This window comes from Lathyrus oleraceus, chromosome 1, assembly GCF_024323335.1.
Source record: "Lathyrus oleraceus cultivar Zhongwan6 chromosome 1, CAAS_Psat_ZW6_1.0, whole genome shotgun sequence".
NCBI lineage: Eukaryota > Viridiplantae > Streptophyta > Magnoliopsida > Fabales > Fabaceae > Lathyrus > Lathyrus oleraceus.
In genome coordinates, this window is record NC_066579.1 from 15932091 (window position 1) to 16004179 (window position 72089).

Sequence of the window (72089 nt, forward strand, 5' to 3'; positions counted from 1 at the left end):
AATCCACTCTAGGTTTCTACATTAAGAGAAATCAGAGATGGAAATTCGGTGGTGTTCAAGTGAACTTAATGGATTTTGAAAATTCGAAGCTCAAGAATGTTGCCTCTATGCAGAGGACTTCAGATCACACAACAACAGCAAGAAATAACCAGTATATGAGTAGATTCGAAGAAATTAAAATGTGAGGTAAATGTCTGATTTGCAAAGCTTGAAGTCACAATTCCTTGCTATGGATGCTTGCAGTTTGTTCCTTGGATCGAAGGGAAGAAGGCTAAGGAACTTTAGATCTAAGAAAACAATCGAGGTAATTGAATTCTAGATCTGAAAATTGAGAGAAAAATGAGTGAGTTCCTTTAGAGTGAGTGTGAGGATTCAATTGCATAGCATTTGGGGCGCCTTCAGGTTAGTAAAATGAAGAGCATAGACATTGTATTTATAGGAGAAGCAAGGCTGAAGTGCATGAACATTCCCTTGCATGAATGGAAAGGGCCTCCATGCATGGGCCTGTACAGGCGCATGGAGGGCCCAATTCCACTTGGATTTGACAGTTGATCATCATCATGTGCAAACTGGACGTGCAAATTGTGCATAATCATCACATGCAATGCAAATTTTGGGAATTTCCAAAATTGTACCATAATGTTTAGGTCTTCGAAAATGCCATGTCCAAAATATAAACACTACCTCATGAGTAGTGGTTGGAAAGATTTTTGCATAAGGATCATTTGTTATGTTGATCAAAACTCCATTTGATCCTTGGAAATTGTTGAAAAGTGGTCATGAAGTGTAGGGTTCAAAACATGTACATGTGAGATTTTCAAAAATGGCCGAAGTTCAAGCCCTTCTATTTCAGTGATGCAAGCTCCAAATGACAAAATCTTCAACATCAAAGTTGTATATCTTTTCAAGGAAATCAATTTGGACTTAAATTTTTCATCATTTGTGAAATTCTAGTTATCAGACTTTGGATGTCACACTGATTGTTATGACATCCAATTCTGCACAGACAGGGATTATGCAGAACTTAACAGTAAGTGCAGTAAATAACACAAGTAATTGTTCACCCAGTTCAGTCCAACATGACCTACATCTGGGGGCTACCAAGCCAGGGAGGAAATCCACTATTAGTAGTATCAATTCAAAGCTAAACTCACCCGTTTACAACTTATCACTTAATCCCTACCCAATGCAATTTCAATCTTAACCTAAGATCAGAGTTCCTACTCACTCCCCCTCAATCACCTCAGTGATATTAAAGACACTTTGAAGTCACACTTCAAAAACAACTCTTGATTATGCTTCACAGCTTAAATCAAGATACACAGCACTCACGCTTAAAAGCTTTGAGTGACACAACACTTACAACTCAATGAACACCCTATGCCAAAGCAATCATCTACTTGATAATGGCTTGGCTTACAAGATACGTCTAATACAAGACTCACAAAATACAGCAGTGAAGTATGATGGACACACTAAATCTTCACGCCTCAAAATCCCCGAAACTGAATGAAGGAATGCCTTCCTTTTTATATTGCAGCACCTGGGCTTTTGCACCTGTATTTTCCTGAATTTTAGGTCACACAAGTTCCCTCAAATTCAACATTTAGGTTGCTAAAGATAGGCTATTTGTTAGGTTCATTGAATGTAGCTTGGTTGTTGATTTCCTGGATTTTCTCTCCGCTGTTGAATCCCTAAAGAATAGCCTGAGAAAAAGCTGAAACAGAAAACTGAACAACCTACAATTTAGCATATGCTGTCAGGCACGAATGTCACGACATTCAGCTTGACATCAAGGTCCATATGCTGAGTCTGTTTTTCCAGAAAACAGACTGTACAATTTTGCTGACCTGTACATGATCAAAATGACCGTACTACAGTAACAACTTACATTAATAAATGTCAAAGTGTCCAACTTAACATTTATACATTTGGCCTTAAGTTAGTTCTGTTATTCTCTTGAAGAACAAACTAAGTTTTATGCTGAAGTATAGCAGAACACCACTCTGCCTAATCTTCAGTAGCTGCTGTCAATGATGAATGTCACAACATCCAGTTTGACATTCAGTCAGTAGGCCTTATGCCAGGTCTGGTTCTTCCTTGATAACCAGACTGCAAATGAATACTAAGTTCTAACAGAACTTCTGTTCCTTAGTATCTGTTGACAGGTATGAATGTCACAGCATTCAATAATCCTGTGTTAGCTAGTCCTGCAGTAACTACAATGTAGTCACATATACATGTCATGACATCAGTCAAGACATTAGTGTTTTACCATATAATGCAGCCAATCAAACACCTACAAACTCCCCCTTTGGCAAATTTTTGGCTAAAACACTTTGATCCCCATAACAGAGTTCATAGCAGCGGAATAATACTAGCTAATACACTCAGAGTGGCAGCACACTCACATACATGGAAGTTAAATAAAAACTTCACATAGCAGCACACACATATTAGAAGTTGCACCTAAACTTCAATATCAGCTGTAGGGGGGAATCTTCAGATCTGTCATGAGAGTCTGTTGTAGAGACCCACTCTGTTTGTCAGGGGTATTGGTGGTTATTACTCCCCCTTTTTGTCAAAAATGTTGCCAAAGCCAGCAACATAGCCAGAGCACACTGACAGAGTTCCAGACTTGGTTTTACTTCACAGTTTCATCCAAGTTCACATCCACTTGATCTTGCTTCACAGCTTCGATCAAGTAATCACCCACTTTTGCTTTACAGTAGGTACCACCATATCAGATGCCATGATTTTGTTTCTGACATCCAGAACCACTCTTGCATGAACAGCATCCTTGAACTCCTGCAGGTACAGTGGTCTTCTCTCTGTAGGGTGTCTCCTTACCCTCTTGTATCCACACTTGTTGTAAGCAGCATAGCTATGATCTGTTGACCCATCATAGCCTAGTACAAATTGTTTAATAGGCAGAGATATTAAACAATTTATCCCAAACATCAGTGGTTGCTATAAGGTCTCAGAGAGACATATTCCCAGTTTGCTCCTTAAGTTTTCAAACTGAGTAGCATCCAGAGCCTTTGTAAATATGTCAGCCAGTTGAAGATCCGTGGCTACATGTTCCAAAGTGATCACCTTGTCTTCCACCAGATCTCTGATGAAGTGGTGCCTAATGTCAATATGTTTGGTCCTGCTGTGTTGGATGGGATTCTTGGAGATATTGATGGCACTGAGATTATCACAGAACAATGTCATGACATTTTGAGAGACATTGTACTCAGTGAGCATCTATTTCATCCAGACCAGTTGGGAACAACTGCTTCCTGCAGCTATGTATTCAGCCTCTACAGTGGACAGAGAGACACAATTCTGCTTCTTGCTGAACCACGATATGAGGTTTTCTCCTAAGAAGAAACATCCACCTAATGTGCTTTTTCTGTCATCAGCACTTCCAGCCCAATCAGCATCACAGTACCCAGATAGGACAGGCTCAGACCCATGTGAATACAGCATCCCATAGTCACACGTCCCATTGATGTACTTGAGAATCCTTTTGACTTGATTCAAGTGGCTCACCTTGGGCTCTGCTTGGTATCTGGCACACACTCCAACTGCATAAGAAATGTCAGGTCTACTTGCAGTTAGATACAGCAGACTACCTATCATGCTTCTGTACAGGCATTGATCGACACTAGGTCCTCCATCAACTTTGGTTAACTTCAGATGAGTAGGAGCAGGAGTCCTTTTGTGCCTGCCATTATCCATACCAAACTTCTTAACTATGTTCTTGGCATACTTGCTTTGGGAGAGAAACATAGAGTCCTCCATTTGGTTTACTTGCATTCCAAGGAAATAGGTCAGTTCTCCCACTAGACTCATTTCAAACTCAGACTGCATCTGGTGAACAAATTTGTTAACCATTTGTTCTGACATTCCACCAAAGACTATATCATCAACATAGATTTGAGCTATCATGATTTTGCCTTCTTCATCCTTCACAAACAAGGTTTTGTCTATGCCACCCTTTCTGTATCCATTTGTGGTCAGAAATTCGGTTAACCTTTCATACCAAGCTCTGGGTGCTTGCTTCAACCCGTACAAGGCTTTCTTCAACTTGTATACATGCTCAGGTTGGTTAGGATCACAGAACCCTTTGGGTTGTTCCACATAGACTTCTTCATTCAGGTAGCCATTCAAGAATGCACTCTTCACATCCATTTGGAATAGCTTAAACTTCAGGATGCACGCTACCCCCAACAGCAATCTGATGGACTCAAGTCTAGCCACAGGAGCAAATGTCTCATCAAAGTCTACTCCTTCAACTTGAGTGTATCCTTGAGCTACTAGTCTTGCTTTATTTCTAGTAATTACTCCTTTCTCATCAGATTTGTTTTTGTAGATCCACTTGGTACCAATGATGTTGGACCCTTCAGGTCTTGGAACCAGCTCCCATACTTCATGCCTTGTTAACTGCTCGAGTTCCTCTTGCATGGCAATGATCCAGTATTCATCAGTCAGGGCTTCTTTCACATTCTTTGGTTCAACCTTGGAAACAAAGCAGGAATTTGAGTTTATTCCTCTTGACCTGGTAGTTACACCACTGGTGGGATCCCCTATGATAAGATCCTTAGGGTGGTCTTTCTGAATTCTGATAGATGGCACTTTGGTGGTTGCCTCTACTTCACATTCAGGAGAAGGTTCCTGTACTTCTTCAGACTTGACTGGACTGTCAGTTGGACTGTCAAGGAATGTTTCAACATCCTCCATGACATCGGTTCCTTCCTCTTTATCATCCACAATGACATTTATGGACTCCATCAGGACATTGGTTCTGTAGTTGAACACTCTGTAGGCTCTGCTGTTAGTAGAGTATCCCAGAAATACGCCTTCATCACTTTTGGGATCTAGCTTCCTTCTCTGTTCACGATCTGTGAGAATGTAGCATTTACTTCCAAAAATATGAAAGTACTTCACAGTGGGTTTTCTGCCCTTCCATATTTCATACAGAGTGGAGGAGGTTCCTTTTCTCAAGGTGACTCTGTTGTGAACATAGCACGCGGTATTCATTGCTTCAGCCCAAAAGTGCATAGGGAGCTTCTTTGCATGAATCATTGCTCTGGCAGATTCTTGAATAGTTCTATTTTTTCTTTCAGTTATTCCATTCTGCTGAGGAGTTATAGGGGAGGAGAACTCATGGCTTATTCCTTCATCAATCAGAAGCTTTGGTATTCGTCTGACTGCTTCCTTGGATATGATCTTCTTCATTCCCCGTAAGTGGAGATGTCCAAGTCTTCTATGCCACAGCTTCACCTCCTGTTCTTCCTTGGCTGAGGAGCATGTTGTGGAAAAGTTAGAGAGATCAGGTTCCCACAGGTAGCAGTTGTCTTTGGACCTGGTTCCTCTCATAACTTCCTGATTGTCACCATTTGTTACAATGCACAACTCCTTAGTAAACTGAACATGAAAACCTTGATCACACAGCTGACTTATGCTGATGAGGTTTGCAGTTAGTCCTCTTACTAACAGCACATTGTTCAGTTTTGGCACTCCAGAACAGTCCAGTTGCCCCACACCTCTTATTTTTCCTTTGGCACCATCACCAAAAGTCACATAGCTGGTAGTGTGAGGTTGAATATCTACCAGTAGATTTTCCATACCAGTCATATGTCTTGAGCATCCACTGTCAAAGTACCAGTCTTCTCTGGAAGAAGCCCTTAGGGCAGTGTGTGCTATCCTAGCATACCATTGTTGCTTCTTTATGGGAACACATCGCTTACGTGTTTTATGCTTAGGTCTGACATGTGAGGCTCTGTTAGGGAAACCATGAATCCAGTAGCAGAAGGCTTTTATATGTCCAAGCCTGCCACAGTGGTGACACCTCCAATTCTGGTATTTCCTCTTCTGATGATCATTCATCCTAGCTCCTTGATGTTGAGACATTGGATTTGACATCTGCTTGAACTTCTGAACTCTAGCCTTTGGGCGTTTGTGTTCAGCTCCTTTTCCAAATCCTAGCCCAGATTTGGTTCCAGACTGCTGTCCCACTTTTAGAATTTCTTCCAAGGTGTCAGTTCCCTTATTCATCATTCTGATGGATTTGGTCATCTGGTTCAGCTTGGAGGTCAGCAGGGCTATCTCATCATTTAGCCCCTCTATGGCAGACAGTTGCTTCTGTCTCTCATCTTCCAGTTCCTTGATGAGTTTCTTCTGCTTTTCTCCTTGTGCACGTACTTCTGCACTGGTGGTACACAGCTTCTTATATGCTGCAGCAAGTTCATCAAATGTCAGCTCATCTGCACTTGTGTCATCTTCAGAGACACACACACTGGTTAGTGCAGTAACATGTTTGGCAGATTCTCCTTCAGATTCACTTTCAGAATCTCCTTCAGACCATGTGATAGCTAGCCCCTTATTTTGCAATTTGAGGTAAGTAGGACATTCAGCTCTGACGTGTCCATACCCTTCACAACCATGACACTGGATTCCCTTCCCATGGTTGAACTTCTCCTCAGAAGTTGATCTTTTCTTAATGTCAGACGGGATGTTCTTGACATTAGGTCTACCTCTTTGATCAATCTTCTTCATGAACTTGTTGAATTGCCTCCCAAGCATGGCTAAGGCTTCTGATATACTTTCATCACCTCCAGTATATCCTTCTTCTGACTCCTCTTCAGCATTAGATATAAAGGCTATGCTTTTCTTCTTCTCAGCATACTCACCTAAGCCCATTTCAAAGGTTTGGAGAGAACCAATGAGCTCATCTACCTTCATATTGCTGATGTCCTGAGCCTCCTCTATGGCTGTGACCTTCATAGCAAACCTCTTAGGCAAGGACCTGAGAATCTTTCTTACAAGTTTCTCTTCAGTCATTTTCTCACCTAGTCCACCAGAGGTGTTTGCAATTTCAAGAACATTCATGTGAAAGTCATGATTAGTCTCATTCTCTTTCATCCTCAGATTTTCAAACTTGGTTGTCAACATCTGAAGTTTGGACATCTTCACCTTGGAGGTACCTTCATGAGTTACCTTGAGGGTATCCCAAACTTCCTTAGCTAGTTCACAATGGTGCACCAGCCTGAAGATGTTCTTAGTGATTCCATTGAACAGTGCATTCAAGGCTTTGGAATTACCAAGAGCTAATGCCTCTTGTTCCTTGTCCCAATCTTCTTCAGGAATCTGCACACTGACTCCATCTTCATCTGTCCTCGTTGGATGTTCCCATCCCTTGTTGACAGCTCTCCAGACTTTGCTGTCTAGAGACCTTAAGAAGGCTATCATACGAGGCTTCCAGTCATCATAATTAGATCCATCCAACATGGGTGGTCTGTTTGAGTGTCCTAAATCCTTGTCCATGGTACTAGAAAGTAACTTCCCTAGATCTCACCCAGAACTTCACAGGCAGGGTGCCTGCTCTGATGCCAATTGAAATTCTAGTTATCAGACTTTGGATGTCACACTGATTGTTATGACATCCAATTCTGCACAGACAGGGATTATGCAGAACTTAACAGTAAGTGCAGTAAATAACACAAGTAATTGTTCACCCAGTTCAGTCCAACATGACCTACATCTGGGGGCTACCAAGCCAGGGAGGAAATCCACTATTAGTAGTATCAATTCAAAGCTAAACTCACCCGTTTACAACTTATCACTTAATCCCTACCCAATGCAATTTCAATCTTAACCTAAGATCAGAGTTCCTACTCACTCCCCCTCAATCACCTCAGTGATATTAAAGACACTTTGAAGTCACACTTCAAAAACAACTCTTGATTATGCTTCACAGCTTAAATCAAGATACACAGCACTCACGCTTAAAAGCTTTGAGTGACACAACACTTACAACTCAATGAACACCCTATGCCAAAGCAATCATCTACTTGATAATGGCTTGGCTTACAAGATACGTCTAATACAAGACTCACAAAATACAACAGTGAAGTATGATGGACACACTAAATCTTCACGCCTCAAAATCCCCGAAACTGAATGAAGGAATGCCTTCCTTTTTATATTGCAGCACCTGGGCTTTTGCACCTGTATTTTCCTGAATTTTAGGTCACACAAGTTCCCTCAAATTCAACATTTAGGTTGCTAAAGATAGGCTATTTGTTAGGTTCATTGAATGTAGCTTGGTTGTTGATTTCCTGGATTTTCTCTCTGCTGTTGAATCCCTAAAGAATAGCCTGAGAAAAAGCTGAAACAGAAAACTGAACAACCTACAATTTAGCATATGCTGTCAGGCACGAATGTCACGACATTCAGCTTGACATCAAGGTCCATATGCTGAGTCTGTTTTTCCAGAAAACAGACTGTACAATTTTGCTGACCTGTACATGATCAAAATGACCGTACTACAGTAACAGCTTACATTAATAAATGTCAAAGTGTCCAACTTAACATTTATACATTTGGCCTTAAGTTAGTTCTGTTATTCTCTTGAAGAACAAACTAAGTTTTATGCTGAAGTATAGCAGAACACCACTCTGCCTAATCTTCAGTAGCTGCTGTCAATGATGAATGTCACAACATCTAGTTTGACATTCAGTCAGTAGGCCTTATGCCAGGTCTGGTTCTTCCTTGATAACCAGACTGCAAATGAATACCAAGTTCTAACAGAACTTCTGTTCCTTAGTATCTGTTGACAGGTATGAATGTCACAGCATTCAATAATCCTGTGTTAGCTAGTCCTGCAGTAACTACAATGTAGTCACATATACATGTCATGACATCAGTCAAGACATTAGTGTTTTACCATATAATGCAGCCAATCAAACACCTACAATTTGGATTTTTGATGAAGAAGTTATGGGTACTTGAAGTTGGATTTTTTCACATTTCAATGCATTTGGTCCAAAGTGACCTATAATATTTTGCATTATCACATGTATTTATTTTAATATTTTTAAAATTTTCTAAACATAACATTTGAATTGGACATCTTAATCTTTCCAATTCATTTGATCCCACCTCAAAATCATGAAAAATGAAGGAGTTATGTCCTTGGGAAGTTGACCTAAAACTAGGATTTCAGTCAAAATGACCTATAATGTATTGGAATGGATGAGGACCTTCCAAGATTCAAATAAATTTTTGATGAACATGAAAGTTGTTCATATGGTCCTTAAGAACATTTTTTCTCTTGGGGTAATCTCCATTTTCCAAACACATCAAAAGTTAGGTCTCAGTGTAATTCAAAATAGCCAGATGAATTGACTGATCAACTTCTCAAGTCCAAAACCCATATCTTGATGAATTGATGATTGAGGAAACTCAAATAAGTTCAAATATGCATGAAATTATGAATGAAAGAACTTACCATTATTTCATTTGACCAAAGGTTGACGTTGCTTCATGAGCAAGGCATAGTTGATGAACAGATGAATTAGGGTTTCCTTGTGAAACAAGCCTCAAGCCCCTTGATTTACTTTGATCAAAATGATGAATTGAGATACTTGGGGGGCATATTTGATGGATGAGAGATTTGGGAACCATTTCCATGCTTGCTTTCATCTTCTCTTGGCCATATCAATGCACATAAGACCTCCTAGAAGCTTTGGATCTTGTGACTGCTCAAGCTACAAATATGAGATGTTAGTGACATATTTTTGTGCTTTTGGTTAGTGAATAAAATGAGAAAAGCAATAATATACAATTCAAACATGCTTGGTGATCTCAAACCAACTCTCAAGAGGTCCAACCCAAAGTTAAGGATCCAAGATGCTATGATCCTTGAGGCAATGCAACATGCAATGATCTGATGCCATGAGGGATCTTAGGGTCAAAATTGGGGTCTTACAGATGCCCCTATTTAAGTTCATTCTAGCCGGATAAGTGAAGGTTAAAATCTTCGTCTTGACGAGGTAGAATGGGCTTAAATAATAACAAAGAGACGAATTTTGGTCCCTAAGAGACCTCATGATGCAAATGTATGTATGCAAAAGGTAATACTCTATGGAGATAGGTGTCCACAAAGAGAAAAGAAATCAGGAGAAACGGACAGTCCATATGAGTAATACACTCAATGGGACAGAGACTCTGGGGATTCTAAAGGGGATAAGAAAATGGAATAAAACGCGTGAGCAGGTCACGACTTAAGACTTGCTGAGACACGAGAAGAATTCCATAAAAATAAATCAATGGAAAGACTCGAGTTGACTCAAAGATGTATGTATTGGGGAATATACCAATACAGCAAAACTATCCACAAAGGATACTTCGGATGAACATCCGGACTCAAATGGGGAAAATCCACTAAGGGACTTCATTGGGAAATGTCCAAACATGAGTCATCTGAGGAAACAACAGGATGAGGTATTACCGATTACTGGGTAATAAGCTCAAGGAGACATGTGATCAAAACACCGGTATGAGGGTGAGAGAACAACACGCTCGGGGAGAATAAACATCTAAGACCAGTATGAGGGTGATAGATATCAAACATCCAAAATCATCCGAGGAAGACCTAAAAAGGGTATATTTCAACTCAAGAAATCTGACTCCACAGGGGACAAAAGTCATGATAGGGAGCAGAAGGAAGGAACACCAGGGATACCGGTTACTGGGCATATAATATGTGACCAACCACGGCGTGAATTAGAGAATATTTCCAAAACACTCATCATCCAAAAGGAGGGCTAAAAAGCAAACTCATTTTACAGGATGGACATTCGACTCCGCAAAAGGGGATTCGAATCTTACTCGACTGGGGAAGAATCAAAGACTTCGACTGAAGAGCGCATGAGATATATTATCTATTACCGTCAGGACGTAGATAATAAACCCGCATGGAAGATTATCCACAACCGGTTACTGGGTTAATAAAGGATAAATCGACCGAAAGGAAAGGACATCGGGATACCGAATATTAGGTATAAAATGATGACCAATCAAAGGGGAGAGACAATCATTACCGAACAAGGGTAAATGAAATATGAATCACTGGGGATACATTGATAAAAGCAATGATCCGGGAGATATATCACCGGTTACTGGGAGATATACTCAAACGTGAAGGAATATCAATACCGAATATTGGATAAAGATAACCAACAAAGAGGGGATTACATCTACCAGATACTAGGTAGAAAACCACAGAAGAGTAATCGTCATCGGTTAGGATGCATAAAATAAGGTTAACTCTGCAAGGGGATAAAATGGGGTTTACAACTACCGGTATGAGGGTAGAAAACCACAGAATTAGGACTTACAACTACCGGTTACTAGGTAGAAGGCCACAGACTCCGCTGGGAAATAGATGGACAATTACTAGTTACTGAGCAATCATTCATCTAAAATGCGGGGAAGCGCAGGGGAAATAACAAAAGGAGTCGATCTAGGAATAAGCTAGAGAGACACAAAGAAACAAGACTCAACCCAATGAGGATATAACTCAGGGGAGTAAATCCATCCCAATACATGCTTGGGGGGAGGAAACAGAAATAACAACCATCCACGAGGACATAACTCAGTAGGGAATATGGAAGAAAGGGTAGACATTTTCTGCCTATAGGGCTGACTCTACATGGAGAGATCAAACACCGACATCTGCTTGGGGAAGTATGTATCACCAAATAGCAGGAGACGACAAATAAAGATATGTGGCAAGAAATGCAACATGAATATCTGAATGTTAAAGTTATGCATATATATGTGTGGTTTCTGTATGATGAATGCTGACAAACAAACATATCTAACACAAACAGGTCCAAGAGTCAATGGAGAGATAATCATCTTCATCAACCACTCTGCTCGGGAGGAAACCACAAACGGGCTTTGATCAGACAATTCCACTAGGGAAGCACTGCTGACGACTGAACCATGGATTACCCGTAGGTAACTACTGGGGATACTCTACTGGTGACCATACTGGGGAATAGAAGTGGGATCAACCCTGCTGAAGATGGTCGAGAAGCAAAATTGCTGGAGATCAAAAGTAGACAAGTCCACAGGTGGAAAGCTATAACTCAAACTTGATGAAAACTCCACTTATGTCGGGGATTTCCTGCTCACTCTGAGGGGAATTTCTAACTTGAAGTAAGGGAATACCAACTCCTTCGGAAAGATTAACATATTCAATTTATCAATCTATAAGGGATTTTAGGTCAATCCACTCAAGGGATGACAACCATATAATTGATAACACAAATGCTAAATTCCAGACTCACTGGGGAATATAGAAAAATGAGACCGCATCCAAAACTCCAAACTCTCTGAGGATTTGGTGGAATGTACAAACTTTCTTCTGTGCTCGCGGAGGAGACAACTTGAAACACAAATGAAGAGGATACAAGTATGCTGGGAATATGAACAAATGTCTTACCCTTTTGGGAATCATACTATCCTTGGGAGAGCACTGAAGATGTCCCAAGTGTCCTTTTGTCATTGTGAATGTTCACTTTGTTTAAAAACAACTTATGAAAATTTTATTTATTTAAAACAATGATATTTTTCAATTAAATCATGCAAAATATTTGTTGAATAGAAACAAATAAGAGTGCAAAAAATTGGATAAAGGCTCAAATTTATTTGATGGAATGGTAATCTGCAAATGGCAAGATTCCATGGATCTTTAGAAATTTGAAATTGGTGATATATATTGGAAAAGGGCTACATTGAACAAAATGACCATTTCTCCACCAACTCTGATTCCGATGTATTTGAAGCTTCAGTTGACGATGACTGAGCGAGAATCTTTGACAGATGACAGTTGTAGAACAAAGTCTTGTCAGGATGCAGTTACTTGCCAAATCCCTAATTTTGCCTAGATTTCCCCAGGGTGAGGTACTCAATCTAGCGGGATATATTCATTCATTTTTTATGTCTCTAACTTTTGCCTGGATCGCCCTTTCGGGTTTTCAATCCATCGAGACGCTCATTTTTGCCTAAGCCGTCCTTTCGGGTTTTCAACTTAGCGAGTTATTCTGTTTTTATTTTAGGCGAAGTATTTCTTGACTGCATCTGAATTCACAGGACGAGTGAAATCCTCCCCATCCATAGTTGTAAGCATCAAAGAACCGCCTGAAAAGGCTCTCTTAACAACATACGGACCTTCATAGTTTGGAGTCCACTTGCCCTTGGAATCGGGCGCGAAAGACAAAACTTTCTTGAGCACGAGGTCACCTTCTCGGAACACACGAGGTTTGACTTTCTTATCAAAGGCTTTCTTCATCCTTTGCTGATATAACTGACCATGGCACATGGCAGTCAATCTCTTCTCTTCAGTCAATTTCAGTTGGTCATAACGACTCTGTGTTTTAATTCAATTGTCATTGCAGACTTTTGATTCATTTATGTTTTCCAATGCGCACAATCTAGGGTTTGGGAACGAATTAGGAAATTTGGAAATGAATCTGAGTCATGGACTTAACCCGATTTAGTGGTGGATTTGGGTCAATATTGACCCATTTGACTTGGACTTGGATCATTCGCTTGACCCAAATGAAGTGAACTTTGCGCTTGGCTCGGTCAGCCTCTTGACCGTCCTATCAACAAAATAATAATTTTATCTATATTTTTAATAATAAGTCTGACTAATAAAAGTGCTAATATAATGAACTTAATGAATAAACTAATTAACTCATAAACCTAATTCATTATAAAATAATCAATAATATAATTAATTTAACTAATAATAAATTAGTCAATATTCTATTAACTTAAATATAAACTAATAAAAATCCAATTGGTTTTATTAATCAATTAACATCTAATTAACTTAACTAATATTAACCTAATTAATCCTGAAAAACAAAATGTTATTTCAAATTAATCCTAGAATGTCCTAAATTAGTAGTTAATCAAGATGGATTAGAAAATTCAAAAGGCCTATCCTTTGACTTCTTAGGACATTAGGGGTTAATAAGATGGTTCACACGGGCTCTGAACATGTTATCGATCTAAACCCTAGGTCAGAAGAAAGGTGGTCAAAATTTGGGGTACGACAGTTGCCCCTATTTAATCAACTTAAACTGGGAGAATGATGACAATTAGTCTTTATCCTCATGGGAGGAGATGATTAAATACATAGAGGGTCCCTAATTTTGATCATGTGGTTAGTAAATCCTGAGTATGACCAAGGATTGATCAATCCTTAATTCTCTGCTGGTATTCAAACCAACCTATGATGGAACCCCGATCATACTTTGTCAATTAATTTCAGCCTATTCGGGTGAAACTTGCGTACATTTTCTGATGATCATCCGATCATGTTACATAAATCGGGTAGGACTCTGGCGATCCTTCGACGTTGCAATTCATGTGATCCACCGACCATTTGGAATCTTGGTAGGCCTTTGACGATCCTCCGGTCGTTGCAATTCCTATGATCAACCAATCATTTTGAATCTTGGTAGGACTCTGATGATCCTCCAATCATTGCAATTCCTATGATCAACCGATCATTTGGAATCTTGGCAGGACTCTGATGATCCTCCAATCGTTATATGTTGGAACCCTGTGTATTTGATCGAACTTATCCCATATGAGGGGTAGGCTATTAATCTGGGGATATGAGAGATGCGTACCTGCTCATTGGTTGATAGATATCTTTCAAGATGACCAATCTACTGGATATGTTAAATTTGTTGGGAAGATCCTTTGTTTAAAAGGCTCCGTAGTAGGTCACTTATTGGGGAAGTCCAACAAGTTTTCTTAGCTTGAGGAATTGTACAGGTATTGCTAGGAATTGGACTTCTAAGAGCGGTTACAAATCCTATGTTATGTTATGCATGTTCATATGGATGTATGTTTTGATGTATGTTCTTATGCATGATGCATTTTGGGATATCGCCTCTTTTATAATATGTATGATGGATATGTGAAATTGTGGGAATCACGGTTTCCGTAACATTCCGACTCTCCCACCCCTTGAGATTTGGATATATCCATGGCCTGGGCCATGATGCTCTTGCTGCCTGAGAATGTGTTAAAAGGAAGAAATATTTGTGCTGATTAGATCATGACTGTTCATTTAGGGATCTTGCATTTTGCTTGGGATTTAATGTTGGAAGGTTTATGATCCTTTTAACATTTTGAAATCAAAGTAAAAGACGTTTTTACAAAGTTTTTTTATCATGCCCGATGTTTTAATGTATTATTTACAAATAAATGATATTTTGTAATCAAGCGGAAAAATTGAGAACAAAGAAATAAAGCTTGAAAAACAACGTTGTTCTTTGAGAAATTTGACCCGTAATGAGCGATAATACATAAAGAAGCAATTCTCGTAAGGGGAGATTACTGGAAAACTAGAAGATGTAAAAATGGCAATGAAAACATATTACTTTATGTTCCTAATAAATTCAACACAATCTACTATCCATATGTCTTCAAGGTCATGATACTTCGCTTCTGAAGACGATGATTGAATTAATTGCCCACATCTGAATTCCTGTTGTAATAAGGCTTAAGTATTACCGTCATATGCGTTTTGGATATCCCTAATTTTTTTCCTGGATGGCTCCTTCGAGTCTTATTCTATCGGGATGATATACCCTTTTTTTCGTAAGCCTCCCTTCCAGGTTTTCGATTTATCAGGTTTTATTTTTATATAAGTCCCTAATTTTTCCATGAATTGCTTTTTTCAAGTTTTCAATCCACCGGGACGCCCTAATTTTTGCCTCAGTTGCCCTATCGTGTTTTCGAATTAGAAGGATTTTATCATATTTTTCTAGGCATAGTATTTCTTGACTGCATCGGAGTTCACAAGTCGTGGTAACTTTGTTCCATCCATGGTTGTGAGAACTAAGGCTCCGTCAGAGAAGGCGTTTTTTACGATGTATGAACCTTCGTAGTTTATGGTCCATTTACCACGAGGATCTTTAAGGATGGATAATATTTTCCTGAGCATTAGGTGTCCTTGTTCTAATAGACGAGGACAAACTTTCTAGTTGAATGCTTTCTTCAACCTTTGCTTATATAATTGTCTGTGACATACTGCAGCCATGCGCTTCTCTTATATGAGGTTTAATTGATTGAACCTTATTTGTACCCATTCTGCCTCTTCCAATTTAGTCTCCATCAGGACTCCCAAATAGGGCATCTCAGCATTGATAGGGAGAATCGCTTCGGTGCCATATACCAAAGAGAAAGGAGTTTCTCCTGTCGAAGTCGGAACTGAAGTCCTATAGCCATGTAATATGAAAGGTAGAATTTCATGCCAATCTTTGTAGGTTTTTACCATATTCTGGATAATCTTTTTGATATTCTTATTAGTTGTCTCTACTGCGCCATTCATCTTAGGCCTATAGGGTGATGAGTTATGGTATTCAATTTTGGAACTTTCGTATAACTTATCCATTCCTTTGTTATTTAGATTCAACCCATTATCAGTGATGATCTTATTAGGAACACTGTAATGACAAATAATCTCTTTCTTGATGAACCGTTAGATCACTTTTCTCGTCAGTTGGTGTAAGAAGCAACTTCTACCCACTTGGTGAAGTAATTGATCGCAACCAGAATGAATTGGTGTCCGTTCACAGCTTTTAGCTCGATCATCTTGATTATGTTTATACCCCACATGGAGAAAGATCATGGAGCAGTCAAGATATTCAAGGGAGTAGGTGGAACATGTACTTTATCTTCATAGATCTGGAACTTGTGACATTTCTTGATGTGTTTGAAGCAATCAGACTCTATAGTCAACCAGTAATACCCTGGTCTTGGACTTTTCTTAGCCATGCTGTGTTTGTTGGCATGAGTGTCAAAGGATACTTCGTGAATCTCCTTGATAAGCATGTTTGCTTCATATCCATCCAGGCATATGAGCAAGGTCATGTCGTGGTTTCTTTTGTAGAACAGATCACCATTGAGGAAGAATTGGGATGCCAATATTCTGAGTGTTTTCTTCTCCTGGCTTGAGGCATTTATAGTGTACTCATGTTTCTATAGGAACTGTTTAATGTTGTAAAACCAAGGTTTATTATCCATTCTATGCAATATGATGGCTTATCCAAACGTTGAATCCTTTAGAAGGTGTTTCCTTATACGACTTGACTTTGAACATGGATGAAACAATAGCTAGGGCATTTGCTAGCTGACTCTCTTCTCGAGGAATATAATGGAAAGTGATCTCATCAAAGTAAGTGATCATTTTTCATACGTTGTCTCGATACCGGATTAATTTAGCATTATGTGTTCCCTATTCCCCTTTGATTCGATTGGTACGAGACCAAAATCTCCATATACTTTTAAGATCTTGATTCTTAAGTTGATGGCTTCATCGAGTCCTAGGATGCATGCCTCGTACTCTTCCATGTTATTAATGCAGGTGAAGCATAACCTAGTTGTGAATGGAATGTGGTAACCTGTTGGAGAAGTTATGATAGCCCCGGTCCCATATCCTTTAGCATTTGAGCCATCATCAAATATGAGTTTCCATCTGGATCCTGGTTTGGGGCCTTCGTCGAGACCTGGGGTCTCACAATCCCTTATCACTGTAACATCTTCATCGGGGAAGTCAAACTGTATAGGTTGATAATCTTCCATTGGTTGGTGAGAGACATAATCTTCTAACACACTTCCTTTGATAGCTTTTTGTGTGACATATTGGATGTCATACTCAGTTAATAACATTTTCCACCGGGCTATTCTTCCAGTTAGTGTTGTCTTTTCAAAAGTATATTTGATAGGATACATCCTGGATATTAGCAAGGTAATATGACACATCATGTATTGTCTTATACGTCAAGCAACCCATACTAGAGCACGATAAGTTTTCTCCAAGAGCGAATATTGGGATTCGTAATCGGTGAATTTCTTGCTCAGGTAGTAGATTCAATGTTCTTTTCTTCTGGTCTCATCTTGTTGCCCCATTACACATCCCATAGACATGTCAAATACTGTTAAGTACATTATAAGTGGACCTCCTGGAACTGGTGGTATTAATATAGGTGATTATTACAAATATTCTTTGATTTTGTCGAAGGCCTTTTGATAACCTTCATCCCACTTGATGGCTTGATCTTTCCTGAGACACTTGAAGATTGGCTCACAGGTGGCTGTGATATGCGAGATAAACCTAGCAATGTAGTTTAATCTTCTTAAGAATCCACAAACCTCTTTTTCTTTCCTTAGAGCTGGCATGTCTTTGATGGCCTTGACTTTGTCAGGATCAACTTCGATTCCTCTCTGGCTGACTAAGAACCCCAATAATTTCCCCAATCTTACTCCAAAAGTGCACTTTGTAGGATTCATGCGTAACTTTAACTTCCTCAGACGATCGAACAACTTTTGCAGGTTAATTATATGATCTTCTTCATCCCGTGATTTTAAGATCATATCATCAACATAAAACTTTATCTCCTTGTGGATCATATCATGGAAGAGCATCACCATTTCCCTTTGGTACATTGCCCCGACATTCTTCAATCCGAAAGGCATTACCTTGTAACAGAAGGTTCCCCAGGGAGTGATAAACGTGGTTTTCTCAATGTCTGCGGGAACCATCTTTATCTGATTATAACTAGAGAATTCATCCATGAATAAAAAGACCGAGAGTTGAACGGTGTTATCTACCAACACATCAATGTGTGGCAAAGGGAAATCATCTTTAGGACTTGCTATATTCAGATCTCAGTAGTCCATGCACATTATGAATTTTCCATCTTTCTTTGGGACTGGCACGATGTTATAAACCCATTGTGGATACTTGGCAACGACTAAGAATCCTGCGTCGAGCTGCTTTCTGACTTCCTTTCTGATTTTTAGTAACATATTTGGTCTAGTCCTTCTCAATTTCTATTTTACTGGCGGACACTCTGGTTTGAGTGGTAAGTTGTGTATGACGATGTCCATGTCTAGTCCTAGCATGTCTCTATATGACCAAGAAAACACATATGCATACTCATGGAGAAGATCGACCAATCTTTTTTTGATTTTAACATTTAAGGCAACGCCGAACTAAACCTCTTTCCTGTTTTCTTTGGTTCCCAGATTAATCCCATCCACTGGTTCCTGATAAGGTGAAATCTATTTGTCCTCTTGTTTCAACAATCTGGATAATTCTTCAAGAAGCTCACAATCATCCTCATCGCCTTCTTTCGCTTGGTTAATAGGGAATTCGAAGTCATAAGGGCTTATAGCAGTGTTGTTTCCAATAGGTTCATTTATTAATCTGCACAAGGAAGATTTTTCTTCTTATTATTTTTTTGGAATGATGAGAGTGTATGAAAGATTTAATGCCATTTTTTTAGAAAAGAAAACTTGAAATGAAAGGAAAATGATATTAATTGAAAACAAAATGTAATTTTATTCATGAATAAATCTTTAAAATAAAGGGAGACCCTACAAAGCTTGTCCATTTTCCTTGGGCAAGGAAAATGACGTAATATTATTTCAAAAAACTGTAAATTACTTCAAAACGGAAATCATCTCGGGAATCTTAATGGCCTTCCAATTATTGAGATCGGTATCTGGTGAACAGTGACACACCAAGTCGGGTATCCCTTCATCTTCTTCTTCAATTACCGCCACACGATCTTCACTTTGGTGCCCAACACTGTGGAATTTATTTTAGAGAGTATGAATTTCCTTTGACTAGTCTTCTGAGACCCTTTATTAGCCGATTTGTAACCCAGGACAAACCGATTCTTTTTCTCGGGTATCTCCAACAACTTGCCCAATCCCAACATATCTCTACCTTTGATCAACTCTAACATTTTCTCCCATGGCGAGGCTGATTTTTCTTCCTTGGGAAGATCTCTTCTTCGACTGAGTGTTGTAATATCCAAAGCTTGGAAAGGTATCTCCAATGTTTCTCCATCTACCTCTATGTATCTGAATCATGAGACGTGACTAATAAACATGTCTTCCTCTTCTTAGATGATTATTAACTTATCATCTACTATGAACTTTAACCTTTGGTGAAAATGGAGGTGATGACTCCCGCTGCATGGATCCAAGGTCGTCCTAGAAGACAACTAAATGATGGGTTAATGTCCATCACTTGGAAGGTAATTAAAAATGTGTGTGGCCCCATCATTATTGGTAGGTCCACTTCTCAGATCACCATTCTTTTCGAGCCATCAAAAGCTCTGACTACTAACATGCTAACTTTCATGGATGTTCTCACAATATTCAACTTCCCATTAGTGTTCTTAGGTAGGACATTAATAGATGATCCCATATCTACTAATACCCTTCTAAGAAGGATATCCTGAAATTTAACTGATATATGTAGGGCCTTGTTGTGGGCCTATCCCTCTGGTGGTAATTTGTCATTGTTGAATCCCAAGAAGCTGCTAGCAATGATGTTAGCCACTACTTCATCAAACTGGTTCACGGTTATATCATGGGTAACATACTCCTCATTCAAGATCTTCAACAGAGCTCCTCTATGAGCCTCCAAACTTAACAAAAGAGACAGTATGTAGACTTTAGAAGGCGTCCAGTTTAGCAGGTTCACCACCTTATAGTCACTTTTCCTAATCACCCTCAAGAATTCTTTAGCTTCTTCTTGGGGAATACCCTTCTTAGAAGGTCCTTACTCAGAGTCTACCGCCTCTGTTCCTTTCAAATTTTCAGGAGTATTCTTCTTTGGTGGTTTCTTAGGAGCGAACACTCTTTCACTCCGAGTCATACCTCCAATACCAATTATGTTAGTGACTGTTGGTTCACGCACTAGAGGCTTATCTCCCACATATGTTGTAGCGGTATAATTCCAGGACACAGACTTAGTACTTTTCTAAGGATGTGGTAACGGAACATGGAATACAATAGGGTATTCTGGCTCTGCTGGTACCTGAGTTGGAATTTGAAATGGTATCATAACTGGTATCTGGATATGCGCCTGAGAAGATATGAGTACAGGAATCTGGAATGGTGCATGCACCTCTCTTCTCTGATAAGGAATCTTAAAGGGAATGTTCCCTTGAGATTCTATAACTGAGACAACCTCCATATTTCTTGAGTATCCAACTTAAACCAAACCTTGGTTCATCATCTGTTGAAGACACCTCTTCATCTTCTCACATTTGTCTGGATTAGACCGACAAACCTTGCAATTAGTATATAACTCTTCAAACAACTCGTAGCCAATCAATCTTTCATATATTCTAGACATAAGGGTTTTTACCTGGTCCACCCTCTGGACTAAGACATTATCTTCTGATTTTTTGATGGAATTGATAGTTAGTCCATCATATCCTGACATTGGATTATTCTTGATGTTCGGATTTTTGACAGCGAAAGAAATAACCTTATGGTCAAGCAAGTCTTGGACCTTAAACTTGAGGGCCAGGCACTTCTTCGTAGTATGCCCTGGTGAATCAGCATGAAAATCAAATCTGGCGTTGGCATGATATCCACGAGGAAGAGATGTTGATGAGGGTGCAAGAGGTATAACTCCACCAACAATCTTTACAATAAGTAAGGCAGGATCTGAGTATATGTCATGGGTATAAGGTCAAAGTCCTTCCTAGGCCTTTGTTGACCCCTTCAAGGATACCCATTATGTTGTTGATTCTGCGGAGGTGGTGCCCTAGGTTATTGAGCTTGAGGCTTAAAGTATGCTTGTTGCGGGTACTGATTAGGATTTACTGTAGCCACATAAGAATTGTAAGGCATATGGGAATACCCATCAATAGTAAAAACATCGATATCACCCTTCTTTGAATTATTGTTGTTAGAATATCTTTTATTGTTATGTTTACCAGAAGATGATTTTTCGATCTTACCGTTTTCCCACCCATAATCGATTCTTTCCCCAATTATCACCAGATCAACAAAACCTGTTGATACTGATCCTATCATCTTTTTGTAGTATAGGCCTTGTAAAGTGCCCATGAACATGTCCATTAGTTCACTCTGCAATAGCGGGGGATGTATATGGGAGGCCAGTTCCCTCAAACTTTGTGTGTAATCCTTGAATGATTCGTTCCCCTTTTGTGATAGATTTTGTAATTGCATGTGATTGGGAGCCATGTCCAAGTTATACTTGTATTTCTTCAGGAAGGCATTAGTTATATCTTCCCCAGTATTGATATGGGTTCTCTCCAACTGCATATACTAATCCAAGGGTGCCCCACTTAAACTGTCTTGGAAACTGTGTATCATTAGTTTCTCATTTGCTGCATAGGCACCATTTTCCTGACGAACATTCTGAGATGGTTCTTATGGAAACTGACACCCTTATACTTGTCAAACTCAGGAGTTTTAAAATTTTGAGGTATAACTATGTCTGGTACTAAGCACATCCCCGTAACATCGACTCCAAAGACATTGAACCCTTCAACTACCTTCAACCTTTCTTCTAGAATCTTATATTTGTCATCAACCCTTGTTTCCCCAATAATGGCGGCAGGATAAGCAATTAGTTTAATTTCTTGAACCATACCCTTATGGTTTTCATCCTCATATTGTTGGCTCATATCCACGTAGTTGTCTTATGGAACCAATATTTGTATAGGACGAGATGCCCCACTCTGAACAAAAATCGGGATGAACCCTTCAGGATGAAGGGTGCTAATTTTGGGTGTAGTGATATTAGCTTCAGCCCCTTGGATATCAGAGATGAATCCTTGCATGGGGTTACCATCCATAAGTGGAGGGGTAGATATGGAAGCAACCTTCATTCTGTCAGCCTCAGCCTCTCTTGCCATCATGTTAGTGATGGTGCACGTGAGTTGGTCGATCTTATCTTTCATCCCCTCGAAGTTTCCCTTTACCGAGTCTATATCCTCCTTGAGTGCAACTTGATTTTGTTCGATTTGCTCCATGGTCTTCTTTTGGAAAACCTGAGTTTGGTAAGGCGGTCGGAGAGTCCAATTATCTTGAGCAATGAATATGAGAAAATTGGGGAGAAAAATAATTTTTTTTGTTTCCCTTTTTATGCATGTGTATGTATGAATGAATGCATAGTATGCAAAAATATTTTTATAGGAATCTTAACCATTCATTGATTGTAAGCAAGATAAAGATAATAGAAATTCAAAGTACTTTATTTATTCCATAATTCAAAAGGATAGTAACAAGAAAACCCAATAATTATTCATAACTTATAGAAAGGGAAACACAAAAATTGAAAACCATTACAAATAAAACTTCTAACATCTCTCCTTGATCTTAGTCCTAAATTCGTCCACCATGTAACAAGACATCTTGAGGAAGTCACACATCTCTTTTTGAGGCTTAAAGATATCTGCCATGAAATCAGCTTCCTTCATACTTTGGGGTATCTTCTCAATTAAGTCATTAGATAATATGACCAGCTTCAGGTATTTTCCCTATAATATCCATCCTTCTCTTGAAGTTTCAACATAATAGCCTTGTCTTCTTCGATGGTGTCCATCATTTCTTGATTATGGATCTCTACATAATTTCACCATTTTCTCATTTCATCATACTCTTCTTCTAGGAGATTCACGTGTCTCTTGAGATCGACTACCTCTTCATAAGCTTCACTCCATTTAGAAGGACGTAAGACAAAGAGTCCCTCAGCAGCTCTTCTTCTCAATATTGAGTATGTAGTTTAGCTTTGGGCTTCACTAAGAGATTTGACTAGACTTTAAACTTCAGCTTTCAAAGCTTGGATACAGGCTCTATATTCATCATTTGCTTCCTTCTGAGTCCTTGTTGAATTAAGCCAAATATTCTTCCATTCATACCTTTGGCGCCAAGCTCAGTCCAGTTCATCCTTATGTGCATTGATGCTTGAACTAATAACCATAAGGTCATCATAACCTTGTTCCTTTTGATCATCGTTTATTTTGGTCATCTCCACACTCCTCTTGAGTTGTTCTAATGCTATATTAAGGTTTATATCCAATTGATTCTTCTCATATGTAGTCTGGTAAAACTTCTCTTCCAACTCCTCCTTTTCTTTCTTTAGTTGAAGGATGGTAGCGTTGAGATTGTTTCCCTCCTCCATAAAGATCATAATTGGCACAGGAACCCTTAGTGTAACTAGACCCTCTTGAAAAAATGGTAACTTTATTATGCCTACCCTTTCTCTCATCCATCGAGCATAAGGTACAATGGATTCTTCCCTGGTCTCTATAGGATTCCTTTGTTGAGTTACCCCTCAGGCATTAATAATCCTCTAGATAGTAGGATGGTTCATAGTTGTTTCTTGTAGGATGAAATCTTCCAACAATTTATCTTCAGGTTTATAAGCCAAAGAATGCCCCAATTGCCTTGCATCCAATATGGGATTATAGGTTATGCATCCTCTTGATCTTATAAGAGGTGTCATACCCCAAAATTCACCCTACCCTCATAGAATATTCATTTGATCCATCACCCTACGCCATACAACTTTCATTCGATCCATCACCCTACCCCCATACAACTTTCATCTGATCCATGTCCTTATTACCCCTACATACATTCATCGTTCCATCACCATAATTTCATTAACATCCAAAACCAAAGGCATGTTGCACGGGCTCAAGGCATGGCGTTCATACCTGAGAAAACACCAACAAAACAGGAAAAAAATCAATTTTTGGACAGTGTAATCGATTACCCTAATCATGGTAATCGATTACCTGGCTAAATATCAAGCTCCCAGGCCATTTTGCTGTGTGTAATTGATCACCCAATCATGGTAATCAATTACACCTGCGAGGACAACAGCAGTAACTCTATTTTTCACCACAAAGTGATTTTCTTTCACCCACTTCAACCCCTTTGCTTCCTCTATAAATAGAGCACTATCCCCCTCATTTTTAAGCTTGAAAGCCACAAAACCTCTGCCCAAATCACATTCATGCTCCCTCTTTTCAACCTAAACCCTAACTCACCCAAACCCTCTTTTCCTCTTTGAACCACCCAACCACCGTGTAAAAATCCACAATCTCCACACAACAAAAACAGTAGCAAAGTTGTAACTTTCACTTACATAATCATTCACCACCATCATATAAACATACAACTTCCTTCTCTTCCATTTTTCTACCACAACAACCATAGCCACCCTCTTCCAAGCTTTTTGTTCATTCTCAAACCCAACTAAAACAACAACCTAGTTTTGACACCACAATCTTGGTAATATTTTGGACTCAAACTCCTTGACTTTGTTTGGTTTTGTTTTGTGTTTGGAAATGGGTTTTTACTCTTGGATTGTTTTTTGAGAGAGATATGAGTCAACTTTGAGACAAGTGGGTTTTGTTGGGTTTACACCCTTTTGGGAATTTTGTGCTCCTACTACTTTTTATCCACCATTTTCAATCGAACTTTGTTTCTTGTTATCATTTAATATTTATTGTTGACTTGTTGTTACATTTATTTGGTTGATGAGTTCTATTAGATCATGGCCATGGTTGTTTAGAGTTGATTAAATCTTAAATGTTTCAAACCTATTAATGATTGATCAATAGATCATTCATGATACTTTGAGGCATTGATAGATTGCCTCTATTTCAACCATATTTGAGTCATTTGATGCATAGATGAAACCATATTCTCTACATTAACTTGCTAATCCATTTGCTTATTGTTATTCTACTAATTACTAACTCCTAACATTTATATTATTGCACTTTAATTCCTTGCAATGTATTTTATTGTTACTAACCATTAACTACTAACTTCTAACATTTATATTATTGCACTTTACTTCCTTGCAATTTATTTTATTGTTCACTTTATTTCAAGTACTTTATGTTTATGTTTATGTTTATGTTCATTGGTATCTAACCATATCATTTACATTGTGCTAATTTATTTACTCTCTTACTATCTTGCTAAATAAAAGAGGAGTAAAAACAAAAGAAAGGGAACAAATCATAATTCTTTAAAATATTGATAGATGGACTTAGCGTTGCATAACTTTCTTTGTTACAAATCTATTGTTTGTTGATTTTTTAATCATCTTCAATACTTTGCATCAATGATACGCTATCCCTTAATGTGTCATATTTTGAGTCTTTTTGACCTATGAAAAATAGTCCTCAAGATGTTCATTTTGTACATATTACTAACCACTAATTATACTTCACTAACTTTATGTATCATTAACCTTTGTTATTGTGATTTTGGTACTACTAACTTGTTATTTATTTTAATGTCAATTTATATCCACTAACCATTATTATTGTGATATTGTTATTCTTTATCTTGTAATTTACTTTTATGTCTTTACCTTGTAATTTACATTCAAGTACTCATCATCATCATCATTGTACAATATCATCATGCATATTTATTTATTTGTTATTTATTTTATTGTCGTCATACATTAAAAACAACAAACACATGATAAAATGATAAGACCAAAAATATTCACTTCACTCTTAATCAACTTGGACTTAGAGGATTTCATCTTAAGACCTTTTCTTGGAGGCCTTTTCATTATTCTTTGTGATACTTTGTAAACGCTTGGATTTTCATCCGTAACTTACATGCATGTTGTAAGAATGGCATCATGGCACCACCTTAGGGGGACATGTTTGTAAGACCATTATCCTCTATTTAGCTTAGGCCACCTTCTCACACAAAAGGCTTTCTCTTGGGCTACCTTACAATGAGACCATTTACTTTCTTGTTTGGTTACTTTGAATTCATGTTGCATAAGTCAAATTTCATAATCAAATAACCAAACCCTTGATTCAACGTCAAGTGGGATTTTCATAATAAAATTCAAAATACAATAAAATTACGATTATTATTGTGCGCCACGAGCCTTAAGTGGTTGAGAATGAGTAAGAATGGAGCATTCCTACCCTTACTCTGATTTTTTTAGACGCAAGACGCATGACTTGTTGTTTAGAATAGTCACTACCGTCCATATACTTTTAGTACAATATAATCACAAACATTCTTTCATAAAACCCTTATTCAAGGTAAAAACAATACAACTCATCAAACTCATTTTTGTGACTTAGGGCATCATCCCAAAAACCCTTTTCTCAAAGGTAAAATCAACTAACACACAAATATTTTTTTACTCCAAACTACGGAGCTCTGATTCCTCATCCCCGAATGAGTGATACGTAGGCACAAGGGCCCCAATCCTTGGCGAGTACTATAGTAACAAAAAACACCTCATTTTTTCACACATACTTCTTTTGAAAATAAAACAATGATAGATAAATCCCATGTATGTAAAACAACCAAAATGGTTCTCATAGAGTACCATGGATGTAAGGGGTGCTAATACCCTCCCTCTGGCATAACCTACTTCTGAACCTAAATCTCGGTTGCGAGACCGATTCCTTATTCTCTTTAAGTGCTTCCCGTGCGCGTATCTTTTGAGGGTTTTATCGACTATTTTCCCTCGCCTCTCCGATAGAGGTAAACTAAATAAAATTTGGTGGCGACTCTTCTGATTTTGCCTCTCTTTGGCATCTCTTTAGTCCCGGTTTCATTATCATGAAATCCTGGTAGTGAGAGTTGGCGACTCTGCTGGGGAAGGGTGATTTCCCTAAGTAAGTCTAGCCTAGTTTGGCTTGTTTTTCTGTTATGCACGTGGGGATTTATCTGTTATTTATTTTTTCTATATATATTTAGTTTTAATGCTAACTTGTATATATTTTCTTTGTTTGTTTGTTGGTCCGAAACCTTGGCTCTATGACGAAGAATTTTGGAAGCAATAATGATGCAAAGAAAAACATTGTGTGAAAGACTCTCCCCCGAGTCTAAGAGTTTTCTTGAGATAGGAGAGGTTGAGTAGTATTGGTCCGCGAGGTGCCTTCCTCGTTAGGGTCGTACGAGAACCTCACTTAGTGGTAGATTCTCTTAAGGGGATTGATGACCGTCGTGCATTCGGCGTAAGCATCTTTTCTTTTACTAGAGTTAATGACCCTAAGACCTCTTTTAGAACCTTTAAACTATGGTTAGCCTAGACTGATGGTCGCGTAGTATAGGCCACCGAGGTGCCTTCCTCGTAAGGGTCGATACAAAGATCTCACTAAGAGTATATGACTTTGATGGAGAAGTCGCCTGGCAAGTAAATTGACATAAGCGACTGACAGTCAAGGAAGTCCATGACTCTAGGGGCAGTGTCTTACACCCAACTTTCCAAAAGCCTTAGATCATACAAAGCGAGAACCTTGGTTTACTAAGCAATCATTATTAACTCCATACTTCGTGACAATGGTCCAAAACCAGGAACCCATGCCTAAAAACCTGTGTAAATAATAAATCAATCATTCATAAACAAACGTCGCATTCATGCATTTGCATCTCATAAGCAAAACCTTATACCACCTTCTATTTCTACCCTGCTAGCTGATTTCCCGACAGACGCTCAGAACTAGAAGCATGTCTCAAGCCACTGTGGAAGAACTCCAACAAGGCCAAGCTGAATTGAAGGAAGAGATCGGCCAACTGAAGATTCAGATGAGCTTGGTTATGGAAATCTTGCAAACACTGTTGAAAAAGGAAGGAAATCCCACACCAACCTCCATGATGGAAATGGTCTCCCTTGTGCCTCTGTCCGGCTCCACCTCACGTCATGAGTTACCTCAGGGATACCGTCCCCAACCCGAACTGCTGAGGTTTCTTAATCAACAGCCATTGTTCGTTCCGCAGCTAGATCCGAGGAACCAAATGCGGAATCAGAATTGGTACTCAAGTCGGAGGAAAAACTTTTATGATCAAAAAGGCCAGAAAAAAAATCAAAGAGCTCGGAAAAACAGTTCGACCTGATTCCCATGTCGTACAGTCGAATTCTCCCTCTTTTGCTCAACATATCATTGGTGCAGTTAAGGGTACTAGGACCTCCTCCAACACCTCTTCCCTTGAACTACGACATGAATGCTAGGTGTGACTTCCACTTAAGAGCACCCGGACACTCGATCGAGATTTGTAAGGCCTTCAAATACAAGGTTCAGGAACTGATTGATTCAAAGGTTATCGCATTCAGACCAAACGTCCTGGATATACTGAGCAACCTCATGCTGCCACATGAAGGCACTTCTGCAATGCCATGACTAGTGCCAATGGATGAGGAACAAGAAGCTGAATAAGAGCCTCCTTGGGGACTATCATACATAAGTTCCTACAAGCATGATGACATTGGTCTATGATTGAAACAAGGCTAACCACGCCAACAATCATGTTGTCATTCATTTATTTTCAAGTGTAATTTTCTTGCTTGTTATTGTAATATTCACATTTAAAAACTTGTTTTTGCATAATGAAATGAATATGCATGTTTTAAGTCAACCCAATCGTGTTCACTCTTATCTTACTTTTGTTTAAAAACGAAACTTATGAGGATAATGATAAATATAAGGTACAATAGCTCATTGCATGTATGCTTTTGAATAAACACCTTGCTGATGATGTAAGGAATTGCTTCAAATCCCCAAACACTGGGGGTATAAGGATGATAATCCCTAGTCAACCCCTTTGAGCCTAGAAGTATGAGTTTTCTTCCAAGCAGAGAAACCCTCACATCTTAAACTCGGGGCAGGGTAGTCTTCAGTTAGTTTGACCACGCGTTCAATTCTTAAAATGAAAAAGTAGGGAGTGTCCTATTTGAGGATCAACCACATCCTAGGGAGTGTCTTTCCTAAAGGACAACCACATATTTTCCCTCACGAGAGGTCGAAATCACAAATACAATGGTTGTACTTCACCAACAAAACAAGTGAGACAGTCACAAATCCTTTCAAACCAAATAAACAAACGTCACACGATTTGTTCCAAAAAAAAGAGAGAGAAAGCCCGCTAAGTTGAAACTTGAAAACAAGTGGCTTAGGCAAAAATTAGGGTATCCCGATGGACTGTAAGCAAAAAGTAATCAGTTCAGGCAAAATTAGGGAAGTTGACAAAACAAAACAAAAAGCAGAAGAGGAATTGAAAACAAAATCTTCAGCAAGAACAAAGTCGTGTGACTGCAAACACAAAAATAGGAAGGCAAGTGATTGTCGCTCCCGGAACCTTGTGGGTTCTTTTACTACCACACCCATTGTTCTAAGAGACGAACGTCTGTGTCAAATTAGTTGAACGTAGGACTGAAGAGTATCAAGGAGAATGGGCGAGCTAAATAATTTTTTGAGCCATATATCCTATGTTTCTTAAACCATGAACCAGCCCACGTTACAACCCTCAAAAGACCTAACTGAAGCAAGGTATATTTTGAAAGCATATTGCATTAGAGCTTGTGTCAAAACTGACTCCAAAAAAGGCAAATTTCCTGAGGACTCCGATGAGGAAAGGCCATCCCCTTAGATTGATCTCACCAAGGGGGCAAGGCATTGAGAACTCTGTTGAGCATGCCACTTCAAGATCCAGTCAGTCTGGGATAACCACGTCCATATTAGGAAAATATCTCCAAATGCAGTTGGCTAGAGACATTCCCCTAAAGATCATCTAGATAGGGGCAAAATCCCTTCAAGGTTCGTACTAGGGAAGACCGCCTCAAAAGAATAAGAAAATTAAAACACTCCAAAAGATGGATAAATAGGGGTAGACACACCCAAGACACTGGGGCATATCAGGTCAACATCACTCTATCACAAGGCTTGCTTCAAAGCTTATAACTGGGGCAATCCATGCAAATACCTAACGAACTAGGGCAAGACTAGCCATGGAGAGGAAGCATTTCCTTATGTTTTAGATTTTCTTGCTCTGATCAAGCATGGGGCATCAGAAGATCCAGAACAAGCTCACTATGTTAGCCAAGTTCGAAGCAAATGTCGGGAAGTCATGCTAAACACATCATCCCATAACTTGTCAACAATAAACCTTGAAGTCAAGTAAAAATATTTCCCAATTTCAACCATTCTTGACCCACCTTAGGGATATTTGTTGAACTATCCAAAACCATTGCATTAGCCATTACGCACCAACCATGTCACTTCACTCATACATATCATGCATCATGCATAACATGAAGCCTTTCCCCGACAAGAATAATGAAGCCAAGCCTCGCTTGATACCTTCCAAAACCCAAGCCTACTTGGAAAACCCAAAAATCCAATCACCATCAAATCCAACTTGATCCCATCCAAACCAAATTACTAAAGCCCATTCATTATTGGCACCTCCCAAAATAAATCTCTATCATTAACCACAAAGCCCAACCATATTTGGCACAATCCATATATGACACTTCTTTCCATCAACCCTCAGATGATGATGTTCCAAACCCTTTTTTTTCACAATCCATAGATGAGCTTATTTCCATCAAGCCTTTGCTGAAGATGTTCCAAACCCTTTTCCATCAACCCTTTGATGATGATATTCTCCAGCAATCTCTCATTGGAAACAAAAATAAATCCCTAGAAAAATCCACATGCCCAGTTGCACTCCCACATGCATTGCATGCATCGCTTCATGCATAATTTTCCCGCCGAAACAGAAAGTTCCACTAATCCCAACCATACTTGGCACAATTCATAAACCACGTATTTGCATAACCTCAGCAGCCCGAGCATACATCGACATTCTACATACATCTACACTTTGAATACATAACATTGCATCATAGTATACTCTTCATATTGGGGCAAGTATGTTTGGTATAAGCTGGATTCAAGCCTTTCTCAAAAGCGCAAGGATCCCCGTGAACAACCCCAGAAGGATTCCCCATAGTATCTCCTTTTTATTTGCCTTTTGCAAATATTGTTGGCCCTTTGTCAGTACCTTGCCTTTCGCAAGTCCCATCTGCTCTTTGCATGGGAAAACCCCATTTTGCCTTTTGCAAGTCTCCTTGTTGCCTTTTGCACGAGAGAGTTTACCTTTATCAAAACTTTGCATATTAAGCAAAAATGAGAGATTGGACGATTGACATATTCTCTTGTGGTTTGTCTTAAAACACCTGACGTAGGTTTGGCAAGTCCCGAGTGGTAACCATTTTTCGAAACCTTCATCCCCGCCGTTGTGCCTGAGGGATATAATGATGTTTTCATACCTACTGTAAAGTTCCCTCTACCCTTGGTACGAGGATACTCAAGTCATCTTCACACATGCCTTTTGCAAGTACCTTTGTGCCTTTTTCACACTTTCAAATTTCAAACCTTCCCAGCCGTTGCTAGAGATTGACACTGTTCAAATTCAAACCTTCTCAGCCGTTGCTCGGAATTGACATTTTCAAAATCAAACTTTCCCAGTTGTTGCTAGGGATTGACACTTTTCAAATTCAAACCTTTCCAGCCATTGCTCGGGATTGACATTTTCAAAATCAAACCTTCCCAACAGTTACTAGGGATTGACACTTTAAAAATTCAAACCTTCCCAACCGTTGCTAGGAGTTCACATTTTCAAATTTAAAACCTCCCCAGTTGTTGCTAGGGATTTACATCTTTAGATTTCAGGTATTCCAGCTGTTGCTAGGAGGCGTCACTGAACTAGAACCTCCCCATCCGTTTCTAGGGATTTACATCTTTAGATTTCAGGTATTCCAACTGTTGCTAGGAAGCGTCACTAAACTAAAATCTCCCCAGTCATTGCTAGGGATTTACATCTTTAGATTTCAGGTATTCTCATTTGTTGCTAGGAAGTGTCACTGAACTAAAACCTCCCCATCCGTTGCTAGGGATCTACATCTTTAGATTTTAGATTTCAGGTATTCCCAGCTATTGTTAGGAAGCGTCACTGAACTAAAACCTCCTCGGTCGTTGCTAAGGAATAACATCTTTAGATTTCAGATATTCCCAGTTATTTCTAGGAAGCATCACTGAACTAAAACCTCCCCAGTCGTCGCTAGGGAGTTACATCTTTAGATTTCAGGTATTCCCAGCCATTGTTAGGAATCAGCATTGAACTAAAATCTTCCCAGCCGTTACTAGGGATTTTCACCATCTTTTACATAAGAAACTTATCCCCAATGAAGTCATATTCCCTCTCATCTTTCTTCTTGACCTTTTGTCATGAAGCTTTTATCTTTGTTTTCCATTTGAAGAGATACTTATGTTACACACCATAACATGCATTGCATATCATACACATCATTACATAACCATCATACAGCTGACTCATGTTCTCCCCACATAATACCATAAAAAATCCTCAACAGATGATTTCATATCAAATTTATTTACCATCCCATTAACAAACTTCATAAATACCCATCACTTCATATCACATTAATTCATTCCCAGTAGGGCAAATTTTTGGATAATTTTTGTATTTAATCCTCTCTTACCTTGGATGTGTGGAAGTCGTTTCATTCGATTCATCACCCTACCCCCATACGACTTTCATTTGATCCATCACCCTACCCCATACAACTTTCATCTGATCCATGTCCCTATTACCCCTACATACATTCATAGTTCCATCACCATAATTTCATTAACATCCATAACCAAAGGCATGTTACACGAGCTCAAGGCATGGTCTTCATACCTGAGAAAACACCAACAAAACAGGAAAAAATCATTTTTGGACAGTGTAATCGATTACCCTAATCATGGTAATTGATTAACTGGATAAAAATCAGGCTCCCAGGCCATTTTGCTATGTGTAATCGATTACCCCAATCATGGTAATCGATTACACCTGCGAGGACAGCAGTAGTAACTCTATTTTTCACCACAAAGTTATTTTCTTTCACCCACTTCAACCCTTTTGCTTCCTCTATAAATCAAGCACTATCCCCCCTTATTTTTCAAGCTTGAAATCCATAAAACCTCTTCCCAAATCACATTCAAGCTCCCTCTTTTCAACCTAAACCCTAACTCGCCCAAACCCTCTTTTCTTCTTTGAACCACCCAACCACCATGTAAAAATCCACAATCTCCACACAACAAAAACAGTAGCAAACTTGTAACTTTCACTTACATAATCATTCGCCACCATCATATAAACATACAACTTCCTTATCTTCCATTTTTCTACCACAACAACCATAGTCACCCTCTTCCAAGCTTTTTGTTCATTCTCAAACCCAAACACAACAACAACCTAGTTTTGACACCACAATCTTGGTAATATTTTGGACTCAAACTCCTTGACTTTTTTTGGTTTTGTTTTGTGTTTGGAAATGGGTTTTTACTCTTGGGTTGTGTTTTGAGAGATATATGAGTCAACTTTGAGACAAGTGGGTTTTGTTGGGTTTACACCCTTTTGGGAATTTTGTGCTCTTACTACTTTTTATCCACCATTTTCAATCGAAATTTGTTTCTTGTTATCATTTAATATTTATTGTTGACTTGTTGTTACATTTATTTGGTTGATGAGTTCTATTAGATCATGGCCATGGTTGTTTAGAGTTGATTAAATCTTCAATGTTTCAAACCTATTAATGATTGATCAATAAATCATTCATGATACTTTGAGGCATTGATAGATTGCCTCTATTTCAACCATATTTGAGTCATTTAATGCATAGATGAAACCATATTCTCTACATTAACTTGCTAATCCATTTGCTTATTGTTATTCTACTAATTACTAACTCCTAACATTTATATATTGCACTTTAATTCCTTGCAATTTATTTTATTGTTACTAACCATTAACTACTAACTTCTAACATTTATATTATTGCACTATCCTTGCAATTTATTTTATTGTTCACTTTATTTCAAGTACTTTATGTTTATGTTTATGTTTATGTTTATATTTATTGGTATCTAACCATATCATTTACATTTGTCGCAGCCTGAAAAAGGAGAATGCGAAAAAACAACCGGCGAAAAAAGAAATGACAGAAGAGTCGCCACCGTGCGTTATTTATCCCAAAGGAGGGAAAGGAAACGCTCGAAGTAAACCTGAAAAAAGGAAAGGAAAAGACAAGTTCTCGCAACCAAATCTTGGGTTCGGGAGCCGATTATGCGAAGGGAAGGTATTAGCACCCCTACGCATTCGTAGTACTCTACGGGATCCACTTTTGTTGTTCTTGTCTAAAGGGTGTAGGTTTATCTAATGTACTATTTACTAAAAGGGGGGTCAAAAGAAAATGACTCGCACGGATGTCGCATCCACTGCATACGTATCTCATGTGAACATGAGAATCAGAGTCTTCGTAGCTTGGCTACCTAGGGATTAAAGAGGAGTGTGCTCGCTAAGACATCGCGTCTTATGCCTACGTATCTCATCTGGAATGAGAATCAGAGCAAGCCGTAGTTCGGCTAACTACGGGTTAAGGGTTGTGTTTTGGGGTGAACGACGTTACTACGCAATCTACCGGATGCTCGACCTTTGGAGACTTACTCGCCTGTAGTAGAAGGAGTTAACGTGTTCTTAGGAGAAGAAAAATCAATGAGTTTGTTGGTGTTTCAGGGATGCTCATGCAAAAGGTAAGTCCTAGACGAAGGATCCGTGCTACCTAATTGACATGCAAACGAGAGACTGTACGAAGCCTAGCAATCCTACGGGGAAACGATCACACCACACAAAACATGTATCTTAAAGTAAAATGCCAACAAGGGGGCTCGAACATACATGGGTAAGGCTTTAGTCAAGAGGGGTCATATCAACCTCGACAAACAAGCCATGGAATAGGTAATCAAATGGGCTCTTAACCACTGACATTGAACGTCAGGGTGAGCAGATCAAAAGGGTAATGAGGATAAGACCTCATAGCTCTTAACCCTGGACAGGGTGAGCTCATGACAAAAAGTGGGGATTCAGAAAGGTGGAACCCTCTCCACTGACTGACCGGACAAAAGATCTTGGGCTTTTGTTCTGAAGCATCGACAAATAGTGCGAGCATAAAGAACGACACACTGAATAACGGGGGATTGATTACTAATCCCTTTTATCCGTCAATTGCCTCTGCATGGAGGTCTTTGGGCACAAAAGTAAACAAACAAAAGAAAACATTTCCTCCTATTGAGGTCTTCCAGCTAAGAAAGTGGTAAAATGCGGGAAAGATGTAAAAGTACCACACGGATAAAGATCCGAAGTAATAGCAACTAACGACACAAGAAACCCAGAGATCTCTCAAGCTGGCACCACCAAAGAAAGCAAGTCAGCACAGATAATCGGAATAAACCTCCAGGTGGTATCCTACAAATAAAGTGGAATGCCAAGCAAGCTATCCATTCAGGATTCATGTGAGCCCTCACAAAAAAACTCAACAAACAGGTTAGAGTGACAAGATGGGGCGCAATCAAGAGTTGCCCCAAATCAAAATGTAACCACATGAATCATGCCATTAAAATTCACAAAAAGAGCTCACAAAAAGCAACCAAGTGTAGGAGGCCTAAACCTCTTGTTAAACACATGCATCAAAAGGGTATCAAAATTCAAAGTCAGGGGCAATGATCCACACATTAAGACATGACATACATACTAAAACATGTGCCCACATGCAAAACCTAACGATAATACCTCATACATTCAGAGCATTCAAATTGAAACCATAGAGTAATGGAAATAGGGCAAACCTGATTGGAGAGATCGAATGAAATTGAATTGCCCGGTTGGGTTTGCAAAGCAATCTGAGGGTTTATATGAGATGGAATTGGCTCTTTGCAGATGAGTTCCTTTCAGTCCCTGGAGGTTGCTCTAAACTCTGTTAGCTCTTCTCTCACTATCTTTTTCCTAGGGTTTTTTGGGAGATGGAAGTCTAGAATTTATAACCTGATTTTTGTGACTTTGTAGGCTCAAAAGAGAGAGGTCCAAGTCTAAGATTTTTCTATTATATTTTATTCATTTATTTATTTATTTTTTATTTATTTATTTATTTATTTATTCGTTTTTTCGTTTTTTTTTTTTTCGTTTTTTTTTTTTTCAAAACGCGTGTGCTTCGCCTAGCGAGCATGACAGTTCAAGAAATTCCTCTGAGCATAGGTGATTCTGGTGGCTTTTCTTGGGACTCGCTAGGCGACCCATTCTGCTCGCCTAGCGAGTATGACAGCTCATGAACAAACTTTTGTTCCTTCAAGATTAACGTTTTGACTGATGAATAGACCCCATTTGAACATGTTGGAAGTATCTCAAGCCATTCCCTTGTGTTGACTGATCACCCAGATAGGACCCACAAAGTGTCTTGGATGACATTCAAGCTTCTTGGATCTGATTCTGATTGATATGATGAAATGCAATATGAAATGTTAAATGACCTAAAAATGAATGTATGAATGAGGGGGCAAATTTTGGGGTATTACAGCTACCCCTATTCAATCAACTAGAGACCCGAAAAGAAGATAGTAGCGGCTTTCGCACTTTCGAGGTATCAAGGGATTGAATACAATAAGAGCCCGAAAATTTGCACTGAAGTGAAATAAAGTAACAATGCCTGTCAGAATCGGTAAAGGGGTGGTCTTGAAAGAAGAATCCGTCTGGTACGGTGAGAGTTAGCCCGGATACCGAAAAGGAATGTTAACCTGGATACCAAAATAAATGGTAACACAGAAATAACCATGGCCTGAATGCCGCTCATCAGTCTGAATACTGGAAATGACTTCGATCTGAACATCAAAAGATATGAGATTATTAATATCGGTCTGAACACCGAGAGACTGGCCTGAATGCCACTTCGGTCTAAATACCGGAAAACTGGCCTGAATGCCACTTCGATCTGAATATCGGAAAATTGGCTTGAATGCCACTTCGATCTGAATATCGGAAAATTGGCTTGAATACCACAAGTTGCATCGACCTGAACATCGGAAACTTCTTCGATCTGAACATCGGAAAACTGGCATGAACGCCACTTCGGTCTGAATACCGGAAACTGGCCTGAATGCCACAAGTTGCATCGACCTGAATGTCGGAAACTTCTTCGATCTAAACATCGGAAAACTGGCCTGAATGCCACTTCGGTCTGAATACCGGAAAAACTTCATGCCTGTCAGCATCTGCAGAAATAGGGAAAGATAATAGAGGCGACGCATGGGCCAATGACACTTGCTGGGGATAATATAGGTAAGTCATGAACAATCTTCAGTCTGAGTACTGGAAACAACTTCTGGCTTATCACTTGGGATACCGAGAATGTTTTATGCTTACATGCGTAGGTTTGAATTTTTCAATGGCGTAATGCTCCATGAAAATGGAAATGCTACACGATTTGGGAGGATGCAATGCAATATGATTCTACATGCAGGGATGCGAAATGCTGGGTAGAATGTCAAGCCAAGGCAAGGGAATCTGCTGGGGAAATGATCACCATCTTCTGGACCCTGGCAAGGCTGTTGGAGATGCACAGCGCAAAGAACTCTGTGGGGAAATGACCCGGTACACGGTGTTCTAGCAATGATGAAATACCGAGACTCTGACTGGGGAGAGAACGGCACTGAAAACTCCGCTGTTGGGGAAAGCGATAGTGGTTCTGGCAACCATAATCTGCGAGAGAGACGACTTAGCAGGGGAAGCAAACACCGATACGGTACCGAGATTCTGCTTCAAGGAAAGAGACCATGGATCTGGCGTGGAGATCATCGATCTGGCATCGAACCCTGAGGAGTAGTCGCTTCCGCTGGGACGATACAGTCTGGCACTGTCAACTCCGCTGGGGATATATAGTCTGGCACTGTCAACTCTACTGGGGAGTGTATATTCTGAAACAACCGCTTGGGGGAGGTACAGCAGTGAGAGCCTGCTGGGGATCGAAGAATCCAATGCTCTGATCAGCTCTGCAGGGATAAGATACAGGATTCCAACTGTTGAGGAAAACATATGCGATCGTCTATTGGATGCCTTAAGGAAATGCCCTGAGTGTACCTGTTCTGAATAGACGATCTAAAGCACTTAACATTTACAACAATTTTAAATGTTTATTAAGCATGTACCTGTAAAGCTCTTATGTTTCATGATGCAATGTTTATCAAAAATTTGGACCTTATTTTTGCAAATAAAACAGTAAAATGAAAATGAAAACAGAGATATACTGAATAACATGATTTTATTGATTGAATGGCCTCTGAATAGGCATTTACATCCGGAAGCAATCCCTGGAAAGAGGTAATCGCACAAAAGATAAAAGCAGAAATTAATTTAATGGCAATGTGAAATGGATTCCTATCAGGTTCCAATTCTGCTATGACTCGCTCGTCTTCAAGATCCTCCAGGTGATCAGCTTTCTGAAAAAAGTGATTGGACTGTTTTCTACCTTTCGACAGTTTCCAGTTATCGACATGGGATGAGATTCAGAACTACTCAGAACGCAGTCATTCGCTTAATCCCTAACTTTTGCCTGGATCACCCTTTTGGGGTTTTCAATCCACCGGGATGCCCATTTTTGCCTAAGTTGCCTTTTCAGGTTTTCAACTTACCGGGTGTACAATCTTTTCATTTTTAATCCCTAATTTTTGCCTGAACCTTTTCATTTTCTTGGTTCGTCGGGATGCCAATTTTTTCCTGGACTATTCTTTTTACTGTCTAGCGGGTCTATTTTATGCGAAGTATTTTCTAACTGCGTCTGAGTTCACAGGGGAAGTGAAGTTTTCACCGTCCATAGTTGCAAGCATTAAGGCCCCACCATCAAAAACCTTGGTGACAATATACGGTCCATCATAGTTAGGAGTCCACTAGCCCCTGTGATCTGTCTGAGGAGGAAGGATCCTTTTCAACACCAAATCTCCGACCTGGAAGCATCGAGGACGCACTTTCTGATCAAAGGCTCTCTTCATCCGACTCTGATACAACTTCCCATGACAAATGGCAGCCATTCGCTTCTCTTCGATAAGACTCAACTCATTGAACCTTGTCCGAACCCATTCAGCTTCGTCTAACTTGACATCCAACAGGACTCTTAGAGAAGGAATCTCCACTTCAACAGGTAGGACTGCTTCCATACCATACACAAGGGAGTAAGGGGTTGCCTCGGTCGATGTATGTACTGAAGTATGGTACCCATGCAAGGCGAAGGGTAGCATCTCATGCCAATCTCTGTACGTAACGACCATTTTCTTCACAATCTTCTTTATGTTCTTATTTGCCGCCTCAACAACACCGTTCATCTTAGGGCGGTAAGGGGAAGAATTGTGATGCTGAATATTGAAGTTCCGACACAACTCCTTCGTCATTTTGTTGTTGAGATTAGAACCATTATCAGTAATGATTCTTTCGGGAATCCCATAGCGACAAATGATTTCTTTCTTGATGAAACGGACAACCACATGTCTGGTGTCATTCGCGAACGATGTTGCTTCGACCCACTTGGTGAAATAGTCGATGGAAACAAGGATGAAGCGATGCCCATTGGAGGCGGTCGGCTCAATCTTTCCTATCATATCGATGCCCCACATATCAAAAGGCCACGGCGAAGACATCACATTCAAAGGATTTGGCGGCACGTGTACCTTATCAGCATAAATCTGGCATTTATGATACTTCCGAGCATATTTGAAACAATCAGATTCCATGGTCATCCAGTAATATCCCGCTCTCAACAATTTCTTAGCTATTGCATGTCCGTCGGCATGAGTACCGAAGGAGCCTTCATGAACTTCCTGCATTAACATGTCTACTTCGTGTCTATCCACGCATCTAAGCAGAACCATGTCGAAGTTCCTCTTATACAGCACATTGTCTTTGTTCAAGAAGAAACTGCCTGCCAATCTTCTCAAAATCTTTCTATCATTGTTGGATGCCCCTTCAGGGTACTCTTGATTCTTCAGAAAGCGCTTGATGTCGTGATACCAGGGCTTATCGTCAACTACCAGTTCATCAGCAAACACATACGCGGCCTTGTCGAGGCGCATCACATCGATCCTGGGAGCGTGGTTCCACCGAATCACGTTGATCATGGAGGATAGAGTAACAAGAGCATCTGCCATCTGGTTTTCGTCACGAGGTATATGATACAACTTTACTGTCGTGAAGAAAGTCAACAGTCTTCTCGTGTAATCTCTGTAAGGGACCAGATTGGGCTGGAGGGTGTTCCAATCACCATTCACTTGATTGATCACTAGAGCTGAATATCCGAAGATGTCCAAAGTCTTGATTCTCAAATCAATGGCTTGCTCAATACCCAAGATACAGGCTTCATACTCAGCTTCATTATTGGTGCACTCAAAAGTCAGACGAGCGGTGAAAGGCATGTGGGCACCTTTCGGAGTAGTGATGACAGCACCAATTCCACTTCCTCTGGCATTGACAGCCCCATCAAACAACAAAGTCCACTTTTCATCTGGATCAGGTCCCTCCTCAACAACTGGCTCTTCGCAGTCTTTCATCTTGAGGAACATGATGTCTTCATCTGGAAAATCAAACTTCATCGGCTCGTAATCTTCAACCAGCTGTTGAGCAAGATAGTTTGACAGAATACTCCCCTTGATGGCTTTCTAGGATGTATACTGGATATCATACTCTGTCAGTACCATTTGCCAATGAGCAACCCTTCCGGTGAGAGCTGGCTTCTCAAATATATACTTGACTGGATCCATCTTGGAGATCAGTAAGGTTGTGTGAGACAGCATGTATCGTCTCAAACGCTTAGCAGCCCATGCAAGTGCACAACATGTCTTTTCAAGCATCGAGTATCTCGACTCGCAATCTGTGAATTTCTTACTCAGGTAGTAGATGGCATGCTCTTTTCTACCTATCTCGTCGTGTTGACCGAGAACACAACCCATGGAATTGTCTAGTACTGTCAAATACATAATCAGCGGTCTCCCTGGGACCGGAGGCATAAGGATAGGAGGATTCTGCAAATACTCTTTTATCTTCTCAAAAGCCCTTTGGCAATTATCATTCCACCTGATGGCCTGATCTTTTCTCAACAATTTGAAAATTGGCTCACACGTGGCTGTTAGGTGAGAGATGAACCTTGCAATGTAGTTCAACCTTCCTAAGAAACCACAGACTTGTTTCTCTATTCTTGGCTCAGGCATTTCCTGTATCACTTTCACTTTGGATGCAGGTTTTCTAGCAGTTACCAATTATCCCCCTTGGGTGGCCAACATTGTACCCGTGCCGAAGAAGGATGGTAAAGTCAGGATGTGTGTCGATTACCGAGATTTAAACAGAACCAGTCCGAAAGATGACTTCCCATTACCTCACATTGATGTATTAGTCGACAACACTGCTCAGTCCTCGGTTTTCTCTTTCATGGATGGATTTTCTGGCTATAATCAGATCAAGATGGCGCCAGAAGACATGGAGAATACGACATGCATTACACCTTGGGGCACGTTCTGTTATAAGATAATGCCATTTGGGTTGAAGAATGTCGGTGCTACCTACCAAAGAGCTATGACGACTCTCTTTCATGACATGATGCACAAAGAAATTGAAGTGTATGTGGATGATATGATTGCGAAGTCTCAGACAGAAGAGGAGCACTTGGTAAACTTGCAAAAGTTGTTTGAAAGATTGAGAAAGTTCAAACTGAGGCTGAATCCAAACAAGTGTACGTTTGGAGTGAGATCTGGAAAGCTGTTAGGTTTCATTGTCAGTAAGAAAGGGATTGAGGTTGATCCAGCGAAAGTAAAAGCTATTCAAGAAATGCCTGAACCAAGAACGGAAAAGCAGGTTCATGGGCTTTTAGGGAAGCTGAACTACATTGCACGGTTCATATCTCACCTAACAGCTACGTGCTAACCGATATTTAAATTGCTAAGAAAAGATCAAGCAATCAGGTGGAACAATGATTGTAAAAAAGCTTTTGATAAAATAAAAGAATATTTGTAGAAACCTCCAATTCTTATACCTCCAGTTCCTGGGAGGCCTCTGATAATGTACCTTTCAGTAACAGAGAATTCGATGGGGTGTGTATTGGGACAGCATGACGAGTCTGGTCGAAAAGAGCATGCAATATACTACCTTAGCAAAAAGTTTACCGACTGTGAAACAAGATATTCCCTGCTCGAGAAAACTTGTTGCGCTTTGGCATGGGCTGCTCGCCGACTAAGACAGTATATGTTGAACCATACTACCTTGTTGATTTCTAAGATGGACCCAATAAAGTATATCTTTGAAAAGCCGGCTCTTACCGGACGAGTGGCTCGTTGGCAGATGATTTTGACAGAGTATGATATCCAGTACACGTCACAAAAGGCCATCAAGGGTAGTATTCTGTCTGATTACCTTGCCGAGCAACCAATTGATGACTATCAGTCGATGATGTTTGAATTCCCCGATGAAGATATCATGTACTTAAAGATGAAAGATTGTGAAGAGCCTCTTGTCGAGGAAGGACCGGATCCCGATGACAAGTGGACACTGATGTTTGATGGGGCAGTAAATATGAATGGAAATGGTGTTGGGGCAGTACTCATTAATCCTAAAGGTGCACACATACCTTTTTCTGCCGGATTGACTTTTGAAGTAACCAACAACGAAGCTGAGTACGAGGCCTGCATCATGGGGATTGAGGAAGCCATCGATCTAAGGATCAAAACTATAGACATTTATGGAGATTCTGCTCTAGTGATTAACCAAGTCAATGGAGATTGGAATACTCATCAGCCGTATTTGGTTCCTTATAGAGATTACACCAGAAGGATCCTGACTTTCTTCAAGACGGTAAAGTTGTATCATGTACCCCGAGATGAAAATCAAATGGCTGATGCCTTAGCCACATTTTCTTCCATGATTAAAGTTCATTGGCAGAATCATGTGCCACACGTTGCTATGAATCGACTCGAGAGGCCTGCGTATGTGTTTGCAGCCGAGTCTGTTATTGATGAGAAGCCGTGGTTTTATGATATTAAGAATTTCCTCAAAAGCCAAGAGTATCCTGAAGGAGCGTCAAAGAATGACAAGAAGACATTGAGAAGGCTAGCTGGAAGCTTTTACTTGAACAAGGATGATGTGTTGTACAAGAGAAACTTTGGCATGGTTCTGCTCAGATGCGTGGTTAGACACGAAGCAGACATGTTAATGCAGGAAGTACACGAGGGGTCTTTCGGTACCCATGCTGGTGGTCATGCAATGGCCAAGAAGTTGTTAAGAGCCGGTTATTACTGGATAACCATGGAATCTGATTGTTTCAAATACGCTCGGAAGTGCCACAAATGTCAGATCTATGCAGATAAAGTGCATGTACCACCAAACCCTCTGAATATTTTGAATTCTCCTTGGCCATTCACGATGTGGGGCATCGATATGATTGGAAAGATTGAACCTACTGCTTCTAATGGACATCGCTTCATCTTAGTCGCGATTGATTACTTTACCAAGTGGGTGGAAGCAGCTTCCTATGCCAATGTTACCAGACAAGTGGTTGCTCGATTCATTAAGAAAGAAATTATCTGTTGTTATGGGGTTCCTGAGAGAATCATCACTGATAATGGTTCGAATCTCAATAACAAGATGATGAAAGAGCTTTGCAAAGACTTTAAGATCGAACACCACAATTCTTCTCCTTACAGACCAAAAATGAATGGTGTTGTAGAGGCGGCAAACAAGAACATTAAGAAGATTGTGCAAAAGATGGTTGTGACATACAAGGATTGGCATGAGATGTTGCCTTTCGCTTTGCATGGGTATCGTACCTCAGTGCGTACGTCAACTGGGGCAACTCCGTTTTCACTTGTGTATGGCATGGAGGCAGTCTTGCCAGTAGAAGTTAAAATCCCTTCTTTGAGGGTGATGATGGATGTAAAACTTGACGAGGCTGAGAGGGTTCAAGCCAGGTTTGATGAGTTAAATTTAATTGAGGAAAAGCGATTAGCAGCTGTGTGCCATGGACAACTATATCAGAGAAGGATGAAGAAGGCCTTTGATCAGAAAGTGCGTCCTCGAAGCTATCAGATAGGTGACTTAGTTTTGAAGAGGATCCTTCCTCCCGATACAGATAACAGGGGCAAGTGGACTCCGAATTATGAAGGTCCATATGTTGTTAAAAAGGTCTTTTCTGGTGAAGCCTTGATGCTTACAACTATGGATGGTGAAGATTTTTCGTCTCCTGTGAATTCAGATGTAGTCAAAAAATACTTCCCATAAACTGACCCGTTGGACAAAAAAAAAGTCCAGGCAAAAAAAGGGCATCCCGGCGAACCAAGAGAAAAAGAAAAGAAAAAGGTTCGGGCAAAAGTTAGGGATAAAGAATAAAAATAATATGTACACCCGGTAAGTCGAAAACCTGCAAAGGCGGCTTAGGCAAAAATGGGTATCCCGGTGGATTGAAAACCTGAAAAGGCGTTCCAGGCAAAAGAGGGATTAAAGCGAAGACTACAGTTTGAGTTATTTGTACTTCATCGCGTTTCAGTGTCTACCATCTTGAAGGATATGATCGGTCCAATCACTCTTCTTAGAAAGCGAAATATTTGGGGGATAGTGAAGATCTATGAGTCATAACAGAATTGGAAAAATAGTGGAATGTCGTGTTCACATTGCCAATAGGATAGTTTATTTTCTCTTTTGGCGCAATTACCTCTTCCTAGGAATTGCTTCCTGATGTATTTGCCTTTATAGGCCATTTTCAATCAATAAAAGTCGTTATTTAGTCAAATTGCTCTCTTGTTTTTTATTTTTACTGTTTTGTTTGCAAAAAACGTCCGAATTTTTGATAAACATTGCATCAAAAAACATGAAGGCTAGAAAATGACGTGCGGAAAGATAAAACATCTGAAAATCATTTTGAATGTTGAGTACACTTGAGTATATTTTGTCCATACGATCCCTTGGGGTATGTATGTCCTGCCGTTTTGCAGGTTACTATCTTTGATTGATGGCTAAAGCAGATGAGCCAAAGTTTGTTCAAAGGAAGACCCTGTCGTTTCAACACTGTCCAGTCGTGTAAGAAGTTGGGTCGTCTAAGTCGAGTTCAGAATTTGTTTCCCCAGCATGGTCGAGAGGTTGGTGTTTTCCCAACAAGTGACTCCCCAGTTGAGTTGGTTTCTCTACCGTTCCGAGAATGTTATCCTCAGCAGAATTGTTGTATGTCCCTACAGAGTTGGAAGATCGTATCATAAATTGTATGCTCAGTAAAGTGATCATTTGCTTTCCCAGCAGGAGTTTTCCTCCCTTTGCATCTTGCATGTAGTAATCATCATTTGCATTCGCATTCTCAAATCGTGTAGCATTTCCATTCAGTGTGGAGCATTACGCCATAGAAAACTCAAACGTATGCATACATGTATTAAACCAGATTGGATCATATCTCCGGAAGAGACGGATCATTTTTCAACATCAGTGTAGCACATTTGCAGCAGTTGCTCTTGGCAACATTCAGAATCGATAATCCCAGTGAGATTTATTTTCTCACCAGTCCGTGAAAGGAAAGTTTGATTCTCTTCCGATCTAGTCACCAGTAAGTGTCTGCCTTACTTTGACATATGTAAATATCATCCTTGCGATACCGGTAAGTGTCGTGTTGATCCCCGTAAATGTCTGTGCTTTTCTTTGATGTCGGTAAACATCATCTTTCGATGTCGGTAAACGTCGAATTCCAATCGTTGGCCATCAGTAAATGGCATGCCTCTCATGGTGTCTACAAAAAAAATCATTCTGTCAACACCCGTGTGTGTCCTTTCCTTTCTTTGGTGTCGGTAAACATCATTGTTCGATGTCGGTAAACATCAGCCGCTTGTTAACCATCGGTAAATGGTTTTGTCGTTTAAGATTCCCCAGCAGATTCGCTATCCGTAAATATCGAGTGTTTCATTTTCGCCATCGGTAAATGGTTTCGTTTCATAAGCGTATTCTTTCTTTGGTGTCGGTAAACATCATTGTTTGGTGTCGGTAAACATCATTGTTTGGTGTTGATAAACATCATTGTTCGATGTCGGTAAACATCGAGTTCCTTCCCAGTCATCGGTAAATGTCTGGCCTTGTTTCACTTATAAACATCTTTGTTCGATGTCGGTAAACATCGAGTTCCATCCCAGTCATCGGTAAATGTCTGGTCTTGTTTCACTTTTCCCTCCCCAGTGAAGCCGCCATCGGTAAATGGCATCGCTTTCCTCGATATCGGTAAATATCAAATTAGTTTTGAAGCCGCCATCGGTAAATGGCTTCGCTTTCCTTGATATCGGTAAATATCAAATCTGTTTTGAAGTCGCCATCGGTAAATGGCCTCGCTTTCCTTGATATCGGTAAATATCAAATTTTATTTTGAAGTCGCCATCGATAAATGGCCTCGCTTTCTTTGATATCGGTAAATATCAAATTTTATTTTGAAGCCGCCCTCAGTAAATGGCCTCGCTTTCCTTGATATCGGTAAATATCAAATTTTATTTTAAAGCCGCCATCGGTAAATGGCCTCGCTTTCGTTGATATCGGTAAATATCAAATTTTATTTTAAAGCCGCCATCGGTAAATGGCCTCGCTTTCCTTGACATCGGTAAATATCAAATTTGTTTTGAAGCCGCCATCGGTAAATGGCCTCGCTTTCCTCGCTTCGTCACCTACAGAGTGCAAATTCTCCGATTCTTTTGGTATTCAATCCCTGTTTACCTTGAAAGTTTGATAGCCGCTGCTTTCATCCGTTCAGGTTCACAGTTGATTGAATAGGGGCAGCTGTAGCACCTCAAATTTGCCCTCCTCATTCATGCATTCATTTTTTAGGTCGTTTAACATTTCATATTGCATTTCATCATGTCAATCAGAATTAGCTCCAAGAGGATGTCATCCAAGTCACTTTGTGGGTTCTATCTGAAGGATCAAGCTTAATGGGCCTAGTACAGTTCAAAATTCAACTATGAAGCCAAAAGTCAATTGTTGGTCAACTGAAGGTGAAATGGCCAGGGAATGACTTGAGTTACTTCCAACATGTTCAAATAGGGTCTATTCATCATTCAAAACGTTAATCTTGAAGGAGCAAAAGTTTGTTCATGAGCTGTCATGCTCGCTAGGCGAGCAGAATGGGTCGCCTAGCGAGTCCCAAGAAAAGCCACCAGAATCACCTACGCTCAGAGGAATTTCCTGAGCAGATTGCTCGCTAGGCGAAGCCCACGCGTTTTGAAAATGAAAAAAAAATTTTAAAAAAAATATATATATAAATAAAAAAAATAATTAAAAAAGCGAAGAAAAAAAATTATAAAAAACGAAAAAGAAATAAAAAAAAATAAAAAAAAAACGAAAAAATAAATAAAAAAACGAAAATAAATAAAATAAATAAATAAATAAATAAAAATAATAACAGAAAAATCTTGGACTTGGACCTCTCTCATTTGAGACCACGAAAATCAGGTTATAAATTCTAAAAAAATTCAGTGGAAAAAAGGCTAGAGAGATTCTAACTAATTCAGAGCAACCTCCAGAGACTGAAGGGAACTCATCTGCAAAGAACCAATTCCCTCTCATATAAACCCTAAGATTGTTCTGCAAAGCCAACGGTGCAATTGAATTTCAATCGATCCTCCCCAATCAGGTATGCCCTATTTCCACTACTTTATACTTTCAACCTGAAATTTCTGAATGTATGAGGTATTATGGGTGAATTCGGAAGAGTGGGTATCGTTAGGTTTTGCATGTGGGCACATGTTTTAGTATGTATGTCATGTCTTGATGGGTGGATCCTTGCCCTGACTTTGAATTTTGATACCCTTTTAATGCATTTGTTTGACAAGAGGTTTAGGCCTCCTACCCTTGGTTGCTTTTTGTGAGCTTTTTGTGAACTTTAATGGCATGATTTATGTGATTCTCTGTTTGGTGCAACTCTTGATTGCACTCCATCTTGTTTCTCTAACCTGTTTGTTGAGTTTTTTTGTGAGGGCTCACATGACTCTTGAAGAGATAGCTTGCTTGGTATTCCACTTTATTTGTGGGATACCGTTTGGAGATTTATTCTGATTGCTTTGCTGACTTGCTTTCTTTGATGGTGCTAGCTTGAGAGATCTCTGGGTTTCTTATTTCTTGAGTTGTTGTTACTTCGTATCTTTATCCTTGTGGTAGATCTCTCGGCCCCTTTTACATCTTTTCCCGTATTTTACCGCTTTCTTAGCTGGAAGACCTCAATAGGAGGCAATGTTTTTGTGTGTTTACTTTTGTGTCCAAAGACCTCCAAGAAGAGGCACCAGTGCTAAAGACCTCCATGAAGAGGCAATTGACGGATAAAAGGGATTAGTAGTCAATCCCCCATTATTCAGTGTGTCCTTCTTTATGCTCACACTACGTGTCGACGCTTCAGAACAAAAGCCCAAGATCTTTTGTCCGGTCAGTCAGTGGAGAGGGTTCCACCTTTCTGAATCCCCACTTTTTGTCATGAGCTCACCCTGTCCAGGGTTAAGAGCTATGAGGTCTTATCATCATTACCCGCTTGATCTGCTCACCCTGACGTTCAATGTCAGTGGTTAAGAGCCCATTTGATTACCTTTCCATGGCTTGTTTGTCGAGGTTGATATGACCCCTCTTGACTAAAGCCCTACCCACGTATGTTTGAACCCCCTTGTTGGTGTGTTTATTTTATGCATGTTTGTTTTGTATGGTGTGATCGTCTCCCCATAGGATTACTAGGCTTCGTATAGTCTTTCGTTTGCATGTCAATTAAGGTAGCACAGTTCCTTCGTCTAGGACTTCCTTTTTGCATGAGCATTCCTAAAACAAACAAACTCATTGATTTTTCTTCTCCTAAGAACATGTTAACTCCTTCTACTACAGGTGAGTAAGTCTCCAAAGGTCGAGCATACGGTAGATTGTGTAGTAACGTCATTCATCACAAAAACAAACAAAAATAGGTTAGCCGAGCTACGGTGCTCTGATTCTCAATCCTTCTTGAGATACGTATGCAGCAGGGTAGAGCCTGTGCGAGCAATAACTCTTTCTTTTCCCTACTTTGATTTTCTCTCTTTCGCATTGCATATAGGACTTTTTATACACACACTTTAGACATAAATAGCAATTGTGGATCCTGTGGAGTACCACAGACGTGAAGGGGTGTGATAACCTTCCCTTCACATAACCGGCCCCCTTACTCAGTTTTCTTTGGTTCGAGACTTTGTTTTATCCGTTCCCTCTTGGTTATGCAGTACTACCTTTCCCTCCTCTTGGGATAAAAGTACATAGCTGGCGACTCTACTCTTTTTCCTCGCCACCTCTTTTCGCGTTTGTACTTGGATTCGGGAAATCCGGGGAGCGACAGGAAGATATCCATTACCAATAGTTCCGGAGCCTCTGATTCTTCCTTTCTGATTTCCTCTAAAACCTAAGAAGACAGCATCCTTAATTTCCAGGCTTTGGAACATATTCTTTCTTCCCGTCATGTGTCGCGACCACCCAGAGTCCAGGTACCATGATTTGTGTCTTAACTCTGCTGCTTAGGATATCTGCAACATAAACTATTTTATCCTTTGGTACCCAGAATCTTTTGGGTCCTTTGTGATTAGTTCTCCCAGAGTTTCTTAAAACTTTGGGTTTTCTAGCATTGGTAAAACATTGAGTTTGTGCATGTGTGTAGTGATAAGAAAATGGGGATTTAGGTTTGTCATATGCAGAAGATATTTGTTTGTCTTCATTAGAATCATATCATATTCCTCTTTTCTTATTCTGACTGACTCCATAAATCATAGAGGCCATTCTGCTTCTTTCTATCCCATTTTTCAGAAACTTTTGAAAAGCCTTTTCATATTCATATATAATTGTGTTAAAAGTTTGTGGGGCTTGAGAAAAAGCTTCTTCAAGTTTTAAACATTGTTTCTTTGTAGATTCCTTTTCTCTTGTCAAAATCAGAATATCATCCTTTAATTCAGAAACTGTTATCTCAAGCTTATCACATTCTTCAATGGTTCCTTCAAGGACCCTTTTTAATGCTTTAAATTTTTGTTTAAGTTTCTGATATGAGTTTAGGGATTCAGAAAGGCAGGATTCAAGGTCAGAGCGAGAAAGATCAGAAAATACCTCTTCAGGATCAGATTCTCTCTCTGATGAGTTTCCAGATTGGTAGCCATGATTGCCACATTTGCCTGTTCTTCTTTAGAGTCTGATTTTGAGAAATCAGATTCAGAGTCGTCCCAGGTGGCCGTGAGTCCCTTCTTAGTTTTGAAGGAATTTTTCTTGAATCCTTCTCTTATGGAGCTTTCTTTCTTGAGCTTTGGACATTCGTTTCTATAATGACATGTTTCTTTACATTCATAGCATGTTACCTCTTTATTTGATTTGCTTATGGAAGTTGATTTTGGGCGATCTCCCTTGGGTCTTGGCCTTCTGAAGTTGTTATTCCTTTTTCTTCAGAGTTGTTTCATTCTTCTGGTCATAAGGGATAACTCTTCTTCATCGTCAGAGTCTTCCTTTTCAGAGTCGTCCTTATCTTCTTCTTCAGCTTGGAGGGCTTTGTTCCTTTCTAGTTTACGTCTCTCAGATCTAGTTTTCAGGGTTACAAATTTGTTCTTCTTTTGGGGCTCATCTTCCTCAAGTTATATCTCGTGACATATGAGGGAGCTAACGAGTTCTTCCAGGCTTATATTGTTCAGATCCTTTGATAATTTTAATGCAATGACCATATGTCTCCACTTCTTTAAAAGGCTTATGACAATCTTTTTGACATGATCTGCAGTTGTGTAGCCTTTATCCAGAACCTTGATTCCTGCAATTAAAGTTTGAAATATAGAAAATGTTACCTCTATAGCTTCGTCGTCCTCCATCTTGAAGGCTTCATACTTCTGAATTAGAGCCAGAGCCTTTGTCTCTTTAACTTGTGAGTTGCCTTCATGAGTCATCCTTAGCGAGTCAAGTATTTCTACAGCAGTTCCCCTGTTGGTGATCTTTTCATATTCATTGTAGGAAATGGAATTCAACAATAGTGTTCTGGCTTTGTGATGATTTTTGAAGTCACGCTTCTGGTCATTTGTCATCTTGTTTCTGGCAATAGCAATACCAGCATCAGATATAGGAGGTATATAGCCAATAGTAACTATGTCCCATAGGTCAGCATCATAAACCATAAAGAAACTTTCGATTCTGTCTTTCCAGTAATCAAATTTTTCTCCATCAAATACTAGAGGTTTGGCATTGTAACTGTCTATTTCATTGGTGTTGGCCATAGTGTTTTTCTCACGCTGGATCTCTCTATACTATTAAGTGTTTGATTAGAAAATCAATAACAGAGCCGAAGCTCTGATACCAATTAAAGGTTGAGAAAAACAAGAAGGGGGTGAATTATTTTAACTGATAATAAAAACGTTTGAAAACCAGACACACGCGAAAATAAAAGCTATCAACACAAAAAAAATCCTGGTTCACTTGAAATTCAAAGTTACTCCAGTCTACCCGACCAAGGTGATTTCACCTTCAATAAGGACTTAATCCACTAATCTTAAAAGATTACAACAAATGAGTGTCTAAGAGGATAAAGATCTTTTTGCCCTCTCAAGTTTACAGACTTCACAAGTCACTTGATGAATATTCAGTAGTTAAGGAACATTACAGTTATGTGCTTAGTGCTTCTAGGTAAGCAAAAATTACACAATATAAGAACAAAAGAAATGTTCATACTTTAGAGAAGTAACTCGTGTGAAAGGAGAATGAGTAAAAAATATGAGATTAATTTCAATATTCTCGTGTGTTTCGTTGATCTTTGCGAAGATGATCCATCCTATATATAGGGGTTTAATAAAGAGACCGTTGGATGAAAGGATCTTGATGATGATGGATGATTAATGTAATTAATCTTTGTGTTCTTTCCATAGCAGTTTGGGGAACTTTAACTTTCTTCCAAAATTAGATTCTTGCCATAAGTGGAAGACTTCATAGCTAAGTCCTTATTGATAGTTTCTGAATCAGAGTGTTTAGAAATTAGAGTTTTTGTTCAGCATGTGCATCTTTAGATAGTTGTTGGAAATAGATTGACTTCAGAGGTTCTTGATGTCTTCCTGATTGATTACATCAGAGTGTAAAAGCTTCAGACCCTAGAGTGTGGTCTTCCGCTTCAGAGCGTCTGATATCTCTTTCTTCGTTGAGCTTTGTACGCTTCCTTTGTTCAGAGTAAGAACTTCTGCTTGAGTACCTTCTAAGTGGTCATTCTGAACTTGTGTCTGTATCTGATATATGTCTATCTGACTTCTTTTTTATTTGAGTCCTGCACACTTAGATAAATTATGTTAGGGTACCAATTTGTTTCATCTTTTGTTATCATCAAAATCTAGAGATGAATTGTAGACACTGAATTTTGTTCTTACAGTTTGTACACTTGAAAGTCAATCTAGCTCTAAACGGAAAATGAGTGCCTTGAGGAGTAATAATCACTGCCCCAATGCCATTACCATACGAATTAACAACTCCATCAAATACCATACCCCAACGTGAACTAGGTTTTGGCCCTTCTTCAAGCAATGGTGCATCACAATCTTTCATCTTCAAGTACAAAATCTCTTCGTCAGGAAAATCATATTGCACTGACTGATAATCTTCGATCGGTTGGTGAGCCAAATGGTCAGCCAAGACACTACCTTTAATAGCTTTCTGAGATCGGTATTCAATATATTACTCAGATAACAACATTTGCCAATGGGCAATCCTCCCAGTTAAAGCAGGCTTCTCAAAATGTACTTGATTGGATCCATCTTGGATATCAACCATGTAGTATGATTCAACATATATTGGCGCACACACTTAACAGCCCAAGCCAATGCGCATCATGTTTTCTCAAGCATAGAATACCGATTCTCATAGTCGGTAAACTTCTTACTAAGGTAGTAAATTGCATATTCTTTCTTTCTTGACTCATCTTGCTGACCAAGAACATAACCCATACTCTCATCAAGCACAGTCATATACATGATCAAGGGTCTTCCTTTAACAGGTGGAGACAAAGTTGGAGGCTCAAGCAGATATTCTTTGATACTGTCAAATGATTTCTTACAATCTTCGTTCCAATTACAAGACTGATATTTCTAAAGAAGCTTGAATATAGGTGCACATGTGGCAGTCATATGCGATATAAATCTTGAGGTATAATTCAAGAGGCCGAGAAATCCTCTGACTTGCTTCTCAGTTTAGGGCGCAGGCATTTCTTGTATTACTTTGACCTTGGTAGGATCAACCTCAATACCCTTCCCACTGACAATAAAGCCCAACAACTTACTAGAAGGAACACAAAAAGTACACGTATTGGGATTTAAGTGGAGTTTATACTTCCTCAAACGCTGGAATAACTTCAATAAATGCTCAACATGTTCTTCTTCATCACTTGATTTGGAAATCATATCATCAACATAGACTTTAATATCTTTATGCATCATATCATGAAAAAGAGTAGTCATAGCTCTTTGATATATTGCACCAGCATTCTTTAAACCGAAAGGCATCACTCTGTAATAGAATGTTCCCCAGGGTGTAATGAATGTGGTCTTCTCCATATCTTTAGGTGTCATCTTGATTTGATTATAATCGGAAAATCCGTCCATAAATGAAAAGACTTTGAATTTAGTTGTATTGTCCACCAACATGTCAATGTGTGGTAGAGGAAAATCATCTTTCAGACTAGCTTTTTTCAAATCTCTATAATCAACACACATGCGAACTTTTCCATCTTTCTTCGGAATAGACACAATATTGGCCACCCATTACGGATACTCGGAGGTTACAAGAAAACCATCATCAATTTGCTTTTGCACTTCCTCTTTGATCTTTACTGCCATCTCAGGATGAGTTCTTCTTAACTTCTGCTTGACCGACAGGCAATCTGGCTTCAACGACAATCTGTGCTCCACAATCTCGGAATCCAACCCAGGAATGTCTTAATAGGAGCAAGCAAACACATTAGAATAATCTCGAAGAATATCAATCAACCCCTTCTTAGCTTCTGGACACAGTTGAGACCCAATCTTGACTTCCTTCACATCATCCTCGGAACCCAAGTTGGCTAGTTCAATCTGCTCTTCAAACGGTTGTATGGCTTTTTCCTCGTGCTCAAGTAAACGAGATAATTCATCAGATACTTCTTCATCATCAATCTCTTCCTCAGCTTCAAACACAGGAAAATCAAAGTTTGGAGAGGGAATAGGACCATTGTATTCAATGGGTTTGAGAACCAACCTACATAATGATTTGATATTTTGATTTTAGAGAAATACTGTGCGACCAAATATTATGCAGATGGAAGATTATTATTTATTTATGTTTTTTGTGATTACCATTTTCAAAAAGGAATAAAGTAAAAAATAAAACATCATAAATGTGGATGAATAAAATTGTATTTTATTGATGATAATCAGGAAAATGCCCAACAATGTTCACTTATTCCTTAGGCACAGGAGAATGATTTTTCTTAAAAATAAATGAAAACCAATTACTTAGAGCGATGAATAACAGTAGGGACGTCAACGACAACCCAATTGTTGCAAGTCTGGCCATGCGTCACAAAGTTGGTGCACGCTTCGTCTTCAACATAATCGTCTTCAATCACGGCAGCTGAGTTTTGATCACTCCCATGAATGAACCCTCCACTATGGAAACTCGGTTGTACAACTTCAATCCTGATGCTGAACGGCCCTGGTTGAAATCCCAATATGGCCCTATTCTTGTTCTTAGCAATCTCTATCATACGACCCCATTGATCAATGTTGCTAGTTGGAATAGTCTCTTGTGCATCTCTCAAAGAAGATATGGGTGCCCCAGTTTTCTTCATTTCATAAGCAATAGACAAGGCTTGGAACAGCGTTCCAACCTCCTCCCCAGCTTCAACATATGTGAAAGATGACAGATGGCTCACCAATAATGTCTTTTTTCCACCACCAACAAGCTTGTCGTTCTTCACAAACTTCGGCTTATGGCGTAGAGTAGATGTCACAGCTCCCGCTTCATGAATCCATGGCCTTCCTTACAAGCAACTCTAGGTCGGGTGGATATCCATTACCGGGAAAGTAATCTGGAAATCACTCGGACCTATCTTCACTGGAAGGTCCACTTCACCAATGACAGTTTTACGAGAACCATCAAACGCCTTAACAATTACACCGTTGTACCTAATTGGGGGTGCCTTGGTAAGAGAGTCTTGATAAAGTTGATTTTGGCAGCACATTCAAAGACGAACCAGTGTCGTCCAACACATTGGACATAGCGTCCTCCTTACATTTCATTGAAATATGCAGCGACAAATTGTGATTTCTACCTTCCTTAGGAAGCTCTTCATCACAAAAGCTCAGATTATTACAAGAAGTAATATTGGTAACTATGTGGTCAAATTGATCCACAATCACATCATACTCGACATAAGCCTGCTCTAGTACTTTCTGCAATGCTTCTCTGTGTGCCTCATAATTCATTAGTAGTGATAGCACGGAGTTCTTTGACGGAGTCTGGAGCAAATGCTTTACCATATTGAATTCATTTCTTTTAATCATCTTTAAAACTTCATCATCATCGTTAGCCTTCAGTTTGCTATATTCACCAGACTGACATATTGAAGCACTAACCAGATTCACCACTGGAATCTCTTCCTTCTTACTTGCTACAATATATTCTACTGGACCAAACACACAACCACTAGGGGTCACCTTCACAATATCAGCAATATTCACCACGGAGTCTGCAACTGGTAGAGGAACCTCTTGACCATTCTCAATCATTGTGGTGTTGTATTGATATGGCATAACTTTATCGGATGCATACGGAACAAGGCCTGCTAACCGTATGACCAACGATAATATCGATCTATTGACATTGTTGATGTTGTTGCTATTAAACTGGATAACTATCCGCTCATGGGTCTTGAATACAGGCACAATCACATTCAATTCATCTATATCCCTTGACTGTTAAATCTGGATTACATTCTCATCCATCAACTTCTGGATATCTCTTTTGACAACCATACACCCACGGGGGTTCACACTGCAAATCACGCAACCATCATGGTCATGTTCACAATCACTCATTAAACATAAGGTTCTATGCATTTCTACCAACGACCTACGGATACGTCGCATATCAAGAACTCAGAAATTCCCTAGACAGACGTTCACCATGTTGACAATAGCATTACCATGAGCAGACAATGGATTAGCTTTCATGTTTGACACTCTGTCCTCAAAGGACACCATATCACTTTTCACAAGCTTTTCAATTTCATATTTCAATGGATATCAGTTCTCTATCTCATGACCAGGGGTTCCTTGGTGAAAAGCACAATGTAAATCAGGTTTGAACCACCATGGTAGTGGCTCAGGAATTTGCGGAGGATTTCTTGGTTGAATGAGGTTATTGAGAACCAATGATGAGTACAATTCTGCATATGTCATAAGAATAGGGTCAAAAGAGACTTTCTTCCTCTCAAAGTTTTGCTGATGATTATTGTTGGTGGTGGTGGTGGCGGTGGTTGTTTGTTATGGTTGTTGTTGATGTTGTTATTGCTGAATCGGAACTGATTGATTAGAATTGTTGGAAAAAACTGGAATTACTGAAGAAACTTGATGTTTATGTTGACAAGGTTGAGAACTTTTCCTGACATGAGGCCTCCTTTGCCTCCCCACTGACACTGAATTAGTTTCTCCCTCCTTCCTCTTGGAGAAACTCCTTCCATACTTCTTGCTGGATGATGCTTCTTCTTTAGACAAACGTCATTCACGGACTCCTTCTTCTAGCCTCATCCCCATGTTTACCATTTCGGTAAAATCATACGTTCGTAATAAAACGAACTCAGCGCCTTCAAGAAGATCTTTGTCATTTCTTTCTCTTCCAAGGGTGGACTAATCTGGGAAGCCAACTCCCTTCATCTCTGGGCATACTCTTCGAATATCTCCTTATCTTTCTGAGACATGGACCTTAACGGGTCTCTATCAGGCGCCATATCCACGTTGTACTTGTACTGCTTGACAAAGGCCTTACCTAAGTCGTTGAAAGTACGGACACTTGCACTGTCCAAACCCATATACCATCTCAAAGGAGCTCCAGTCAAACTGTCTTGGAAATAGTGAATCAACAACTAATCATTATCAGTCTAAGTAGACATTTTCTTGGCGTACATCACAAGATAACTTAGCAGGCAAGTGTTCCCTTTATACTTTTCAAAGTTGGGGACTTTGAACTTCATCGGGATCTTAACACTAGGGACCAAGTGTAAGACCCTAATTTTGACCCTAAGATCCCTCATGGCATCATATCATTTCTCATTGCAATGCCTCAAAAATCATAGCATGTTTGGCTCCTTAACCCTAGGGTGGGATTTGTGTGAGTGATTTAAGACCACCAAGCATGCTTGTATTGTATATTATTTCTTTTCTCGTTTGTTTACTAACCAAAAGCACAAAAATATGTCACTAACTCTTTTTGTTTTGAAGCTCAAGTGATCATGTGCTCCTATGCTCCTAGGAGGCTCCTAAGCTCAATGAAGTGGCTAGATGAAGATGAGAATCAGCATGACAATGGTCCACAAAGCTCCTAATCATGATATATATCTCCCAAGTATCTCAATTTGCCAATTTGATCAAGATAACCCAAAGGGCTTGAGGATTGTTTCCCAAGGAAACCCTAATTCAATTGTGCATTGATTGTGCCTTGCTCATGAAGCAACCTCAACATATGATCAAATTTAATCAAGGGAAGTTCTTTCATTTATTATTTTATTCATATATGAGCCTATGTGAGGATCCTCAATCATTCATTCATCAAGATTTGAAGTTTGGCCTTGAGAAGTTGACCAGTCAAGTCATCTGACTAAACTGAAGATCACTGAGACACAACTTTTGATGTGTTTGTCAAATGAAGATGACTCCAAGAGAAACAATGTTCTTAAAAACCATATTAACAACTTTCATGTTCATCAAAAATCCATTTGAAACTTGTAAGTTCATCATTCATTTCAAAATATTATAGGTCATTTTGACTGAAACCCTAATTTTGGGTCAACTTCCCAAGGACCTAACTCCCTTTATTTTTATGATTTTGAGGTGAGACCAATTGCATTGGAAATATAAAGATGTCTAATTCAAATTTTATGTTGGCAAAAATTTCATAATCCTAAAAGAAACACATGTGATAATACAAAACATTACAGGTCACTTTGGACCAAAGCCATTGAATTTGAAAAATGCCCAACTTTAAGTGCCCATAACTTTCTTATGAAAAATCCAAAATGATGCAAAATTTGAGTCTAAATTGATCATCTTGAAAGGATATACAACTTTTATGTTGGAGGATTTTCCATTTAAGGCTTGCATCATTAAAATAGAAGGGCTTGAAGATGCTTACTTTTGGGGAAAATTTTCAAAGGTGACTTAAACATGTTTTGTACCCAAAACGTCACAGCCAATTTTCACTTACCTTTGATCTCAGCATGGATTTCCCTTCACTCTTGGGCCTTGCATGCGCCTGTACAGGCCCATGCATGGAGGATCCAAAATTCATGCACACGAGGGAAAGTATTCTTTTGCATCCATTCCAGCTATAAATAGAAGCTCATACTCATTCAAATGATAACCCCAAGGAGATCTGAAACGCTGCTGGATTGAAAACCAAACCCTCACCAAAGGAATTTTAGGTTTTTTCTATTCCATTTTCAAGCTTAAATTTCAACATCATTAGTTGAATTTCAAAGCATAATTCCTTAACCTTGCATCACCATCACACTTCCAGACCAAAATTGGATCAAGAGCTTGGACAATTCGTGTTGTTTACAGCTTTATTTCAGAGGTATATCACCAAACTTTTTTGATTCAGATCTTGAAATATAATGTGAATTCCTTTGGTTTTTGTTGTTTTCTGAAGTCCTCAAGCATGAGGCAGGCCAGTGGTGGTCTTAATTTTGCAAATCGTGCCATTTCAGATCAAGCACCATGATCTTCAAGTTCATGTTTCTCTTTAAATAGGAACTTTAGGAATGATCCATGGTTACAGGGGTGATGTACATCACCTCTCCTTCATTTTGATACCTTGCTTTTTCATTTTCATTAAAGTTTGATTCCCTGCGCGTGGTGGCCGGAATTGGTTGTCTGGCCGGAGAAGATGGTGGTTTCCACCACCATCCCCACGTGGGAGCTCAAGAGCCCTTGGATCTTGATAAAACGTTTTAATCGTGGCGTTGTATTATGTTGACTTATTTTAATTCAATGTGTGATGTGCTTGAATCACATATACCATATGACCGCGCCTCTGAACCCTCAGATCATTGCCACGTCAATTAATAAAGTGATCCAATGGCAACGCATTTTTGCTATTTTTCCTATTTTCTGTTAATTCCATTTAATTCCTTTTATTTTCAAAAATTCATAAATATTTTATTTGAAGTCACAAAAATATGAGACCAGTGCCCAAAAAATTCTTGAAAAATCTAGTTTCATATTTTGATTTTTAATTAGTTTTGTGACTTCATTTAATATATTTTGTGAATTATTTGGTTTTTAATAGTTTTTAATTCATTTTAATTACTTTTTGATATTTGAAAAATCCAAAAATATTTTCTTAACACATATATCATGATAAGTCAATGAAAAATAGTCTCATCAATTTCTTAATTGATTTGAGATTTATTGGAGATTTTAATTCATTTGTGTTATTTTTTCATTGTTTTTAATTGTTTTAAAATAGTTTCTGATTTCAAAAAAAATTGAAAAAATTTGTCAAAGCTTGTTTGACCATGTTAGACCTATGAGAATTTAATTGGACTTGTTGAAGTTGATTTGAATTAAATTTGAGGTTTGACCATATTTTGTCCATTTTATTTTTGCATTTATTTTTAATTCAAAAATACCAAAAAAATATGTTTGACTTGTTGACTTGTGATTTTCATTTCACTTCTGTTTGACATTGATTGATGATGATTTGATTCACCTTTGACCAATTGTGTTTGATGCTTGAATTCTTTTTCCATTCATTTCATCTTCATCTCTTTCTTTTTAATTTTTGGCCAATGAGTTAATGTCTCATGGTTGGTCTTGACATATGAGAGGCTTAACCTTCTTTGATCCAAATCAAACTCAACTTGATCCAAGATCAAGTGAGTTGCTTTGTGTCCAAGATAGGTTGCTTCTTGGTCAAGCAAAAAACCTAAATTCCATACAAGGCCTTTCACTTTTCTTTTGGCATGACAAGTTTTAGGAGCTTGGCTTACAAGTCATGATCTCTAACTTGTGTTTATTTGCCTATAGTTTTATTGACCGGCCTCAGATAGGTGTGACTAATACATTAGTCCACTTACGATTGCTTAACATAGCGATAAATTGTCTTGTGACCAACTAACATAACTATACTAATTACTAACTTTAATTTGAGCATTTAATTTCTTGCAATTTACTTTAATGCAATTTATTTCTTGTTCTTTTATTCATATTGCTTTTCCCTTTACTCATTTGAGCACATATTTTATGTTTATGCCATTTTCCTTTTGCTCATTTGAGCTCGTTATTGTACATAAATATATTGTTGCCTTGTGTTTGTTTTGCGTTTTTATTTGTGTGAACCAAATGCAAAAAGGAGAAATGACTTAGAATTAGGTCTTACATAAGCTTAAAGGAGTTCAAGAGCAACTAGACCTCATGCCTTTAGAATGCTAAACTTTTTGAAGAGCAACTAGGCCTCATGCCTTTAGAATGCTAAATTTCAAAGTTGACTTCAAAGGACTTCCTTTCCAAAACTCATTCTTTGTCCATTCCTCTTATTGTGTTGTGAACTTTTTTATGTTTGTTCTTGTGTGATAGGGATTCCATCTTGAGATAGTAAGAAGGACCATTGTCATGAGTAGCCAAGTTAAGAGAGACAAGCCAAATGGAGATCCTAGGAGCTTGAATCCAAATATTGTGTGATTGCTTGTTGTTTGCTAAGTCCTAAGGAAAGGAGCATCTGGAATCATCTCTATGATTTCAAGAAAAGGAACTCCAAGGGTTTTATCTCTTCTCTTATCTTTGTATGCTTTAGGACTAGCTCTTCTCTTCTTCTCATCACTCTAACCCAAGCCAAACTCTTTTTGTGCAAACTTTGACTTTGTTTCAAATTAGAAAGCTAGGCCTTATGCCTTTGACTTTTCAAAATCTTTTCATTAATACTTATTATGAATAGATCTTAATTCAACTTGGACCTCATTTTGTAAATAAATCTAACTTATAAATACAACTCACTTCAAATTGTTTTTGTGGTTCCAATGGCCACTTGTCAAAACTTTTTCATAAACATTAGTCATAGGTTTGAGTTATCATAGTGGTTGATGTAAACCTCACCTTATCCTTAGTGGTTGGATTATAATCCTTCCATACTTATTATAGGGTCAACCCCTCACTAGTATGTTGAAGCCTTCCTCACATGGTGGATTGTTGGTTTAGGTTGAGTTTTCTCCCTTTGATAACAAAAGACCTTAAGGCTTTTGATCAAATCAATTCACCAATCTTTTGAGATTTTTACCCCGAACTATGAGGTTTTGATCCTACCTTTGTGATGGTACGTAAGCAATGGGTTCATCCATTCAAACAACAAAATTGTAAATACAATCTATTCTTTTTTCATCCCTCCAATCTTTTGCACATATTTTCACAAATACCAACCTACAACACACATTTGCAAAAAGAGGTTCCCTTAGAGTACTAAGGATGTTTTAGGTGTGTAAAACCTTCCCATTTCATAACCAACCCCCTTACCTAGATCTCTGACATTTTTATTAGTTTTTGTTTTGATAAAACTTCTTACTTGGCTTTTGTTCGCTTTTTAGCCTTTCCTTTGGACAAATAAAAGTGCGGTGGCGACTCGAATTGTATGTTTACTTTTGGTTTAGTCAATAAACCATAAGGTAACGAATACCCCGCTACACCAAGCAGAGTTCATGAGCATTCTTCCCAAACAAATATTTTCCTCTCAAGGTATTCAATTATTTATGAAGCTTGAGGAATTGATCTTTCATATCATCCATCTTCTCATACACATCTGGACCCTCAGATGGCTCAGAGTGGTAGATAGTGTCCTCAACATGAGGCAGATTGTGAACAACAAGAGGTGGCACTGACATGACTGGGCTAGATGTCGGCTGAGAAACAAAGATGGGCACATACCTTTCTGGCATAAAGTTGGGTGGCATCCCCCAAGGGAATCCAGCAGGTATAGAGGGAACATATTGACTAGTAGCATCAACCAGAATAGTTGAGGTAGCCACCTCAGAAATAACAGTCCTCTGGGGAGGAGTTACGGGAGTTGGTGAAGATTGGTTATGTGCAGCAATGAAAGATTCCATCAGTATCGTTAACTTGGAAATCTTATATTTCAGCTCCCGGTTCTCTTGCTCTAGATGCTCCATCCTTCTTGGTTGATTAGCACGAGTGTTATAACGGTGAGTCAGCTTGGTTGATGCACATAAGAAGAACTGATAAGACATATGGCGGAAGAAAACCTGTTATGCAAATGATGCATTAAATGTAATTTTTTTTATTGTTTAATTTCAAGGAACATATGAAGTTCTATTTGCAAATATGTAATAACAACAATTTGATTGACCGTAATAATCTCTTTTTATTCATAAAATTTTGAAGGATTACACAGAGTACAATTTCAGAAACCAAAGTACAAATACAAGAGAAAAGAAAACTATCATCCTAAGGATCCCTTAGCAACTGTATCAGATGATCTGGATGTGGGTGCATACTTCCTTCGGATGCGTCGAATCTCAAACTCAAAGGATGTCTTCATCTGAGCCTTCTCAAGGACTAGATGATTAATAATCTTCTTCCAAGCACCAGAAGGCTGAGGCGTGCTAGAGGAAGGTAGACCCTCTAGCTCTCTCTGTCTCTTCACTCCTCGGTCTTCAAGAATCTCAATAAGTGCATCCTTGTCTTTCGACTCAAGTTGCAACTCTTCATGCTTTCGGCTTAAAGTATGGAACCGCTCTTCCCACACATCTTTCTCTTGCTTCATCTTGATGAGTGCGTCTTCCAACTCCTCTATATCTTGGTTAGGGAGAGTCGATGGCTCATCCATAACTAAATACATAGGTCTTTCACAAGCATACAACATCTTCAGCTCCAAAGCTCTCTTCTTCACCCAAATAGTGTAAGCTTCTAAAGCTACACAGTTGCACGGACCAAGCTCAAATCTTCCCTTCTTATGTACATTATGCCAAGCATGTATCATCCTTTGCTTCAAATTTTAGGGATCCTTACCCTCTTGATAGAAAATACCTTCTAACTGAGTGTTATTAGGTTTATCTCTAAAGGGGAACCCAAGTTGACGACGAGCCAAAGCAAGGTTGTAGTTGATTCCTCCATGTGTTCCAATGAGAGACACATTAGAGAATTCACCACAACTATCAATAATGTCCAAGCTACTTAATGCAGAATCATACCAAACAATATCATCATTAGTGAGAGACATAAGTCTGTGAGACCACCGTAGACATTGTTTGTTCTCCAAGAAAGCAAGCGTCTGAGGCAAGTACAAAATAAACCACTTGTACAGAAGAGGAACAAAACACACAATAGTCCCACCACCTTTAGAAATCCTCAAATTCAAAGAGAATGCATATCATGTGGGTATACCTATCCTGGATCAGTTGTCGTTCAGTGGTTTGGAGAGGGTTCCTTCTTCTCAAGAGATTATTGATATGCTCCATATAGATGTATCCGACATTATTGCTCATATGACTACCAAAGGTGGAATTCAAGGTCTCCCATCTGATTTTTTGATTGCCAAAGCTACTTTTTTTTGGAAGGCCATGAGTAAGGAAGATTTTGAAGCCTTGTTTGTGCTCCTCATCTATGGGCTAGTATTATTTCCCAACATCGACAATTTTGTGGATGTGAACGCTATTAGGATTTTCTTTTCTCTTAATCCCGTTCTGACTCTATTGGGTGATACTTATTTCTCTTTGCATATGAGGAATGCAAAAGGTGGTGGATCCATTATGTGTTATCTGCCTCTGTTGTACAAGTGGTTTATTTCGCACTTGCCTCAGACGCTTGCCTTCAAGGAGAACAAGGGATGTCTACGGTGGTCTTCAAGACTTATGTCTCTCACTAATGATGATATCTCTTTGTATAATCATGTGTATGATGGTGTTCAGATTATTGACTATTGTGGTGAATTCTCCAATGTGCCTCTTCTTGGCACATGTGGTGGAATTAACTACAACCCTACTTTGGCTCGCTGTTAGTTTGGGTTCCCCTTAAAGGATAAACCTAATAACATTTTGCTGGAAGGTGTATTCTTTCAAGAGGGTAAGTATCCCCAGAACTTGAAGATTATGGTGGTCCGGGCCTAGTGCAAAGTTCATAGGAAAGGGAGGAAGGAGCTTGGTCCGAAGAATTGTATTGCTTTGGAATCTTACACCTTTTGGGTGAGGAAGAGGGCTCTTGAGTACCATATTCCTTATGATTATCCGAGACTTACCCCTATGGTGATGGTTGGGCCTTCAACCCTCCCTAACCAAGGAGTAGAGGAGTTGAAAGATGAAGACTGGTCGCGTGTTTGGGTTTGTGAGCGAGAAGAACTACTTCAGCAGCTCAAAGATAAGGATGCAGTGATAGAATTTCTAGAGCATCAGGTTATTGATGAGCCTGATGATGTGGTTACTTCTCTTCTTCCTCACTTATCTAGGTTTTGGAAGAGGAAGTATGATCAGCTTGCCAAGGAGAAGGCCGATATGGAAGCAGCTTATGAGAGAGAGGTGAAGAGGCTTCGTGCAGCTTATCTTCCGATCTCGGAGGCTTTGGACAATTGATTCTAGGGCTCCATGGGATGTTTATTCTCCTTTTCTCTTGTATTGTATTTGGTTACCAAAACTGTACTACTTCATTGGTGTAAAAAGTTTCCAAATACTATTGCTATGAGTATTCCATATATGTCTTAAAAGATTAATATTTTCAAATATTTGCAAATAGATCTCTATAAAGTTCCTCTGATTAAAAAATAAACCATATGCACAAGCATTACATGCATCATATGCATAAGCAGGTTTTGTTCTGAGCTCTTGATCAGTGGTATAACTCTTTTCTCTTCATTTATTTTGAAAACAAGTTGGCGCACCGGTATAATACCATAGCCAATCATCTGAGGATAATGGAGCACTTAGAACAAGAGAACCGAGAATTAAAAGAAGAGATTGCTAGGCTGAATGCCATGATGGAGTCAGTTCTGGACGCCTAGAGCCAAGCTTCGCCAACTCCTGCAACTCCTCCCGAGAGGACGGTTATTTCTGAGGTTTCTACCTCGACTATTCATGCTGCAACAGGCCATTTTGCTCCGTCTATGCCAGCCGGGTTCCCTTGGGGAATGCCTGCTAACTTTGTTCCAAAGGGTTTTGCTCATACTCTCGCTTCCATGTCGGCATCTAGCCCGGTTCTATCTATGCCACCTCCCGTTGTGCATACCCTTCCCCGAGTTGAAGACACCATCTATCATTCCGAGCCATCTGAGGGCCCAGACGTTTATGAAAAGATGGACGAGATGAAAGACCAATTCCTTGAGTTGCGCAAGGAACTGATGACTCTGAGGGGTAAGGACCTCTTTGGTAAAAGTGTTGCTGAGTTGTGCCTAGTGCCCAACATGAAGATCCCTATTAAATTCAAAGTACCTGACTTTGAGAAATACAAGGGAAATACATGCCCGCTCAACCATCTTGTAATGTATGCTCGCAAGATGTCAACACAAACAGATAATGATCAGCTGCTTATCCATTACTTTCAGGATAGCTTATCTGGTGCTGCGCTCCGGTGGTATATGGGGCTGAAGAGTGCTAGCATTCGCTCGTTCAACGATCTTGGCGAGGCCTTCGTTAAGAAATATAAATATAATATGGATATGGCTCCGGATAGGGACCAGTTGAGGGCGATGTCGCAGAAGGACGAGGAGACCTTCAAGGAGTACGCCCAGAGATGACGAGAGTTGGCAGCTCAGATAATGCCACCCCTAGAATAGAAGGAGATGACAAAGATCTTCTTGAAGACTTAGAGCTCTTTCTACTATGAAAGAATGATTGCCAGTGCTCCCTCAGACCTCACCGAAATGGTGAATATGGGAATGAGGCTAGAAGAAGGGGTACGTGAAGGACGATTATCCAGAGATGACAGTGCCTCAGCAAAGAAGTATGGGGGCTTTGCAAGGAAGAAAGAGGGAGAGGCTCATGTTGTATCCTCTCACATTAAAAGAAGGCCCTCTGTAAGGAGGAAGGATGTGCGTCCTGCCATCAACCAACACCAGGTGGCTCACATAGCACCTGCTTTTCGAGAAGTTCATCATCATCAACAACAACAACATCGTCCACAACAACATGCCTACCAGCCTCAAAACAACAATAACACCAGCACCAGCAACTATGAGAGGAAGAAGGTCACTTTTGATTCGATTCCAATGACATACGCTGAGCTCTATCCTTCTTTGATCGATAGAAAACTGATTACTCCACGAGACCCTCCTGCTATACCAACCAACCCTCAGTGGTGGTATAAGCATGAGCTTCACTGTGTATATCATTCTGGTGCCCCCGGACATGACGTGGAGAATTGTTATCCATTGAAGACCAAGGTGCAGGACCTTGTGAGAAGTGGTATATTGTTTTTCGAGGACGTAGGTCCTAATGTGAAGAAGAACCCATTGCCTGAGCATGGGAAAGCAGCTGTTAACATGGTCCAGAGATGCCCTGGCAAATATAAAGTCATGTATGTTAATGACATAAGGCAATCTTTGGTCGAGATGCACAAGTTGTTGTGTGAACACAGCCATTATAAGCATGACCATGATAGGTGCCAAGTGTGCACTATCAATGAGAGAGGATGCCGACAAGTAAGAAAGGACATCCAAGAGATGCTGGATCAAGGGATGATCGAAATACTTCAGAATCGTAATGAAGACGAAGTTGATGTTATCACCCCGGTGTTTAAAATTCTGGAGCCTGTTGTCGTCAAATACGATGGCAGCAAGAAGAAGGTATCGCCAGCTCTTGTGATCAAGCCAGCGGGTCCTGTCTCGTATTCATCAGACAAAGCTGTTCCCTATCGATATAACACAGTTATGCTGGAAGATGGGAAAGAGGTGTCGTTGCCCTCAACTTCTGTAGTGAGCATTTCTGATGTCAGTGGTGTGACCCTTAATGGTCGTGTTTTCTTGGCTCCGCCGAAATCCCATGAAGATGTCGTGAGAAGAACTGTTGTTAATCCTGTCGGTCCCGTGGGGACTTCTTCTTCTAATAATTTTGTTCCTGCTGTGAAGGGTGTTGACCCTGTTGTTGTCAAGAATAGTAACACTCCTATCCTGGTTGGCCATTCTGGAATTTTGAAAGAGGATGGTGATGAGATGCTGAGGCTCATCAAAAGGAGTGAATACAATTTTGTTGATCAGCTGCTACAAACTCCATCAAAGATATTTGTCTTATCTTTGTTGATGAATTCTGAGCCACACCGCGAAGCTTTGCAGAGGGTGTTGGACGTGGCATACGTGGACCACGATGTCTCAATCGAGTAGTTTGATAGCATTGTTGCAAATATAACCGCTTGCAACAATTTGAGCTTCTGTGATGCTGATCTTCCCGAAGAGGGAAAGGACCATAATTTGGCCTTACACATTTCAATGAATTGTAAGGATGATGCCTTGTCCAATATGTTGGTGGACACAGGATCATCACTTAATGTGTTGCCAAAATCCACTTTGGCTAAACTTTCTTACCAGGGGCCTCCCATGAGGCAGAGTGGAGTGGTTGTGAAGGCATTTGATGGATCGCGCAAAACCGTGATCGGCGAATTAGAACTCCCGATCAAGATTGGACCTAGTGATTTTCATATCACTTTCTAGGTCATGGATATTCATTCGTCTTACAGCTGTTTGCTTGGCAGACCATGGATTCACGAGGCAGGCGTCGTGACATCCATCCTACACCAAAAGTTGAAGTTTATAAAGAACAAGAAGTTGGTGGTGATAGGGGGAGAGAAGGTTCTCTTGGTCAGTCATTTGTCTTCCTTTTCCTACATTGATGCTGAGGATGAGGTTGGGACTCCGTTCCAAGCCTTGTTTATTGCTGATCCTTCAAGGAAAGGACTTTCTTCATTTGTCTCCTACAACGATGCAAAGTTAGCCATTGAGCATGGTGCAACGACTGGTTTGGGGCAAATGATCAAGTTGGAAGATAATAAATCCCGAGCTGGCATGGGGTACTCTTCTGGTGTTTCCAATGAGCGTGGGTTGTTCCAGAGTGGTGGTTTTATCCACACAGTTGAAGATCAGGAAGCTGTTTGTCGAAGATGATGAAGAGGAAGACCTTGGCAACTTTGTCATACCTGGAGGAATCTGCAATAATTGGGTCGATGTTGATGTTCCAACAGTTATCCATAAGTCGACGTAATGTGTTCATTTTGTTGGAAAACCCTTCTCTCATGCCAAAAGGAGAAGTGACACACATTATTGGCGCCGTTTGATTAATACAATGATATTCATTCAATAATCACATGTTAAATGTTTGTTTTTCCAAATTATTTTTCCTTTTTACTTTTTGCATGAAATTGGTGATCACCATAAAACCCTAAAAAGAGAATAAAATCAAATTTTCATCTGCATAATGATTTGCCTTGTTTGAATTCTGAAATCTCTTTTATACTCAAAATCATTATGCAGGTTAATCAAACCCATTGAACATAATGATCCAACACCATCTCCCAACTTTGAGTACCCTGTATTTGAGGTAGAAGAAGATGATGTTGAAGAGATTCCTGATGAGATTACACGTCTGCTTGAGCACGAGGAGAAGACCATTCATCCGCATCTTGAGAATCTGGAAACAGTCAACTTGGGGTCTGAAGACTGCATTCGTGAAGTGAAGATTGGGGCACTCCTTGAAGATTCTGTGAAGAAGGGGTTGATTGAGTTGCTACGAGAATATGTCAACGTCTTTGCCTGGTCGTATGAAGACATGCCTGGTCTAGATGCTGATATCGTGCAACATTTCTTGCCATTGAAGCTTGAGTGTGTGCCTGTGAAGCAAAAGCTCAGAAGAACTCATCCAGATATGGCAGTGAAGATTAAAGAAGAAGTTTAAAAGCAAATTGATGCGGGGTTTCTGGTGACTTCTACATATCCTCAATGGGTGGCCAATATTGTGCATGTGCCAAAGAAAGATGGAAAAGTCTGAATGTGTGTGGATTACCATGACTTGAATAAAGCTAGTCCGAAAGATGATTTTTCTCTACCACACATTGATATGTTGGTAGACAATACAACTAAATTCAATGTCTTCTCATTTATGGACGGATTTTCCGGTTATAACCAGATTAAAATGGCACCCGAGGATATGGAGAATACAACATTCATCACACCTTGGGGAACATTCTGTTATCGAGTGATGCCCTTCGATTTGAAGAACGCCGGAGCCACGTATCAACGAGCTATGACTACCTTGTTTCATGATATGATGCACAAGGAGATTGAGGTGTATGTTGATGATATGATTGTGAAGTCGAAAACGGAAGTTGAACATGTAGAACACTTGTTGAAGCTTTTCCAGCATTTGAGGAAGTACAAACTCCACTTGAATCCAAACAAGTGTCACTACGCCAAAAACTGGAATAGACAGCGCACCTTAGAGGGCGCTTTATTACAAAAGCGCACTCTAAAGTGAAGCGAAAAAATAAGGAGCGAACAACTGGAATAGACAGCGCACTTTAGAGGGCGCTTTTGTAATAAAGCGCCCTCTAAGGTGAAGCGAAAAAATAAGGAGGAGATAGAGGGACAACAATACATGGCGCTTTTTAGAAAGCGCCCTCTAAGGTTACCCTTAAAGGGCGCTTTTAAAAAAGCGCTCTATAAGTCCATGTGCATTTCCAGTTTATAAAGCGCTTTTGGAAAGCCTTAGAGAGCGCTTTCATAAGCGCCCTCTTAGGCCCCCTTTAGAGGGCGCTTTTTTTCCACAAGCGCCCTCTAAGGTCCCCTTTAGTAAACATTAAAATTATAACATACTGCGCGTTTTGTTATTTCACTCTCTGTTATTTTCGTTCTTTTTCACGTTAGGGTTCTCACTGCTACGATTTTCGCTACTTCTAAAGCGTTCTCCTTCCACCTCTGTTAGATCTACGATGTTTCCTCCTTCTACCAATCAAAGGTACACTATGCAGCTTATGAGTATATTTATTCTAGCATACATTATTACTTGCACTATTGCTTTGTTTTAGCTTTGCCCCATTTCAGTTTTATGTTATTGTTGTCTATGCTACGTTTGTTTCGACCATCAAAATTAATGATGAAGAAAAAAAATGAAATTTTATGATTTATTATTGACTCATTTGTTGGTTAACCCTGTGAAGTTTCAATATTCATAGTCATTTAAATAGTTTGGGTTTATTAGGCAAGTGACGGTTGGTTTTTAAATTGCGGAATTTGATATCGCTATGAATCACATTTGTTGGTTAACCCTGTAAAGTTTCAACACTCATAGTCATTTAAATAGTTTGGGTTTATTAGGCAATTGACGGTTGGTTTTTAAATTGCTGAATTTGATATCGCTATGAATCACATTCAAAGACTGTTGTTAGGGTTCGGTTATAGTTGCATTATAGAGACATTAGAAACCTTTAATTTCGCGACTTAGATTGTAGTTTAACAACATTTTGTAAAACCCTAAAAAAGTTTCAAATTTTTTACTATTCAGGCAGCAATATCTAAAACACCTTCTACCAATCAAAGGTACACTATGCAGCTTATGAGTGTATTTATTCTAGCATACATAACGTAGCTAGTAACTTAAGAAGTTTAGGTATGGATGTTATTTGATAGAGTAAATGGAGACATGAATGCCCTGCACAGAGACTAACTCAATAAAGCAAAATTGTTTTGTCTCATCCCATTTTTGGTTTCTCTTCTGAAATTGTTTTTTGTTTATTCTAATTAGTAATGGATAATACATGGATGTCTTCCAATCGATTGTCGAGAGAGTACGAGAATGGGGTATCAGAATTCGTTAAGTTTGCCGTTGCGCACGCCGAAGACCCCAGTAGAATGATATGTCCTTGCTTGGGTTGTTGTTATGGGAAACGGGTTGACGCAGTTCAGTTGACATCGCATCTAATGAGGCATGGAATTGATCGAAGTTATACATGTTGGAATTTGCATGGTGAGAAAAGTAACGAGAATGTTGAACCGGGGGATAGTACGACCTATGCCTCAAACTATAGTGGCGCAGATACATACGATTGTGATCGAGTTGAAGAGATTGCAGAAGCACTTGAAGGAGATCTTAAGGATTGTCCCGAAATGTTTGAGAGGTTGGTAAGTGATGTAGAGAAACCTTTGTATGATGGTTGCACTAAATTCACAAGATTGTCTGCGGTATTAAAGTTGTACAACTTAAAGGCGGGCAATGGATGGTCGGATAAAAGTTTCACAGAGTTATTAGCCCTTTTGAAAGATATGCTTCCTGAGGATAATGTTCTTCCCAATCAAACATATGAGACCAAAAAGATGTTGTGCTCTATTGGCATGAGCTATGATAAGATACATGCATGTCCAAACGATTGCGTTTTGTTTCAAAATGAGTATGCATCGTTAAATGAGTGTCCTAAATGCGGTGTCTCGCGATATAAGAACAAGTTGTCTCCAGCAAAAGTCTTGTGGTATTTTCCTGTTATTCCTAGATT